The sequence below is a fragment of the Taudactylus pleione genome, unplaced genomic scaffold (assembly GCF_031769625.1).
Source record: "Taudactylus pleione unplaced genomic scaffold, aTauple2 ptg000279l, whole genome shotgun sequence".
Lineage (NCBI taxonomy): Eukaryota > Metazoa > Chordata > Amphibia > Anura > Myobatrachidae > Taudactylus > Taudactylus pleione.
In genome coordinates, this window is record NW_028284681.1 from 563104 (window position 1) to 635192 (window position 72089).

General features: G+C 42.9%; 1 protein-coding gene across 1 annotated transcript; it reads left to right on the top strand.

Moving 5' to 3' along the window:
* Window positions 1-9966: 9966 nt before the first annotated feature.
* On the top strand, window positions 9967-41168 carry LOC148512610 (protein-glutamine gamma-glutamyltransferase E-like). The gene is made up of 14 exons (XM_088481887.1): window positions 9967-10030; window positions 12784-12836; window positions 13371-13544; window positions 15375-15614; window positions 17883-18001; window positions 19893-20021; window positions 22113-22284; window positions 23967-24102; window positions 28057-28160; window positions 29798-30040; window positions 32761-33096; window positions 34095-34252; window positions 40335-40468; window positions 40957-41168. Exons 2-14 carry the CDS (start codon window positions 12830-12832, stop codon window positions 41105-41107), a joined length of 2103 nt encoding a protein of 700 aa, XP_088338013.1. The 5' UTR covers window positions 9967-10030; window positions 12784-12829; the 3' UTR covers window positions 41108-41168.
* Window positions 41169-72089: the final 30921 nt, after the last annotated feature.

Below are 72089 nucleotides of genomic sequence, written 5' to 3' on the forward strand. Positions count from 1 at the left end.
ACCACCCTTTAACAGACAGACGCACGCTTGTCGCTGCTGCTTTAAGGATGCAGGTGCGGCTACAGCCCACACATTTCACAAAGACCGAAAAAAAAAGAACAATATTTTAATTGTTTGTGTAGAACACTTTGAGGTGTCACCACCCTTTAACAGACAGACGCACGCTTGTCGCTGCTGCTTTAAGGATGCAGGTGCGGCTACAGCCCACACATTTCACAAAGACCGAAAAAAAAAGAACAATATTTTAATTGTTTGTGTAGAACACTTTGAGGTGTCACCACCCTTTAACAGATAGACGCACGCTTGTCGCTGCTGCTTTAAGGATGCAGGTGCGGCTACAGCCCACACAATTCACATAGACAGAAAAAAAAAGAACAATATTTTAATTGTTTGTGTAGCACACTTTGAGGGTGTCACCACCCTTTAACAGACAGACGCACGCTTGTCGCTGCTGCTTTGAGGATGCAAGTGTGGCTACATCGCACACAAGTCACAAACACATTAAAAAAATAGTTTTTTATTTTTTGGAACACTTTGAGAGTTACACCACACTTTAACAGACAGACGCACGCTTTTCGCTGCTGCTTTAAGGATGCAGGTGCGGCTACAGCCCACACATTTCACAAAGACCAAAAAAAAAAGAACAATATTTTAATTGTTTGTGTAGCACACTTTGAGGGTGTCACCACCCTTTAACAGACAGACGCACGCTTGTCGCTGCTGCTTTAAGGATGCAGGTGCGGCTACAGCCCACACATTTCACAAAGACCAAAAAAAAAAGAACAATATTTTAATTGTTTGTGTAGCACACTTTGAGGGTGTCACCACCCTTTAACAGACAGACGCACGCTTGTCGCTGCTGCTTTAAGGATGCAGGTGCGGCTACAGCCCACACAATTCACAAAGACAGAAAAAAGAACAATATTTTAATTGTTTGTGTAGCACACTTTGAGGGTGTCACCACCCTTTAACAGACAGACGCACGCTTGTCGCTGCTGCTTTAAGGATGCAGGTGCGGCTACAGCCCACACAATTCACAAAGACAGAAAAAAAAGAACAATATTTTAATTGTTTGTGTAGCACACTTTGAGGGTGTCACCACCCTTTAACAGACAGACGCACGCTTGTCGCTGCTGCTTTGAGGATGCAGGTGGAATCTAGACGGGATTTGGAACCGAGGACACACTACCTCCATCAATTGTCTAAATCCCACTGCACTAATGTCGGATACCGGACGCACGTCTAACACCAACATAGCAGTCAAGGCCTCAGTTATACGTTTTGCTTCAGGATGACTGCTGTCGTACTTCATCCTCATCGCTAGGGACTGTTGGAGGGTCAATTGTTTAGTAAAAGTAGTGATGTTCCTACTTCCTCTCTGGGATGATGAACAACTCCCAGCAGCAGCAACAGCACTAGGAGGAAGAGGTTCTTGATCTTTCCCTATTTTATTTTTATCGGAGAAAGTTTGGTCCTCCATTTATGTTATATTGATATATATACGTGCGGCTAAAGCGCACACAAACACAGAAAATATTATTTTATTTTTGCTGGAGAGTAGTGCACTTTGTGGGTTACACCACCCTTTAAGAAATGAGCCAGCCGGCTCTTTACTTATGGGACACAGGCGCACGCTTGGCGCTGCTCCTTTGTTGATGCACGTGCAGCCACAGTGCACACAATTCACAAACACAGAAAATAATTTTTTTTTTGGTTTGGACTGGAGTGTACTTTCGGGGGTTACAGCACCCTTAACGGTCAAGCCAGCCGGCCCTTTACTTATGACACAGGCGCACGCTTGGCACTACTTTGTTGATGCACGTGCGGCTACTGCGCACACAATTCACAAACACAGAAAATAATTTTTTTTTAGGTTTGGACTGGAGTGTACTTTCGGGGGTTACAGCACCCTTAACGGTCAAGCCAGCCGGCCCTTTACTTATGACACAGGCGCACGCTTGGCACTACTTTGTTGATGCACGTGCGGCTACTGCGCACACAATTCACAAACACAGAAAATAATTTTTTTTTGGTTTGGACTGGAGTGTACTTTCGGGGGTTACAGCACCCTTTAACGGTCAAGCCAGCCGGCCCTTTACTTATGACACAGGCGCACGCTTGGCACTACTTTGTTGATGCACGTGCGGCTACTGCGCACACAATTCACAAACACAGAAAATAATTTTTTTTTGGTTTGGACTGGAGTGTACTTTCGGGGGTTACAGCACCCTTTAACGGTCAAGCCAGCCGGCCCTTTACTTATGACACAGGCGCACGCTTGGCACTACTTTGTTGATGCACGTGCGGCTACTGCGCACACAATTCACAAACACAGAAAATAATTTTTTTTTAGGTTTGGACTGGAGTGTACTTTCGGGGGTTACAGCACCCTTAACGGTCAAGCCAGCCGGCCCTTTACTTATGACACAGGCGCACGCTTGGCACTACTTTGTTGATGCACGTGCGGCTACTGCGCACACAATTCACAAACACAGAAAATAATTTTTTTTTAGGTTTGGACTGGAGTGTACTTTCGGGGGTTACAGCACCCTTAACGGTCAAGCCAGCCGGCCCTTTACTTATGACACAGGCGCACGCTTGGCACTACTTTGTTGATGCACGTGCGGCTACTGCGCACACAATTCACAAACACAGAAAATAATTTTTTTTTTGGTTTGGACTGGAGTGTACTTTGGGGGTTACAGCACCCTTTAACGGTCAAGCCAGCCGGCCCTTTACTTATGACACAGGCGCACGCTTGGCACTACTTTGTTGATGCACGTGCGGCTACTGCGCACACAATTCACAAACACAGAAAATAATTTTTCTTTTGGTTTGGACTGGAGTGTACTTTCGGGGGTTACAGCACCCTTAACGGTCAAGCCAGCCGGCCCTTTACTTATGACACAGGCGCACGCTTGGCACTACTTTGTTGATGCACGTGCGGCTACTGCGCACACAATTCACAAACACAGAAAATAATTTTTTTTTTGGTTTGGACTGGAGTGTACTTTCGGGGGTTACAGCACCCTTTAACGGTCAAGCCAGCCGGCCCTTTACTTATGACACAGGCGCACGCTTGGCACTACTTTGTTGATGCACGTGCGGCTACTGCGCACACAATTCACAAACACAGAAAATAATTTTTTTTTAGGTTTGGACTGGAGTGTACTTTCGGGGGTTACAGCACCCTTAACGGTCAAGCCAGCCGGCCCTTTACTTATGACACAGGCGCACGCTTGGCACTACTTTGTTGATGCACGTGCGGCTACTGCGCACACAATTCACAAACACAGAAAATATATTATTTTTTTAGCACTTGGGGGGAGCACCCCTGATGGACAGAGCACCCCCTGGACAACACTACAGCACTCCTTTAGGACTGGGACACTGCACAGGACTTTGGAGTGGACACAGCCCCTATGGAGAACTGACTGCACAACACAGCCCAGCCAGCCCCTATGGACTTTGAAGTAGTGGACACAGCCCCTATTAACAACAGCAGCACAGCACAACACAGCCAGCCTGTATGGACTTTGAAGTAGTGGACAACAGCAGCACTACACTACACTACACTACACAGCCCTAACTCCCACCCTCCCTCTTCACTGTCCACAGCCGAGTGAGAAAATGGCGCCGACGCGGGTACCTTATATAGGATCCAAAACCCGCGAGACTCGGAAGGCGGGATGATGACGTTTTGCCTCGATTTCAGATCCGAGTCAGGCGGGAAAAGTCGAGCCTGACTCGGATCGGACTCGGATCGGGGGGGCTCGGGGGGGTTCGGATTTCAGAAATCCGAACCCGCTCACCCCTAATAAAAACATATGTAAAAATACTTGTGTCTATCTAAAAAAATAATAATAAAAGCGCTTGGAATGTAGCACCAAAAAATCGTTATCCTCAGATGCCAAAACCAGTATAAATATCATACATCGCTGTCATGGCTATAACTAAATATATAGTCCTAAAAAGTATACAAACTACCTATACAGACAGTGAACCGTATATACTGTATATTAAATGTTAAAGATAAGATATTTAGACCCCAATAATAATAGCTGTATCATCATCTAGAAGAAGAAAATACTGTAATCCCCTGCTAGATAAAATTGATCAAACCGAGAGATTCGTTAAGGCCTCTAGGGCGTAAAGTATCTAAACAAAAATCCAACGGTATTCAAGTTGGAGCAATTTTTTAGATCTATTGCCTCCCCTCTGGGATTCCGGGACGTGGTCCACTATTTTGTACCTCAATGTGGCCATGCTATGTTTGTATTCCGCAAAATGACGGGTCACCGGCTGGTCCACTGTGCCAGATTGTAGAGCTGAGCGAATGGTCAATCTATGTTGGGCAATTCTGATCTTAAACTGGCAATCAGTTTTGCCCACGTAGTATAGCCCACAGGGACACATGATGACATACACTACAAATTTCGAGCTACATGTTAAAGGCCAAATCATTTTAAATTTGCGACCTGCAAAAAGGATGAGTAATATCCTCATCTATAGACAAATAGTTACATGTAGTGCAGCCCAAACATCTGTAACACCCGTTCCTGCAGCTTAGAAAATGAGTGCAAACCTTTTTGAACCTGCCCACATCCGTCTTTACAATAGCGGTCGACAGTTGATGGGTTACGATATTCTCCGTGTTTGAGGTTTTGTAGGGTATCCAACACAGAAGTAGAAACAGATAAACAACTTAACCAAATGGTGGAAAAATTCCGGTCACGGGGAAATCCCTTGAAAGGTTTATTAAAAGCAAAAAATAAAGCTTGGTTTTTAAGTAGAACGGAGCTGTTGAAACCTGTGGTAAAAAAGGAAATTTAAAATGTAATTCCCTGGGTTAATGCTAATATCAGCTGTGATATTTTAATGTTTGCATTCACATTGCATTCACAGCCTGATATAAGGACGTCCACTTCCGCTTACTCACATACGTATACTTGACCAACATAGTGAAACAATCTCTAACATTGAGTACCATCGGAAAGTTAGAGAAGCCCAGACCTTCCTCAGGAATTGCTTAATTATGCGCACGCTATGACGCCCCAGGCAGCATCTGGAATCGCAGTGGATATTTTATGCATGCCCCTGCAATGGCGTTGAAACGCACTGGCACGCCTGCGTACGCCCAACCCCCCCTCCCCACACCCCCCCCACCCCACCCCCCGTCCCCACTCACAAACGGCACTTCCTGTCAATTACCCTGAAATGGGTCTGCGTAGTCACTGGGTTCTCAGGGGTCTATTTATCAAGCAGTGAAAAGTGTGGAGAAGTGAACCAGTGGAGAAGTTGCCTATTGCAACCAATCAGCTCCTACCTAGTATTTTATAGACTGTACTTGATAAATGCTGCTTCAACGCTGATTGGTTGCTAACTTGCTATGGGTAACTTCTTCACTAGTTCACTTCTCCACACTTTTCACTGCTTGATAAATAGACCCCTCAATTCCTAACGCAGCGCCTAGCTCCCGCATGCACATTGCGATGCATATGCATGCGCAGTGCAAATTAATCGACCGATTGCGTGCGTATAAGCAACCGCATTCCTTGCTGAATCAGGCCATGTGTGAGTAGCACAGGGTGCTTTGTACCCAGCATTAACCCTTGAGGTTTTGGCATAAAACACTGTTATTATTATTGTATTTTCATGATGGCAAAAGAAGATTACAATTTAAATATGCTTTAGTCTATAGCTGGGCATCCACTATACAATTTTCTGTCAGATATCTGTCCAATCTGGCTGGTTGGAATGAAAACCTGGTAATGTATGGGAGCAAATGACAATCATTTAGCTCACAAACACTGGAAAATACTGTAGGGGTGTGCACCGGCCACTTTTCGTGTTTTGTGTTTTGGTTTTGGATCTGGTTCTTTCTTCGTGTTTTGGATCTGGATTGGTTTTGCCAAAACCACCCTTCCGTGTTTTGGGTTCTGGGTTTTGTGTTTTGGATCTGTATTTTTTTTTTTTAAAAGCATAAAAACAGCTAAAATCACAGAAATTGTGGGTTTTTCTGCTCCTATGCTATTATTAACCTCAATAACCTTAATTTCCACTCATTTCCAGTCTATGCTGAACACCTCACACCTCACAATAGTGTTTTTATGTCCAAAAGGTTGCACCGAGGTAGCTGGATGACTATGCTAAGTGACACGAGTGGGCAGCACAAACCACGTGGCCCATCTAGGAGTGACACTGCAGTGGCAGACAGGATGGCAGTTTGAAAAACTAGGCCCCATACAGTACATAATGCAAAGAAAAAAAAGAGGTGCGAGATGGAATTGTCCTTGGGCCCTCCCACCCACCCTTATGTTGTATAAACAGGACATGCACACTTTAACAAACCAATCATTTCAGCGCCAGGGTCTGCCACACAACTGTGGCTGAAATTATTGGTTCGTTTGGGCCCCCACAAAAATAGCTGGCAATTAATCTGTCCCTGCACAAACTGGCTCTACGGAGGCAAGATGTCGTCCTCATCCTCCTCATCCACCGATTCCTCACCTTCTTCAGTGTTGTGTACATCCTCATCCTCACAGAGTATTAATTCGTCCCCGCTGGAATCCACCACCACAGGTCCCTCTACTTTCTGGAGGCTGGTCTCCCTGGAAGAGTTGGTAATTCATTTTTATGAACATCATCTTCTCCACATTATGTGGAAGCAACCTCCTACGCCTTTCGCTGACAAGGTTCCCGGCTGCACTAAACACTCTTTCGGAGTACACACTGGAGGGGGGGCAACTCAGGTAAAATAGAGCCAGTCTGTACAGGGGCCTCCAAATTGCCACTTTTTCCTGCCAGTACAGGTACGGACTGTCTGACATGCCTACTTGGATGCTGTCACCGATGTAATCCTCCACCATTCTGTCAATGGTGACAGTATCATATGCAGTGACAGTAGACATGTCAGAAATTGTTGCCAGGTCCTTCAGTCCGGACCAGATGTCCAAACTTGGTCCTGCCTGCCCTGCATCACCGCCAGCGGGTTACTTAGGATACCTAAGTTTTTTCCTGGCAGCCCCAGTTGCGGGAGAAAATTAAGAAGGAGCTGTTGACGTGTCACGTTCCGCCTCAGCTGACAGTGTTTTCACCAGCAGGTCTTTGCACCTCTGCAGGCTTGTGTCGGCCGGAAAGAGAGACACAACATAGGCTTTAAACCTAGGATTGAGCACGGTGGCCAAAATGTAGTGGTCTGATTTCAACAGATTGACCACCCTGGAATCCTGGCAAAGCGAATGAAGGGCTTCATCCACAAGTCCCACATGCTGAGTGGAATCGCTCCATCTTAGCTCCTCCTTCACTTTCTCCAGCTGCTTCTGCAAAAGCCTGATGAGGGGAATGACCTGACTCAAGCTGGCAGTGTCTGAACTGACTTCATGTGTGGCAAGTTCGAAGGGCTGGAGAACCTTGCACAACACGGAAATCATTCTCCACTGCGCTTGAGTCAGGTGCATACCCCTCCTTTGCCTATGTCATAGGTGGATGCATAGGCTTGAATGGCCTTTTGCTGCTCCTCCATCCTCTGAAGCATATAGAGGGTTGAGTTCCACCGCGTCACAACCTCTTGCTTCAGGTGATGGCGGGGCAGGTTCAAGAGTGTTTGCTGGCGCTCCAGTCTTCGGCACGCAGTCGCTGAATGGCAAAAGTGGGCAGAAATTTTTTGGGCCACCCAAAGCGTCTCCTGCACGCCCCTGTCACTTTTCAGAAAATTCTGCACCACCAAGTTTATTGTGTGAGCAAAACATGGGACGTGCTGGAATTTGCCCAGATGTAATGCCCGCACAATATTGGTGGCGTTGTCAGATATCACAAATCCCCAGGAGAGTCTAAGTGGAGTAAGCCACTGAGGAATGATTTCCCTCAGTTTCTCTAAGAGGTTGTCGGCGGTGTGCCTCTTACTGAAACCAGTGATACACAGCGTAGCCTGCCTTGGAACGAGCTGGCGTTTCTGAGATGCTGCTACTGGTGATGCTGCTGTTGTTGCTGCATAAGGTGATACATCTACCCAGTGGGCTGTCACAGTCATATAGTCCTTAGTCTGCCCTGTTCCACTTGTCCACATGTCCGTGGTTAAGTGGACATTGGGTACAACGGCATTTTTCAGGACACTGAGGACACTTTTTCTGACGTTTCTGTACAGTCTCGGTATCGCCTGCCTAGTGAAGTAGGCGGGATGATGCCGTTTTGCCTTGATTTCAGATCCGAGTCAGGCGGGAAAAGTCGAGCCTGACTCGGATCTGCCTCGGATCGGGGGGGCTCGGGGGGGTTCGGATTTCAGAAATCCGAACCCGCTCACCCCTAGAAAATAGGCAAAAATGGTCATTCAGACAAATTGTTTAAACTTAAAACACACAAATGTAACCAATTTGAATATTTTTTTTTGTCCTTTTTTCGGTGTTTAAAACCATATGATTGACTGTCATTTGCTCCCATACATTACCAGGTTTTCATTCCAACCAGCCAGATTGGACAGATATCTGACACAAAACTGCATAGTGTATGCCCAGCTTTAGTATAATGTTTACCAACATTTTTTTATATTTTAAAAATGTTTTTATTTTATCTATATTTTAAACTATTGGTTTTTTTCCATGAGTGGAACTGAAACCACAAATCTGTGAAACTTCTGCATACAGAGACTGTACCAGAGAAGCATTAACCCTTAAACCTTTGGTCCAGTATAATCGGGGCAGCTATGTTTTGCCAGCTGCCCTGGCACTGTGTTTGGTAATGCTGGGCATACACTATTCAATTATCTGAAAGATATCTGTCCAATCTGGCTGGTTGGAATAAAAATCTGGTAATGTATGGGAGCAAATTACATACATCATTTGCTCACAAACACTGGAAAACAGACAAAACTTGTCGTTCAGACAAATTGGTTAAAACACACAAATTTAACCAATTTGAACAATTTTTTATGTCCTTTTTTCAGTGGTTAAAACCATATGATCGACTGTCATTTGCTCCCATACATTTCCAGGTTTTCATTCCAACCAGCCAGATTGGACAGATATCTGACACAAAACTGCATAGTGTATGCCCAGCATTAGTGATTTTTTAATGACAGAATTGGGGTTCTATTGATAAGCACTTTTATCAAAGTACTCACTTGAATGAGCCTTGAAGTTCATTAGGAATATTACTTTTATTAGTATTACTATACTTTTTATTTATTACATATGGCTTAGCAAAACTGCACTATGGTTTGTGTTTGTGTTTCGTAACTTTTTCCAACAGTTTGTGTTAGAAGTGTCAAATACATTGTCCATTACTAATTAAAATTAGACAGCATAGTCAGTTATCTGTGGGGCTGATATTCCTAGCAAGTGAATGAATCAGTTTGCTTGGTTCATAATTAATCCATCTGTTCCCTCACAGGGATAATCTCAAAACACGGCCTACTGGGGAACTTGAAAATCAAAGCATTAGTATGAGTCCTTCATTTAGGGCAGTGGTCCTCAGGACCCCACACAGTTCACGTTTTACAGGTCACCCAGCAGGTGCACAGGTGTATTCATTACTCGCTGACACATTTTAAAATGTTCACAGATGGAGCTAATTATTTCACCTGTGATTCTGTGAGGAGACCTGGAAAACATGCACTGTTTGGGGTCCTGAGGACAGAGTTTGAGAACCTGTGATTTAGGGGCCTATGTATCAAAGCTTGATGTGAGATAAAATTGTTAAATATATATCACCAACCAATCAGCTCCAAACTATCATTTCTTAAACACAGCCTGCAAAATGTAAGTTATATACTGATTGGTTGGTGATCTATATCTCACAAGTTAATCTCACATCATGCTTTGATACAAGTGATCATGAATCCTGTGGTATTGTTATATCTATTTATCATTCTTACTTGGTGGGGATTCATTCTAAATCCAGATCTTAGAATCCACTTCCAGGTTACAGTGACAGTCATTTTCCATCAACTTATAAAAGGTCCATGTGGTTTGTTGGATCACTATTCTGTGGTGCACAGAGTGGCTGTGTTGTGATTGGGAGAGAACGGTGTCTGGTAATTTGTATATTGTGATCGGGCATAAATATTCCAATTAATGCTTTATTATATTATTAAGTGGTTAATGCAATGCTCAGCAACATACAGTATATTGCCTTCCAGTGTATTTTCTTGTTTGGTTTAAATGTGTTCATCTGCATTGTTATAGCATGCTTCTATTTATTTGGACTGAGTGGCTTATATAGTTCTTCACTGTTCCTAATATTCAATGACCACATAAGGTTCTAAGATTTGTTCCACACAGGGATAATCTCAAAACATTGTCTCAAGTTTAATGTTCAGATCTTTTAAAACTGGGCAACTCTAAAATATGCAATTTTTTAAAAATCGGATTAAATATAAATTCTGATCCTGGGTGTTGTAGGTTGTTTTAAATTGGCAACTTTGCCACATTTTAAAATGTATGCCTGAAAATTGTCTAAGGGCTTTAATTTATTAACTTTATTTTTACTAAAATAAAGTGGAAAAAGGGTGTTTTCACACCCTATTCTCATTATTTTAGTTTCACCTACAGTTACTATAGGGCAATTGGAGTAGAATTCGTAAAATTCTACTCCAACCCAAAGTATCTCTACTTTTTAGTAAGCAGATTGCATTTCCCATAATTGTAATGGGAAATGTGATCTGACCAGAATTACTAAAAATAAACTGTAAAAAAAATATCGGGGAAAGCCCTGTGATAATGCCACCTGGAGGTGGCATTATCCAGGTTCTCCCACCCCCCAGTTACCGGACTCCTGCCTTGCTCTAACGGGGAGAGTAGAGCCGGGAGTCGGAGTTAGCAGCAAGGGTTGGTCAACGCATGCGCGGGGCACTGGTCACGGTATTTTTTTGCAAAAATACCATGACGAGTGTGTGGAGGAGATTTGCAGGGACAGAGCTTTCTCGCAAGCTCTGTCACTGCAAGGGATTTGTAGTAAATCCCTGTGATATTGCCTGAATTCGCAATGCGAATTCAGTCGGTAATATCACACTACAATCTGCACTACCAATGCGGATTGTAGTAAATAGAGCCCTAAATGTTAAGGCCCCCTCCATACACAGTGCGATATGTGACTTATGATCCGACATATCGGGCACTCTCCACACATGGAGCGATCGGGTGGCCAACTGCCTGATATCTTAGCTCCCCCACCTGCATAGCGCTGCATGGGATTGTACATCATATCCCCAGATCAAGTGAACATCCAGTAAAATCTGGAGGAGCGATTTATGATCCCACGGGAGCGGCACTGGCTGCTATCATAATCACACACAGTATGATACAGCAGCGATATCGATCCAAGCCATCGGATCGGCTGCTATATTTCACTGTGTATGGGGGCCTTTAGTGGTGATAGATTTGTTCCAAACTTGTTACATACAGTGCCCGGGGCATTTTTAAGAGGAGGGGACCCGTGTGCACTACTCGAGCATGAAAGGCATACACCTGTCTATATAAGGTCCCACAGTTGACAGTGCATGTCAGATCACAAACCAAGCATGAAGTCCAAGGAATTGTCTGTAGACCGACGAGACAGGATTGTCTCGAGGCACAAATCTGGGGATGGGTACAGAAAAATATCTGCTGCTTTGAAGGTCCCAATGAGCACAGTGGCCTCCATCATCTGTAAATGGAAGAAGTTCGGAACCACCAGGACTCTTCCTAGAGTTGGCCGGCCATCTAAACTGAGCGATCGTGGGAGAAGGGCCCTAGTCAGGGAGGTGACAAAGAACTCAATGGTCACTCTGTCAGAGCTATAGCATTCCTCTGTGGAGCGAGGATAACTTTCCAGAAGGACAGCCATCTCTGCAGCAATCCACCAATCAGGCCTGTATGGTAGAGTGGCCAGACGGAAGTCACTTCTTAGTAAAAAGCACATGGGAGCCCGCCTGGAGTTTGCCAAAATGCACCTGAAGGACACTCAGGCCATGAGAAACAAAATTCTCTGGTCTGATGAGACAAAGATTGAACTATTTGGCATCAGTGCCACGTGTTATGTTTGGAGGAAACCAGGCACCGCTCATCACAGGCCAATACCATCCCTACAGTGAAGCATGGTAGTGGCAGCATCATGCTGTGGTGATGTTTTTCAGAGGCGGGAACTGGGAGACTAGTCAGGATAGAAGGAAAGATGAATGCAGCAATGTACAGAGACATCCTGGATGAAAATCTGCTCCAGAGCACTCTTGACCTCAGACTGGGGTGACTGGTCATCTTTCAGCAGGACAACGACCCTAAGCACACAGCGAAGATATCAAAGGAGTGGCTCCAGGACAACTCTGACTGTCCTTGAGTGGCCCAGACTTGAATCCGATTGAACATCTCTGGAGAGATCTGAAAATGGCTGTGCACCAACGCTTCCCATCCTACCTGATGGAGCTTGTGAGGTGCTGCAAAAAGGAATGGGCAAAACTGCCCAAAGATAGGTGTGGCATCATATTCAAAAAGACTTGAGGCTATAATTGCTGCCAAAGGTGCATCAACAAAGTATTGAGCAAAGGCTGTGAATACTTATGTACATGTGATTTCTTAGGGTTTTTTTTTATTTAATTAAATTTGCAAAAATCTCACTTTTTACACATTGTCATTATGGGGTATTGTGTGTAGAATTTTGAGGACAGAAATGAATGTATTCAATTTTGGAATAAGGCTGTAACAAAATGTGGAAAGTGAAGCGCTGTGAATACTTTCTGGATGCACTGTAGATACGCCACTGTACAGTGCTAGCAATGATCACAGCTCCTGAAAACCAGTCTTTGTGTTTTAGAGCATTGAACTAAAGAAAAGCTGCTTTTCTACCAAACCGAGACACCATGACAAGTAAGTGCATTAATTGGTGCTATGTCTCTACTGTGGTGCTGAATGGTATGTAGAAATGCCGTGTCTACACTATACTGTACTCAGGTTTTTGCACATTATGCCACTTGTGCTTGGAGGCACACTAGTAATCCTAATATATGTAGTTATCTTATGGAAGGCTATCCCACTATTCATGTATCTATTGAAAAGTGGCTTCCTCCATATGTTGCATGAATATTGCAGTGAACGTATTACAGTAGATACTTTGCAGGAGAAAGAGGGCTCTCACCATTTGAATTGGCTTAAAGTCCAGTACTTTCAATTGCATACCACCATGTGTATTACAGGTTAATGTAAGTCAGTCTGTTGTAGTCTCATATTGCAGGACCTTTGACAAGACTCACCGTAAAAACATCTGTCCATGAATCTTTATCTATGGTAAAATGTGTAGCCTATGTTCTAGGTGTGTGGTGGTGGTTTTGTTTTTTGTTTTCTTGAACACCCGGCAAGAAGTCTCTTTAGTTACCAGTAACAGCATCTGATCTTGTATTACAGGCCTGCGGCTCCTAAATTCACGCTTTGAGCACAGCGCAAATTCTTTGGCACACAGAACTAACCATTTCTCCACCAAAGCTCATGTTGTTAGAAGAGGACAGCCCTTCAATGTATTGCTCACATTCAACAGTGCCTTTCAGCCTACAGACTCGCTCTCTCTAACTGCTGAAACGGGTAATGTAATCCAGAACCTTTTCTCTGCTTCCTGAATGCTACTTTTACTGTATGGTAAACTGTCTAAGGCCTTTTTACATGACACGGGTCTATTTACTAAGCTGTGCTAGGAGAAAGTGAACGGGAATAAGGTACCAGCCAATCAGCTCCTAACTGCCATTTTTCAAACACTGCCTGTGACATGGCAGTTAGGTGCTGGTTGGCTGGTACCTTATCACTGGTCACTTTACCTCCTAACAGCTTAGTAAATGGAGACCCCACAATATTTAACTGATGCATGTACCAGTACTTGGAAAACCACATATTAAGCTGCATGTCCATGGAATATTAAAGTAGATTTTATGCTAAATAGTGAATTGTTCCATATTCAATAAAGATGCTTCACACAAGGATGCTCCAAAAAGTGTTTTCTTGGAATGCAGCCTTTTTGGGCTTCCTACATGTACATGCATCCACTGTGATGTAATAAGTCAGTCCACTGGAGCTGATGTTCCTCTTACATTCATCATGGTTACTAACTGCTCAACCTTGGCATTACATCTGACATAGTTTGGCTGCCTTATGCCGGCCATACACTGATACTGAAACGTCACGATGTGTTGTACGATTTTCCTTTGAGATTCTTCCCTTGAAATTCTCCATAAGATGTGTTCAAATGGTTTATGATTGATTGTTATGATCATACGATATGGATGCTAATGTGGATCACATTGTACACAATAGATCACAATCTTACGGTTTTCCCATAAGATCTACAGTACAATCCAGCTATACGACTGGGGATGCACATCATAAACATACAGAATCAACACACTGTTGTATGGGCTGCTTTAGAAGCATTCGGGCATATTGATGTTTGGGCCATTTTCTTTAAAAAAAACCAAAAAAACTACTAGTTCTTAAATTCACATCCTTTTAGTGAGCAGATCACATTCCCATATTTTTAATGTGAAATCTGATCTGTTTCAGATTTACTAAAAAAAAAATTGTGGGAAAATACCAAGAGGGAGCCCTGCAATAACTCTGGAGATGGCATTATGCAGGGTTCCTCCCTTGTTGAACCTACTGTAGCTTAGCCTTCCATCTCTGCTAATAGGGAAAGCGGAGCCCAGAGCATTCTTATTTGGATTTATAAATGTCTGTACAATGTTTTAGAATTCCTTAATTTCGGTTCATGATTGGTGTTGTGGTTTAACAAATGAGGTAGATGTATTGTCATGGATGAGGCATTATGTAAGTCATTTGGTGCTTTCAGGGAGTGGCAAATCTTCCATGCATTACACAATCATCTTGGAATCTTTTTGGTACGGAGTGGGCATAATTTTCTAAAGAGTATTGTATTAGCCTGTTAGGACAGTGGGACCATCAGGCTTGAGGGCAATGGAGTCTTGATATTCTTTAAAAGAGCATCATAAGATTGGTGCTCAAATTAACAAAATGTAATGTATGTTAACTCCAAACTAAGTCTCTAATGACCAACCTAGATGGTCTAAAATGTGCTTTGACAACTTGGTAAGAATCTAACTTGATAAAACTTGTATGTGTGGAAACTGTAAAATGTTTGCTATGGCTACTCAAAATCTTGCAAGGGGCTTGGAGTGTTTGGTGGCACTCCAACTGAGTCTTTTCTGTTCTAACATATACCTCTATGATCAGGGCTATTCCTATTAACCTTTGGTACCAAACTGTGTTGCTCTGCTATTTCCATTGGATAAACTTGTATCCAGAAAGCAGCTCTGACAATGGATATTGGAAATTAAATTCTGCATGACAAACACAAGAGAACTGGAAACATGCCAATTGTCTGACTTTTTGTTTTTCTTGTTCCAGGCCCTTTTCCATCAGTAGCTACAAATACAAAGGCAGTGATGGCAATCACCACCTCTAGCAGTGGAACATCTTGGAGTGCAGTCTCTAAATCAATGAATAACCCCCTCATGGTTATCCTAAGCTCTCCTGTCAATGCTGTCATTGGGCGTTATCGTCTGAGTCTGTATGTTACTAGTGGAGGGAAGACCACTTATAACAGACTTGATGACTTCATTATGTTGTTTAATCCCTGGGTCTCAGGTAATATACCCTCAATAAATGGACAAATGATCAAATTATATTGAGGTCTATATTGATCATAGAAAGAACCCTAGGAGCTCCAGAAACTGTAGCTAATGAATAATTTCTAGAAGCGGCTCACCACTGAGGGGTTGGCTTGTCTCCAATTTTAGGATCCTATATCTAAGAAGCAGATGTGTGGGAGCGCTAACTAGAAATGGGTAAAAGGTGCACAAATAAGATGTGCAAATAACAATTGGTAGATTAAAATAGGGAATCCATTTAATGGTGGTATGAATTGATCATAATCATCCCATAATCTATGTAAGATATACATAGAAATAAAATGACAGAATGAACATGAGTGGTTGTACAAAAACAATAGGCATATAATAGGAATGTGTTCCTTGATAGAAAATAGTTATTTTCTGTATAGCAATGTCCACAGATGGCATTAGGAAGTTCTGTAAATAGGGCAAGTTCAAATCTCTTAAGGTTAGAGATGGTCTTATCACAGTTGAATTGGAATTTTGAATGTGACAAATATTTGTGCAGGATCAGTATGTGTCCACCCCCCTCTGTGGGGTACTTGTAGTAGTCCCGCTTGCTTACCTACTTGATGTAGATGTCTCTAAGTGGTGTAACGGACAACACTGTAGCCCCGCTTGCTTACCTGCTCGATGTGAATATCTTATGAGCAGTGAAGCTGAGGTCACGAGAGTCTGTCCTGTCTTTGAAGGATTTGTCCCGGCTGGGAAAGAGCTCTGACTCAGACTTATATTCTGCTCAAGTGAGCTCCGGGCGGCAATGCGCCTGTGAAGAGAGCCGTCGGAGCCGTTCGTGCAGTCTGCCTCCATATATTACTTCAAAATTTGTAAATCCAAGTGAGTGGTGTGGGGCTGATTGCCAGTAATTATTTGGTGCTAAGGCAATGGTGGGTGAGAGAACCTAATGAGTTTCTCGGCCTCACATATACTGGCTGTTTCCTCAGAGGTAGTGGATCTCACTCCTATGTGCCTTCTTTTTATGCTCCTGTAATGATAGTAAGCACTTACAGATGTGGATCTTGGAACATCATTTTGTTGCCAGTTTATTAGATGCAAATAACTTTGTATCCACTGTGTAATGTTTTATCTCAGTTTTGTTTCAATTGTAAATTTCTTTACAAAGAATATATATCATCTTGGATATAATTATAATAGATTATAATATTTGTTAGTCCAGAAGACTTCTAAAATTATGTATAAATAAAGCATACAAATAGATATATAACAAATTAACTAGATCTTAATTAAAACAATAAAATCTTTATTAAATATAACAAAATATATAGTGTTAGATAAAATTTGTGAAATGCAATAAAATAAACTTAATATAGTGAAGTAGATGTTTATAGATATTCAATAAACGATACCTTTTCCTTATTTATATATAATAAAATAATTTTATGTATTGTATTCATAGTTACAGAACAGATCATTGGTCAGTGTAGATAGTTTTAGTTATAGGTTTTGTTCTAATTTAGATTGAAAAATGTCATACAAATTTGATGGAACCACTTAAAAAGAAGAGACAAAAAACTCTTCTGCATCACTTGTTCTAATGTCGGGGGGGGGGAGGAAACCACCTGCCGTGGCTATTTAAAAATGCAGAACATTCTGCAGGGCTAATCGGGGGTACCCAGAGTGAACCCTTATGTCTGGACATCTTTAGGGGGCCCTAGGAGCAAAACCGCCAAATTCACTAACTTTAAGCAATTCTTACCTTTTCTGCAGGCTCCCGTTTTCACTGCTTCCTAATTGAATACGGGGATAAAGTGGGCACGCCCCCGATACTTTATCCCAGGAAAGGCTGCGATGTGGAGAGAAAAGTCCAGCACTGACTTTTTGCTCCCCCAATTGAATAACCCCCTAAGACTTGGATGGAGATAGTAGCAGCCATCAGCTCCTGACTGCCATGTCACAGGCTGTGTTTGAAAAATTAGTTAGGATCTGATTGGTAATGTGAATGGAGAAAGTACAAACCAACCAGCTCCTGTCACTTTTTCAAACTGCCTGTGACATGGCAGTTGGGAGCTGGTACTTTATCTCTGTTCACTTTTTTTTTACTTTCTATTTTTTTTTTCTCCATCTGAGGCTTGTTAAATGGACCCCACAGCCTGTAAACTGACATTTAGGAGCTGATTGTTTGGTACTTTATCTCTCTCTCTCCAAGGCTTAATGAATAGACCCATATGTGTATCTGTTATGTTGTTGAAGCCTACATCTAATGTGCATATTTCTGATCCAGGTGATGAGGTCTACATGAGCAATGAGGATGAGAAGAGAGAGTATGTTCTTAATGAGACTGGGCTAATTTTCATTGGGAATGCACAGTATCGGCAATCTCGTTACTGGGATTATGGCCAGGTAACTTTGGCTGCTTAATATTAAAGCTCTACACTTCTTTGCCGTTTTTGTTTGTTTTTTATGGTGTCCACATATTACATGGAACTTGCTGTCAAATTTCTCAATCAATTGTACAGACCTGTGTAAAGTGCGCTAACTTGGTAAGATTAACCTACAGTGTTTTTGGACTATAAGAGGAAACTAGGGTAATGTAGGAAGATGGTTAGTTATGGCAACAAATCCTAGTTGGTGGTGCATCCTGCACTCCCTTCTATGGTTTGGAGTATATGACTTAGGGGATATCATCCCTGTATGCTGCCCTGGTTACTAGTGACTTTTTCCAAGCTGTCAGGAGTTTAATAATCAAATAGTGTAAAAGAAAAGATCCCTTGATGTGTAAGATGGGTAGATGGTTTTAAACATGAATATTCACATATTTAATGTCTTTAAAGTTAGGTCTTAAATGGTCTCCTATAACATGTAGTAGTTATATAATTATGGTAACTTCTGACAAAACACAATATTTAAAACTGCACAGTTTGGATGGAAACAGTAAAGTGATAGAATGCTATGTTTTCTATTCAATAATTCTCTACTGGTACAAAGAACATATAAGGCAGAATTATATTAAGAGTCCTTTGGTGCACTAGTGAGTGAATTCAAGTCCAAAGGTTGTAGGGAAGCTGATGTCCATTTTACTCTTCAGTCATTAGGAAGGGAGATGGTGTGACCACCCATAAATTTTAAAAAGTTGGTTCCTTCTTATAGCCATAGGGGTTTATTTACAAAGCATAAAGTTGTAAACCCTGGTGCTTCTGATTACATTTGATATTTAAAAGGGCAATGCTTTTACTAGCCATGTCTTGATAGTAAAAGAATTACCCTTTTAAATATCTGGCATAAACATGGTCAGTAGCGCTGCTCTTCACCAATAAACCCCATAGTCATGGGTCTTAAAGTTGTGCTGTAACTGGAACCAAAAAGGAAACTGGTAGGGTTTATGGGATCAAGAAAGTTGATAAGATGTAGTTTCTGGTGTGCTGTTTCTAATTTATGGGGGATCTAGAAAAACTAGGTCAAAGGATTTGATGATTTATGCCAGGAAAACTTGTGGGTTGAGGTTGAGAACTCCAAACTACAGTAGCCATGTCTTGAGGATTTCTGTCTGTGGAAACAGGTGGGATAATCACTGTTTTATTGCAAAATAAACTAGCTCACCTGTGCATGATTACAGAAATTCACAAAATGACATGTTGGTGGTACTTGAAGACTGAGACACCTTGGTTTAGACGTGCAGAGTAAAAATGTACCTTGTGGCTTAGGTGTTTCAATGTTTGAGATAATTTGAACACAAACTTCCATGAGCATGGATTTGTATTTTGAGCAACTGTTTTGACTGGGGCAAATGGTGAATTCAGTACTAACACATCAGTGTAGTTTGATCATACAAATTGTGACTCATCTGATCCAGCTGGAGTGCCAAACCTGAAACCAGATCTGGTTTTACACTGTGTACACTGGCTGATCTAGAGCAATCTAAAAAGAGGGTCAAAATGGTGGTTCATGGTGCTGATGTTTCATTAATATTTGAGCACTTTCTATGTCAACAATGGTTATTTGCATGAAACATGCTGTTCCACTTTATAGTTGGTAGAAAAACATTAGGCTGCCTTCAAAAATAAGCGGTGAAGTGTCTGTACAGACATGTACTGTTCTAGAACTTGGATATCAGACTAGTCCATTCCAGATATCTAATAGACTAGGTAGACTTACCTGGCCACTTTTTCTAGAAAAAAAAAAAAGGATGGTGCCTCCCAGTTTACCATTACCCTAACACTAGGAACCAATGTTTAATTATAGGTTGAGTGGTCATTCTCGCTTTTATAGTAATGATTTCTATTTCTGTTTTCAGTTTGAAGATGATGTATTGGACATAACCCTCTCATTGCTGGATAAAAATTCAAACTACAAGAAAAATTCTGCTAAAGATGTTTCACTCAGACATGATCCAGTTTATGTGGGAAGAGTGCTTAGTGCCATGGTAACATGTGACTCATCTAGCTTAAGTTCTGTGTAATCATAAAAGTACAAGCAAATATGCCTTGAATATTTGCTGTCCACCTAGGAGATGCCCCTTATCAGTAGTAGTATCGGAACACTAGGGCCATCAAATGCTCACATCTACTGATGATGGTCAGTCATGCCTTCTTGGGTTATGGCTCAGACTCCCAATCAGCCCCTTAATATTTGGTTGCTGGAAAGAATGAACTGAAAGTGGATTGGGGAGTGTAGGACAAGAAGTAAGATTTCGCATGATGCAACATCTTGAGACAATGACTGTCTTTAGTAGGTACCAAACTCTTGTCTGAGGGAAGAAGTCCAGGCGTGCAGAGTAGCTAGCTGAAGTTTGCAAAGACACTGGGGGTTAGACATGGTGGATTTTGGAGGAGGGAAGAATGTGTGCTTTTCAAATGAGTGATGTTTATTGGCAGTTCCCAACTTTAATACCGTGGAGAGGCTGCAGCATCTCATTGGCTGTGGTCCAGTCCCTATAAATTGAGCATGTACACAAAAGCAGCACTGGTGCTAGAGGCTGCTGTAATAAAATGCTTCAAATTGAAGTGCCTCATCTGCTAATGTTAGACCAGACTGGCAGTTCCAGGGCCAGAATAATCCTACCCCCCCCCCCCCCACTCAAGCTGCAGAAAGCCCTTCCAATGGGAAGCCCCTTCTGCTTTCATTATAGCAGCCAAAGGACTGCTGGAACACAGTGGTAGCCTAGGAGCTCACAGGAAAGTGATTATTTTATAGTGGGGGTGCAGCCCCTAGCTAAAATCAATCACTGGCAGTATTGTAAGATTAGTATGAATTCATTGTGGAGCAAGTTGGCATTGGAGTAAGATTGCCTCCAGTGGTGCTCAACAGTGTGTGTATTTTTGCAGGTAGTGGGTCTATTTAGTGTGCCATGGTTGAGGTTTAGATTGTTGGAAACTGTTGGCTGGATCTGCATTGTCTAGGACTGAAGTGTCTTGTAAATGAGAACTGCTTGGGCAGAACAGGTTGGTCACTGAGTAATTGTATTCATGAAAATGGCCTATTGATTTGGTCAAGAGTATTGAGGTTACCTCATGCCCAAATACAGTAAAGTGTGGATGGAAGGAGGTTGTGGTTGGACAGTAGGAAACGAGAGAATAGAAGTGAGGGAGGACCAGGTCAAGGGTGTTGATCAGTTTTTCGGAGATAAATTTCACTGGGTAAGACTAAAGAAGTAAGTGAGGTTTTGTGGCAATAGGTATTGGATTTTACTATGGAATTCTCCAATTTCCTTTGAACCACCACTAAGTGTTATTGTTAATGAGTAAACCAATTGTAGTTCACAAAACATAGCATGAAATAGAAGTGTAGTTGGCTGTTAGACTTTAAGGAGGTGATTCAGTTTTGTGTGCCCATCAGCAATTAAATTGTTCCCCCTCCCCATAGGGCAAAAGTGCTGCATTAGTGTCTAAAGTACACATTTCTGCTCACCACCTCAGAGGCTGCAAGCAGATGTATCTCCCGCAGTGATTTGCAGCTGAATAGAGCAACAATTTAATTACACCGTCAAGCACCCACAAGAAAGTCATGGGGAAAACCTTTGAATCTCCCCCTTTGCTTGATTAATTTAACTCTTTGCTTATGTCTGTAATCGCTCTCAAATTGAGTTTGGCAAGGCTACAGATATTTCTACATAAGCTTCCATCCTAGCATAGGTCTAACTATTGGTCAAATGTTGCTTGTGTCCTTAACATATGCACTGCTACTTGAGGTTTAGCAACTATCTGCTTTAGGGGACCCTTTTTACAGACAAAAAAAATTATTAGTTTCCAATAGAACTTGTTATAGTTTACAACTAAAATCGCTAAATTAGTTCATTAAATGGGACTTGCATATGGCAATTTCTATGTTGCACTGTCACTCAAACCTTCATGATTGCAAAATTCTAGATATATCTAATTCTGAATCGATAGTTTTGGTTGATCTTAAGGGGGGAGGGGGATGTAATTTCCTTCCCCCTTCTCTTCCTACTGCAGATACAGATCCAACTTTATTCCCAGATTTGAAAAGATCTTTGTTTTATTTCCTCACTTTTTAGGTTAACAGCAATGATGACCATGGGGTGGTTTTTGGAAACTGGAGTGCAGACTACTCTGGGGGCACAGAACCCACACAATGGAATGGAAGTGTTCCCATCCTACGCCAATGGAGTAAGGCTGGACCAGTAAAATATGGGCAGTGCTGGGTTTATGCAGGAGTACTTTGTACAGGTTTGTGCAGATCTAATTACACTCCATAGTGTTCAAGGCAGAAATTAAAGTGAGAGAGGGGGTAAAGTCTGCATAACTTGGGTGGCAGACATCAGGCAGCACTACCTGCTGAACTCCAGAGAAAAGGGATACACCAAAAGGCTTTCTAATTCACAATCTACAGTATATTTCCTACCACATATATGCACATACTAGGGTTCAGTTTTGTTGGGAGCCAATTATCTTACAGGCTTTGGAGTGTAGGAGGAGACCCTAGCAAGCACTAAGAATGTACAAACTCCGTAGTTTGGTTCGATTCACACCACGGCCTTAAGATCTCAGTGCTGTGAAGCAGTAATACTATCCATTACACCAACCATGCTTAAGATGAGAATTAAACTTTTATTATGGTAAAATATCAGGGTGGTCCATTTAATAGACTTCTACATTTTACAGCAATATGTAAAAATAAGTAAAAAAATCCAATTGTTGAAGAAAATGATTTCAAATGATGCTGTAACAGTACAATAGAATGTATTGTTTGCATGAAGGTGTCCAAATTGAAGTACTGAATTTGTAAAACATGAAGGGCCATATTCAATTACAGGCAAAAAGATGTCTTTGCCTGGCTTTTGGAGATTTTTTTTCGCCTGAAAACAGATCTCCAAATTCAATTCCAGGATTTCACCTATGTGGAAGCTCAATGCATTGAAATAAAAAAAGGTTCTCCTTTGAATAGCAGGAGATGAGGTAGATAATCTTTATTTTGTGGTGCTAACATGGGGAAACTACTCAGAACCCTTGGGACATATCTGTCAAATAAAAATGCCTCAACACCCCAAAACACATGTCCTTTTTTGGGGTGAAAATGTTAAAAGTATAAAGACTAGCAAAATGGGGTGCTGTAAGGAGGGGCCAAGTGTTTTTTGGATTGCAGGTGCATGTAGGAGGGTGTCTTTTTTCATGTTTTTAAAAGCTCACTATAGAGACCTGAAAATGGGTGCTAGCATATTGTCAGGTAGTCCATACGTGATTGGGCTACTTATTTTCACAAACACTGCTTTATGCCAGTCTTCACCACTTTTCCATAGACTTTAATAGCAAGCAATTAACACCACTTAAGTACCCTAAATAGTTCAGTTAGGGCTATTGGTACACATCCTTAATGACTTCCTGTGTCAGTCCATCTTTTCCTAGGGTACAGAGTGGTTCTCCCAATCCTCCTGCACTTTCCGCCAGTTCCCATTTTAGTCTATTTCAGGATTGAATTAGGCAGGAAGCGGGGACACGCACTGAGATTCCTCCTCTGAAGGAGGCGGAAAGTCTGACAGGCAAAACCTTTCCACGACAATTGAGTACAGGCCTAAGTTACAAAAGTATGTAGTAGCTTCTCATAATAAACACCGCTCCACCCTCTTGATTTAACAGGTGCAGTGTTGCTACACAATTTCAGTCAGGGTAAACTCTTCACGTGAACTGTAGGTAAAAAGTGTTAGCATGTATATACTTACAGAATGTAAATAACCATTACACTTAATGTACAGTAAATATTCAAAGTATGCTGCCCCAATATGAATGGGCATTAAGTAGGTGAGCATTGTGAATGCAATGATGTAAGCTGTGCAGAAGTATCTCTTGGATTGCATGACTATTGCCCTTTGTTTAATGTATGGAATGCAAATGAGCTGTGTATCTGTATTCAGTGCTCCGCTGCCTGGGGATTCCTGCGCGTGCTGTCTCTAACTTTGAGTCTGCTCATGACACTGATGGGAACCTCACTGTAGATCGATATGTTGATAGTGATGGAAGAGAAACATCTGACACAGAAGACAGCGTGTGGTAAGATCTTTGTTGTGTAGTAGCATAGTCCATGCTTCATATTTCGTATGCTCCTCTGGATTTTGTGCCATTGGCTTGACAAGCCTCACTTATCAGCATCTGATTGTACCTATTAGAGATCACATAAATATCTTTATTTTTACTATACCAAGCAAAAGGTATAAGACCAAGAACCTATCCAGTGCTATGGCCAAATGTATTAGGTTCTTTCATAAAAGCTTGTGTACGTCTAAATCAAGATCAAAGTCTAACTCTTTATAGCTGTCATTCCCTGTCGTCATCCTTAAATATCATCGCATATTTTATAATAGACTGTTTAGAAATGCATACCACCTCTGTACTTTATAAGATGGCATGTCATTGACAGGTACTTCTTGCCTGTGTAAATCTGAGTCAGATGTCATGCAGATGGATTTTTTACCTGGTCTTGAACAATTTAATTTAGAACTTTAGTTGCTAGCTGTTGGCCTGTTGTAATACAGTGCTCCAACATTCTTATAGTAGGGGCAACACTTCTGAACAGATGGCTCTGGCTTATGACAAAGTTGTCTGCCAAATGCACTTTTTAGGGGCAATATATTTACTATTGAGTCTGTGCATTTCTCCAGCACCTCGCACCCAATGATGTCCTAGATGGTGTGAATTTATTTAGGTTTTTAACCAAAGATTCTTAGAAAAATGTAATGCAATAATATTTAGGAATGAGTGCAGCTGAACATCACTCATTGGTGTTTAGGCAATCTCCTTTTAAACTTTACAAGCATTTTAAAGCAAGCCATTCTCTCCAATAGGACTTGTATAAATTGACATATTTGCATAGGGTGCACTCAGTTGTAAATCCTTCAGATCTTTCCCTGCCACAGTAGAGCTTGGGTTAATTGGCTTCTGACAAAACCGACCCTACTGTGTTGTAGGTAACTATAGATTAGTGTGGGGTTTTTTTTTTTTCTTTTTTTTAATTGGGGGAACCACAGCACCTGTAATAAACAAACATGGTGGGAACATATATATTCCTCATACAAGGATTTGGGGGACAATCAAACCAGTACAATGTCTTTGGGGGTGATTCAGCAGAGGAAGCAGGATCTATTACAGCTGCTAACATGAAAGCAGCTGTAATATGGTAATGCAACAGGAGGAGTCACACCTTTTGAACGCAGCTTGAATAAATAATGCATGCAAGTACACAGCTGGCTGATGTGATTGCCGATTATCAGATCCTCAGTGATTGCAGATCACTCAGCTGGCTGGTTCGTATATGCAACAGAAGCCAGGAAATCTCAATCAGCCAATCCTGGTATCTGCGAGCACCCATGTAGGCCATGGCCTGGTTCCTCCAGGAAAACGGGGGTGACACGCGGTTGTGAGGCTGAGTACGCCTCCTGCGCATGCACAGTCCTCCCACCATAGGAGATGTGGGCTAACCATTGCATACATCTCTAAATCCGGCCCTCTGTGTGATCATGCAGGACCTATACTACGCATGCGCAGATTCCTGACAATCAGGAATCTGCATTCAGCAGTGCACTACTGAACTGGGGCCTCTATCCCTATGGGGATAGCTTATTATGGCATGATTTGGATTTTTTTTTTTTTTTTTTGCCTGTGAAAGGCCACAATTTTTCACACCCAATGCTCTGACTTGTGCCTGGCTACCAGTGGAATTGCTTGTGTACCAGTCGTCATGCAAAAAAAAGTTACTCTTTCCTACCAAAAACCTGGGTCTGACCTGTGTTTACAGACATGGTTCCAACCCAAGTCAGACAGTCTACACAGCACCATCAATCTGGGTTATCCTACGGTCAGCCCTGTTCACATTGAACCTGGGTCTGCCCTGCTAAACTTGTTAGGTCATAAAGTGGGAGATGATTGCTCCACAACCAACAGTCGGCTAATTTTAGGCATTACCAAGGTCAAATAACCCAGGTTGCGCAGTTTACACTGCATTACCCAGGTCTGTTTTGGGTCTGACCCTGGTAGCTACCTTGGTTGGATTGCCAGGTCACATTTACACTGAGTTGTGACCCAGGTAGACCCAGAAATAACCCGGGTTATCGCAGCAGTGTAAAAGGGCTATTGGTGAGGGCTTCATTGCCATGCATTACTGATTGGTGTCCTGTAAGTAGTCGGGATATGGTAAATACAATATATTTATTATTGACCCAGGAAGGATACTTGGTTGGGTCCCCTTCAATTAAGGATGGTTGCAGGATTTAAATTTGTTTCATTAGTAGTTGGCTACTGAAGTTATCCAACACCATTCTATTGCAATAATGTGGTAATACATACTTGCAACACTATCTCTCTATCATAAATAACACTCTACAAGACAACCTGTCATAACCAGCAGTGGCTCCTATCCTATTGGATGATGGGGCTGCCCAAGGAAAGGAGACTGTCCCTGCACCGGCATATCTGCAAGCAGCGATGGCGCCACACAACACTGGCTTCTAGGGACTGCATCAGCTGAAGCCCCTAGAAGCTGGATAGGGCTGCCTGAAAGGCAGGGGAGTGGCTTACCACTAGAAGTACACTTCTGCTTGTCATAGCCTGGATTGGTAGTCCCAGGGTAGAACACCTCCCCCTGTGACTGCCTGTACTGTGTATCTGGCAGGTAGCGCTTTCAATGGAAAGTGGTGGCATAATTAGGTTCTTTGGAGCCCAGGGCAAGATGAAAAAATGTCACACGCCACGCACTTTGCTTCAAGCAAAATTCCATTGCTACTTCGTACCGAACCACTAGAGGTCAAATGGCAATGTTTCAGGATGATATTCTTGCTGTCCACATAGTGACTATATCATCCTGACCCAGCTGGCTCCGAGATCCAACACTGGTGTATTGTGACTTAAAGCATTGTAACTGCATGAGTATTCTAAATGAAAAGATGCCAGTAAGCAGCATATTTAAAGTTGGAGCATTTTAACAATTTGTTGTAACTTTAAACATGCTGCTTACTGATGTCTTTAAATTTACAATACCCACCAATGTCAGGATCCTGTCATGGTCAGGTTGACATACTGTCGGGTTAACTCACACTCTGGCTGCATATTGAATTTAATTTCTAGGAAAGCTCCACTTGCTAAAGACCCTTGTATATGTTGATAGACTTATCCGAACACTCAGAGGACCTATGACCATGACAAAGCCCTGTGTTATGTAACTGGACACTGGAGTCAACCTACTTTAGCAAAACAGGGTGCTGTTCATGGAGTGGAAGACTTGTGTATAGTACACCTATTTATGACATTGGCTACACCAATTTGTCCCTAGATCTTTCCCATCTAGCTCTGGTAACCTGTGCTTTGGTGTCTTTACCAGGATTTTATTTCTATCATTTACTGTAAATTGAGGTGACATGGGAACATCTAGAGCCATTTTATTATCCAAAATGGCAAGGATAAAGTATGCTGCTTAATCCTGCCGCTGGTACACAGGCTTTATGGGACATCCTTATCGCTCAATTGATGCTGATGAGAACAGACGTCACTTTCTGTGGCACAATCTAATGAAATCAGGACTGTCCTATCTAAAGTTGACTTCAATTTTTATTTTTTTTTCCATACATGTGAGTTTTTGTTTTGGGATAAGCAAAGCAAGCACTCTGTAATAAAGGCAGACCAGTATTACTTCAATGTAAGCCATAAATGAGGCTATAGAGCAGGCATTTAGATGCATCCATTGGCATACTTGAAGGTTCTACTTTGAACACATTCCCTTTTTTACACCATTTTTGGGCATCTTCATACTCTTCCACCTAGCTATGCACAATTCTAATTAGTGAAAGTAGGCATGCACTGGGCAGTCAATCTGGGTGCATAAGTTTTGTAGGTTGTCTGTGTATTGACCACTGAGTTCACTTATAATTCAGCTAATATGTAAAACCTACTGTTGTCTGCCAATGTTTTATAGATTGTCCTCATCTAAAATTGAATTTTTCACTGTACACTATACAGGAATTTCCATGTGTGGAATGAAGGCTGGTTTGTTAGGAAGAGCATCGGTTCAAGCTATGATGGATGGCAGGTTTTGGATGCAACTCCACAGGAACAAAGTGAAGGTATAAACTGCATACAGAAGTTCTCGAATGGATGACTTTTAAATGATCAAAACCCTGCATTGTCATATTGTACTATGCACCACTTCAGTCCACATACTGGTGCTGAGGCACAAATGGCACCAATGTGGGTGTTTACTACTTAGAAGTTTGCAGAAAAATGGTGCATCTCTGCAAATACTGTATGAAGTGCTGCATGTCTCTGCATTGGTAACATGTGCCCGGTTTACAAACTTGCCTAGAAGGTGCAGAAATACTGTTCCTAATCTGTATATGCACTTACTTGCTGTGCTGCATTTGTGCATAGCTGGAGAGGGCACGGGCCACCAGGAATTGGAGCACTGCTCCTTAGGTGACTCTGCTGGATGCATGTCCAAGCACTCTGCAAGCCAAATGGGGCAGCTCTGCAGCAGCACTACTGGCTGTAGGAGTTGATATGGATTGGCCCCAATGCACTGTGCAATAACACAGCTCGAACACCCCTGGTTAGTCCTCTATCTGTGTAAATTACAATTACTGAACTTTGGAATGGAAATAGGGTGGTTTTTTCACATACACCTTTCTGTTTGGAGAGTTTGATGCTTCACTGTGGGGGGTGACACCAAAGTTCCGGCTCCTCCTCATTCATCTGGGTGCAGCTCCTGGTCGCTGAGGGGTCGGCAGTGCAGGCAATCTGAGGGCAGCATGGCACCTCTGGGAGTGCTGGGCATGCCCCCAGTGTGATGTAACCAGGGGTGTGCTGCAAGGTCACTCCCCCTTTCTGGTGGTGTATTGGGTGGACTGTGTCACTGGCCCAGTGATCCCATTGGATGAGAACAGGGCTGCATAGCTGTGAACGCATTTGCTTTCTTGGCATGTGCAATACAAACTTGCATACTACTCACTCTGCAGTCTTACATATAAACCTAGCGGGGCTGAAGCAATTTTCCAGCATTTATGCTTCTGATTTGGTTCCCAAACTGGCTCATTGTATTGAACTTTCAAAGCCTGGTTTTTCTCATTTGTGACTAGCCTATTTGAATTAAAGTCAAGCAAACAGATTGGAGCGGTTTAGAGCTGAAATGACTACTGACCACACCTATTTGTATGGTATTTATAATGTCTATATTCCTTATGTGAACACCATAATGTCAACATTCAGGATGACAATGTTCAAAATGTTGACATTCACAATGACTACTAAAGTAATGTCATCCCTCTTAATGTCCGCATTGTGAATGTCAAACATCAGAATGTCGACAATGTTTTAGCCTAACCCTAATTTCAGGTGTCTGCGTTCTGACTACATCCCTGCAGTGTTCCTTGCAGACTCCAGTAACTGATTGTTAGAAGCACAAACCTACAGCATTGTATGTGATCACTGGACATGGGGCTTACCAGAGTGGGAGGTTTGGATGCAAGGAGCTGATGAATGGAGTTCCTGGGAGAAGTGGGCAATGTATCTTGGCCTTGCATGTTGAAACCTAAATTCCCAGGAAATGATAGGTGAGCCCGCCAGAAGTATGTGTGTACAGAGTGCAGGCTGCTGTAGTTGTCACCACAAGTGTTAAGGTCACCTTCTTATTACAAATGGAGATTGCAATATAATTCTTATAAATATAATATTTAATTTTTATTTATTTTTTCCTTCTCTACATCAGGCTTGTACTGTCTTGGACCATGTTCGCTGAATGCAGTTAAAGAGGGAGATGTGGATTTGCAGTTTGATACAGCATTTGTATTTGCAGAAGTGAATGCTGATATTGTAAACTGGATGGTATATCCTGATGGGTCAGCCAGAAAAGTTTACTCCAACACCCGATCAATTGGGCAATTCACCAGCACCAAGGCAGTTGGCTCTAACAAACGTGTAGATGTGACTAATAATTATAAATATCCTGAAGGTATATAATGCACATCTAGTAACTTTGTTTATTGTATTATACTCACCACCCACTTAGTTGGAACTTAATGCTGGATGTTGTCAGTTTTTGTTTTACAACTTTCTTATTTTCAGTTTCTTTGGCTCATCTACTACAGCAGAGATACAGGCCAGGGCTGGATTAACCTTCAAGCAAAATAAGCACATGCCTAGGAAATCATAGGAAGGGGGGAGTAGCACAGAAATTTTCCATTGCTGGATTTACAGTGGACCATATGGTGCAGCAGTACCAGGTTCCACAAAAGGGGCTATATACAATAATAAACATAAAATAGTAGTACTAGTAATGGAGGTTAATGACATGCATTACTATTGGGAATACAACAAAAATAGACTCTGGTAAACTGCAGCATGGTCCACCAAGGTTCTTTATCGTTCTTGTCTTGGTCATGTCGCTGTCTGTCCTTCAGAGTACAGCAGAGCTCAGTACAGTGTCCCAGATGGGGGGGGGGGTGGGGGGGTGTCCTACAAACTGAGGTTTTTAAAGGTATTGGTGAGAATGTTTTATCTTTTTTGGGGGGGGAATATATAATATACTTGCATTACTGTGCAAAAGTTTTAGGCGGGTATGGGAAAAAATGCTTCAAAGCAAGAATGATTTAAAAAAATAAGTGTTACTTGATAGTTTATAGCTGTACAGAAGGGGGATCAAAATGAAATCCATATTTGATGTGACCACCCTTTCCTTCAAAATTGTATCAATTCTTCTAGGTACACTTGCACAAAGTCAGGGATTTTGTAGGATTCTTATAATCGGGTGTATTATTAACCAATCATACCAAACAGGTGATGATGATGACTTTAAACCTACATCTGAAAATGATGAACTGAAACAGCTGTGTAGGAGGCTCGAAACTGGGTGAGGAACAGCCACTCTGCTACAAAGGTGGGGTTGTGGAAGAGTTTCAAGACACAAGGTAGTTGTACTACATCAGCAAGGTCTCTCCCAGGCAAAGATTTCAAAGCAGACTGGGGATTCAAGATGTGCTGTTCAAGCTCTTTTGAAGAAGCACAAAGAAACTGCAAATGTTGAGGATCGTAGACTCGGTGGTCGGCCTTGAATCAGATGAAACGCATCATGCATGATTCCCTTCAAATTGGGAAGATGTGCCATCAGCTCAGAACTGGCAGAAAGCAGTGGGACCCAGGTACACCCATCTACTGTTTGAAGAATACACAAAAAAGAAGAAAATTCCCCTTGCGCTCCACACTCTATATTGCTGCTTACAAGACAAAAAATGGAGGCTTCACACTCAACAAACAGTATTATATCACATAAGATAATGTCCCGTAATAGCTCTAATATAGTTTTCCACAGTACTTTCATTTTAGAGTTTGTTCCCAAATTTTAGATACAAGAATTCCAATGGTCGCTGTATCTCCTCTTTGGTAAAATTACTCCAACTCCTGATATTGGTATACTCAAAGAGGAGATACAGCGACCATTGGAATTCTTGTATGTAAAATTTGGGAACAAACTCTAAAGGAAAGTACTGTGGAAAACTATATTAGAGCTAGTACGGGACATTATCTTATGTAATATAATACAGTTTGAAGAAGTCTGTCCAGAAGTGGCCTTCATGGAATAACTTTTGCCAAAAAGCCATACCTCCAATGTGGAAACAAGGCAAACTAGACTATGCATGAAAAACCTATCAACTGGGGTGCAGAAAAATGGCAGCAGGTGCTCTGGCCTGATGAGTCAAAACTTTAAACATTTAGCTGTAACAGAAGGTAGTTTGTTTGCCGAAGGACTGGAGAGCAGTACAATAAGTGACTGCAGGCAACTGTGAAGCATGGTTGAGGTTCCTTACAAATTTGGGGCTGCATTTCAGCCAATGGAGTTGGGGATTTGGTCAGGATTAATGGTGTCCTCAATGCTGAGAAATAGACAGGTACTTGTCCATCATGCAATACTATCAAGGAGGCATCTGGCTCCAAATTTAGTCTGCAGTAGGGCAACTACCCCCAAACATACAGCTAATGTCATTAGGAACGGTCTTCAGCATAAAGCAGTACAAGATGTTCTGTAATTGATATGGAGCCCTGATCTGAACAATGTGTCTTTGATTACATGAAGTGACAGAAGCATTTGAGCAAGTCTATATCCAAAGAAGGTCTGTGGTTAGTTCTCCAAGATGTTTGGACAACCTTCCTGCTGAGCTCCTTCAACTGCAAGTGTACATTGAATGAACAGAAGAAGAGAAATCTAGCATCAATTCTCTTTGTTTTTATCAATTAACAAAAAGCAAACTCCTATTTTTGAAAACATTCTTACTGTGCAGCATTTGTTCCATACTTTCCTAAAACATATTTGCACAGTACACTGTCTAATATATATTTTAAATATGGGCACAGATCTCTAATGCTTTAGGTCCTCTAAAGGTCTTGAGATAGCCCCCCCCCAAATTGCCATTAAAATATTACCAAAAAGTTGAGGGATCCTTGTTTCCATGGTAAAATTGTCTGTTGGCGGAAAGAGGACTTGTGCAAGTTTGCCTGCCAGTCCTGATGCTATCTGTCTTTCTCTAGCCTTCAACTCCAGATCATGCATGCAAATTATTTTAGATGTGACCTTCTAATGGAGACTTCAAATTAGCAGCACCCTAAACATCTGATTAACACAACACATTTTTGAACTTGTCCTAATTATTCTGATTAACCCATATCTTCCATTATCAGGCTCTGGTAAAGAGAGAGACATCTTTGAGAAGGCTCAGGAAAAACTAAAGGATTCAAGTGTCAGCACAAGGCCACATGGCCCAACATCTGGACCTGGAGAAGACCTTGTACGTCATACAGGCTCTGCCCCAATACCTGACTTCTCTGCTACTTTTAACCAGGGCCCTGAGACGCAGGTTGGTCAGGATGTCCTACTTTCCCTGAACTTGAAAAATAAATACGCAAGTAGCAAAAATATAAGTATCAAAATGACTGCAACCGGCATTGTGTACACTAGAGCCGCAGTGAAGGAAATCTTAACTGACGCACAGTCTGCTACACTGGAGCCACATGAAGGTATGTATAAATGAGGTGTACTACCTTTCCACTACCACCCATGGTTTTTATACGTTAACACTTAAAATTTCAGGAGCACTTTAACACTTCTAAAGTGGGTGTAGTCTGGAAGTCGACTATCTAAATGCCGACCACCAGCTTCCAGACTCTCTACTCCCGACATGGGACTAATGACAGGCGTCAAAATCGGGGAGTTAGGGTTAGGCCTCCCTAAGGGAGGGTTAGGGGGTAGAATTAGGTTAGCGATACTTACCTTAGGGACGATTGGGATCTTCACCCTTGCCGGGCTGCGGCTGGCGGTAATTCCTACTACACCCTTCTAAAGAAGCCTGAGACTTCTTGAAAATGTTCAAGAATTCAATTAAGTTCAGAATAATAGGTAGTAAACATTAGATTTGTTTCACCCATAATTTATTACTAACTTAAACTAGTTTATTAGCTGTACTACAAAAATGTTGTAATTTTAGATCTTTTCAAATATAAATGACAAACTCAAGAAGTGTAACTTTGCTGCTGTCTTTTAGTATGCTGATGTTAAAGTCCATGTTTGCAGACCCCCGTGTTGGTAAAAATACCCTCAATTTTTTTTCTTCTATAGTTACTGATTTCATTCAAATTGATAAAACCGGTAAAATCATGTATTTTGGACCAGTTTACATGCTATCCAAAACCAGACATTCTGTTTTTAAATCCCGAACTTGCAGGAAACCCCAGCCGGGACTCTGTTCTTCTTGGAACCTTAAAAGTGATCAGAGACCGGACTCTTTGACCCCAAATATCAGGGGGTGTTTGGTTTTCAGTTAAACAAAACCACACCTAATTTTAAAGAGGCAGCCATTTTCTGGTCTGAACCATGTTTTGACCAGTTTATCCAATCAATACAAACCAATGACATTAACTCTTGTCTTGGGACTCCATTATGTTTCTGAACTTTTTTGTAGTAAACTTATTACAAAATTGCCATTATGTTGTTGACTTATTAATTTTTTGTTTTCCAGAGAAAAACATACAGCTTTCTATATCTTACTCCCAGTATAAAGACACCCTGACAACAGACAATATGATTAAAGTTGTTGCTGTATGTGTAGATGATGCTGGATTGATTTTTGTGACCAGAACAGTGATCACTTTAAAGAGCCCACCAATTCATATAGAGGTATGAAGTCATGCACCGTACAGGGTGTATATAAAACATGACAATGGTACAGTAAATGTTAAGTTGACATATCTTTGGAACAATAGAGCAATAACCCAACAAACTAGGAAGGATGTGGCCTAGAGGTGACTGTTAGGGAAACTCACTATTTTTATTGGCTGGTGGAGGTGAATCGCTTGGAGAAGACAGTTAAGTACTCAATGAGCATGTGTCCTATCAAGGGTGAGCATAGTTGCTGAAATGAGCTAGGATGCAAGGAGCATTGGAGGCAATGCTAGAGGTGAACATGAGGAAGGGGGCCCTTGCATAAGAGGAGGGTTGAACTGTAGAGGAGCAAATTATAGGAGAGGAGTGGAAATTCAGGAGTAGGGATGGTAGGCTTTGAAATGGTGAGTTCAAAGTGAATGTTTGAAGCTGGCGAAAGGCATCATTCCAAATTTCAAGACTACCAAATGTGGGAGCTGAAGCTTGTCGTCTACTGCACATTTCACAGTAGAAATTATCTCTTGCTACCTCAGTCTCTCCTCTCATACAGGTTACAGAATTTATTTAGAATAATGCTCCAAAAGCCCAAACCCCAATAGTGACTGACACCATAAGACTGGTATTTAATGGGGGTTTTTTAGGTTTAACCCGGTATATTTAGCACAATCAAGCAGTCTGCAGTAGTGTACATGTGACTGTATAACAGCAGTCTCAGTTAGACATTGGGTTTTCATGTCAAGGAAACTTGTACTAAATATAAATTGTGCTAAATAAAATACGTAAACTAAAAAATAAAATTAATCAAAATTCGCAACATTCAAGCTATTCATTTCCCTTTTGTGTGTGGTCCCCTGGGGCTTGATGATGGGTCAAACTTCACCATCTGAGAGTATATACAATGTTTGGATTTTCTGATAATTGGAAATTGACTGCAATCTGCCATTGATGCCTAAAACAGTGTTTCTTCTTCGGGGTCCACAGGATACACCTTGGGGTATTTAGTTGGAGCAATCCAATGCACCAAACAGCTGCAGCTTTGGAACTTCCAGCATGCACTGGTTCTCTCTAAACCCCGCCTTCAGCCACAGGCATTCAGTTTTTTTGTTTAGTGTGCGACCAGTTATACAGCGGGACTGCCTAGGCAGTCCCAGGCTTTATTTTATGATTTTAACTTTTTTTTATTTTTTGAAAGCTCAGAGTTTAGCGGTACCAGCACCGATAATGACACAGTACCACTATATGCCCTGAGGTTCTCGGCAGGCCTCAGCATGACTTGGCTAGAGACTTTCGCTGAGGTCCGGACTGCAGTCGAGTCATAGAGATGTTGGGTAAGCTATTCTTCACTGGGAATAGTGTGCGGCAATCCGGGCCTCCGGTGTAGACTCATCAGAGGCAGCTGCGGGTGAAGGCCTCGTGTGATGTGTCCTCAATGAGGCGGCCAGGGCCATATTGCCTGTAGCCAGGGACAGGTGGTAAGATGCACTAGAGGCGGACTAGTCAACGTCTTACTACTGTGAGGTCAGTGTACCTGACCCTCAAAATCGCAGCCTAGGGGAGATGGGCGCTCCTCCCCGTCAGACACTATCTTCTGGGAATGGATTCCTGTGTCTGGTTCACTATATCGAACACCTCATGTAAACAGACTCTGGCAGTTAGTGTTTGTTTGTACTGCTGTAGCTGTTGGTCTGTCTCTGTATACCTCTCCCCTGGGCCTGGTATATAGCACTCTATCAACTAAACAGCCCTGAGGGGGTTGTGGTAGAATATAGTAAATTTGCAATAGCAATTGTGCATATTTATGCATTGTATGCTAGCTGCTGTGTGTACTGCATGTGATGGTTTTTTTTTTTTTTTTCAAACTGTCAGTTATATCACTGTTTCCCCACATACCTCTTCAGGAGGGATGAGGAGAGTTTAAATGATACACACTGCATTGTATACCTTATACCATTTACTAATTTGTCAAATCTAAAGTTAAAGGTGAGATGGTTGAACCACCAGTGCTGAAGACATGTAAGTCCTGTGTGGCAGGCCTGTTGGAGCAGGATGTTATACAGGATGTATTGTGTAGTAACTTGTAAACAGATACCTGGGCCATCCAGTACACCTGCACCAAAGCCACCCTGGGTGGCCATGTTGCCTCAGGTTTTGTCATACTAGGTAGTCAAGGCTGCAGAAGCACAGGCTCCTGCTGCAGTGGTATTACCTCATGCTATGGGGTGTTCACAGCATGTGTATCCTTCTATGTGTATGCCCCCCATGAATTCCTGTTGGGTTAATTCTACTGCTCACTCTAGTCAGCAGCATCCTCTGTCTATAGCCTCTCAGCAGGTATAGACCTGTTAGGTAAAGCAGGGGCATAAGGGGTTCTTGTCAGTCATTGCCTGAAGAGTGAGTATCAGTCTGCTGAGGAGGCAGGGCCAGAGTTCTGGGTCTTACTCAGTGGAAGACAATCAGTCCTTTGTGGATGTCCCCTTTCTGGTAAGGGCTGTCCTCTGTATAGAGGAAGAGATGTCAGCCACTTTGAAACCTAAGACTCTGGTCTAGATGTCACTAAGAATTATTTCCCTCAGTCTGAGCATGGGGCACTCCTGGTAAGCATTTTCATGCTGCAAGGTATATAACCTCTCCATACCCACTTGCACTTTGAGTGCAAAATGGGAAGGCCCCGCCCCAACTGTAGATGATCATTCACAAGATTGATTAGGCAGCGTCCTCTTTGAAAAAGGTTACAGAAAGAAAACTTGCCAATTTCAAAACCATGTTTTAATTATCTGGTGCTATTACCAGACCAGCTATGGCTGTAGTCTGGGTAGACAAAGCTATGGAAGAATGGACAACTCTGTTGTTCTGTTTGCATCTGGCATAGTATCTTCCAATCTCTACTCCAAATGTGAGAAGCGGCTGTGTATATGGGGCAAGCTGTTATTGACTCATGTATTTTGCCTTCTAGGGTCTCTGCAAACTCAGTTGAAGCCCAAAGATCCAAGAAGGATCTTGAATCCTTGCCTTTTGAAGGGAGGGTATTGTTTGGTGTTGCCAAGGAAGTAATTATGTGATTCGGCTCTAGTCCAAAGTCTGCTGCATTGCCATCCACGGCTGCCTCTAAATTTAGGGAGTAGTCTGTCCTTTTGCCCACAGGGTGTCTCGAGAGACTGTGTTTATTTGCTCCTGTCATTCCTAGAGGAAACTACAGGCAAAAATCTTGGTCAACCAAGGGGCGATGCTGGACTCTCTGACAATTCTTCTACCAGAAGACAAGATTGTGGCACTACAGAATCGTGTGCACAGTCTCTGCATGCAAATGGTGTTGGTACACTTGGCAATGCAGGTGCTGGGCTCCATGACTTCCACACTCGAAATGGTGGCGTATGCCCAGTTCCACTCCAGGTCCCTGCAACAATGAATCCTGGCTCAATGGGATGGTCAGTATCATCGGATAAAGTCTTGGATGATTTGCATCTCGCCAGGGGTTCGGCTCTCCCTTGCCTGGTGGCAGGAGACTAATTTAAACAAGGGGCGACCATTATGGGTACTTCTCACCACAGATGCAAGTCTGCGAGGATGGGGAGTGGTGACAGGTCACCACACCTTCCAGGGAAGGTGGATCATGCAGGAAAGTCACCTACCAATAAATATATTGGAGCTTCGTGCAGTGCTCATTCTAGCGCAGGACCTCCTACAGGGAAGGCCTGCCCAGGTTCAGTCCAACAATGCAACAGCAGTGGTCTACATCAATCATCAAGGAGGCACACCAAGTCTGGCCTCCAAGGATGTGGCATTCTGCTCACAGCAGAATTTCTGCCATCTTCCAGCAATCTCTGCAATATTCATCCCAGGTGTTCTCAACTGGGAAGTGGGACATACGCACCGGAGAATAGGCTCTTCATGCGGATGTCTTTCAAACCCTGGTGGACAAGTGGGGATTACCAGATGCAGACCTCGTGGCGTCATGTCACTGCCACAAGTTCCCAGGTATGGGTCCAGAACAAGGGACCCATCAGCCACCTTTGTGGACACTCTGGAGAAAACATGCATGCTAACCTGAAATCCCCTCACTGCCAATCTCCCTCCTCACAAAAGTTGTCAAAGTTCAAGCAGGAAGGTGGCAGGATAATACTATTAGCCCCTGCCTGGCCCAGGAGGCATTTGTTCTCTGATCTGACATTTCTATCCATGGATAGTCCACTTCCACTGCCTCTACGACTGGTTCTGCTAAGGCAGGGTCCCTGCCTATACCAGGATTTACCTCTGCTGGCTTTGATGGCATGGCTCTTGAGTCTTCAGTCTTAAAGGCCAAGGGTTTTCCAGACTGAGGGCAAGGAAGCCTGCTTCCAGCTGCATCTGTCACAGAATTTGGCATTCATGGTTTTTTTTTTTTCTTTTTCCTTTGGTGTTCTCACAGAAATTATGACCATAAGATGCTTAAAGTATTGAGAGTACTTGCTTTTCATCAGGCTGGATTAGACTTAGGTCTGCGCCTGGCTACCTTGAGAGTTCTGGTTTCTGCTTTGACAGTTTGGCCCCAGCACAATATTGCCCTTTTGTCGGATGTTAGAACATTCTTACAGGGGGTTCTTTGGCTGCAAACCTCCATTTCTCTCACCGGTGGCACTGGATTTATCCTTGGTTCTCAGGGCACTGCAATCTCCTCCCTTAGATACAGTGGACTTGTGATGGCTGACAACGAAGACCCTTTCTCCTCGCTATTTCTTCAGCTCAGAGTTTGACTTTGCAGCATTGTCATGCCATTCTCCATACTTGAATTTTCATTAAAATGGAGCAGTCCGCCGTACTAAGGTGGGTTACCTTCCAAAGGTGGTTTCCATATGAATGAGGAAATTTGTAGTCCCAGACTTTCAGCCTTCAGACCTGTCCTACAGGTGAAGCTGCCCTGGATGTGGTTCGAACCCTTTGTATTTACGTGGATCGTACCAACTCCATCAGGAAATCAGATTTGCTCTTTGTGTTATATGGATTTCACAAGCAAGGCTGGTCAGCGAACAAACTTTGGCTCGCTGGCTACGTATGACTATTTTTCAAATCTATACACAAGCTGGTCTCCCTGTCCCTAGGAAGGTAACAGCACATTTCACTGTCTGTGGGACCATCATGGACGGTTTGACATGGCACCTCGGCTGAACAGCTGTGCAAGGCAGCCATTTGGTCTTCCGTCCAGACCTTTATCCAATTCTATGCATTTGATACTTTTGCCTCCCAGGATGCTTCCTTTAGGCGGCTGATTCTCCTCTCTGCGCGGGAGCGTCCCCACCCTTAAGGGAACTGCTTTAGAACATCCCCCAAGGTAGATCCTAAAGAAGAAAACTGGTTATGATGCAGCAACTTTTTTCTGTTAACTTTCTTTGAGGTCCACAGGGCACCCACGCTGATTCACCTGGCCGCACTAGGGATCTGTTCTTTAAACATACGAAGAGGGAATCAGTGATACAAAGAGGATAGTGTTTCTTGTGTACATTGTACTTCTCCATGCTCCATCTCTTGCCATTAGGCTTGCTTACAAACTATGCCTGTGGCTGAGGGTGGGGAATTTAGGGAGGAGGACCAGTTCATGATGGAGCAATCCAATGAACCAAATAGCTTTGGAGCTTGTAACTACATACCCCAAGGTAGACTCTATGGACCTCGAACAAAGTTAACAAAGGTATGTTATACCATAACTCTTATTTACAGTACTATGCATAGTGTATAGATGGGGAGGGGGGGGAGGAGTTAAATGTGTGGTTTTTTTTTTTTTTTTGTTTGTTTGTTTTTTATTTGGTTTTTTCTTCGTTTTATCTGCCATTGATACCACTGACCAATTTGTCAGATTTTTGGCAGAATATTGGTTTCAAATCAATCACCCCATGCCATCTGAGCCTAGACTGCCATTTTCATCACCTAATTTTCAATACCAGCTGACACTAGGAGGAGGGCAGAGCATGGGGTTCCCCTGCCATAGTGCTAGAAGAACTCAAGCACCAAAAAAAAAAAAAAATTAAATACAAATGGCTGTCTTTAAACAAACTTTCTGTTGCAAACCTTCTTGCTTATTTCTACACCTTGCATGGAGATTAACTTTACAGTTTTTGTGTTTTAGGTGATTGATGAAGCCTATGTTAATAAACCTCTTCATGTAGAGATCACATTCTTCAATCCATTATCTGAGAGTGTTGATGATGTTGTTCTGACAATAGATGGCAGTGGACTGATAAAGCAACAGATTAAGATAGAGTAAGTACATTAGTACTGTTAGAAGTCGTCCTAAACAAAGTATGCATACACACACTGGTAAAATAAATTTATTTTTGTCCTCTTTGGTAAAAGACCAAAAGATACTGGTGGCTATTGGGATGTCTTCATCCAGGTCTCCTATGCTCAAATGTTACAAGTTAGGTGGTGTGATGTAACACAACCATGTTGAGAGAAAAGATATTGTCCTTTGAAGTGAGAGTTAATAGGCCTCAGGGTAACTGAGTTATTACTGATGAAATTGGGCCTCTGGCAGAGCCTAGCAGTGGGCTCCCAACCTGTCATTTTTAACTGTTCCTTAAAGCTGCATTCCCATTATGTTTTTATAGAGGTTGTAGAATGGAAAACCCCCCCACAAAGTAAACCTTCCAAAAACTATTTTTGGAAAAGTGTTTTGTTTTTTGGCTTACTGAAGCTACAACTGTATCTTTACTAACTATTTTATTTTTTTATATTTTTTTTTTTTTTAGTGTGCTGCCTGTGCAGAGCAATGAAAAATCCATTACAAAACTGGACATCAAGCCATATAAATCTGGCCAGAGGAACCTCCTGGTGGATTTATCATGCAATAAGTTTTTTGACATTAAGGGTTTTGTGTTGGTCAATGTTTCTTCAGATTAGCAGACTGTACTGATGCTGTTTACAGATGAATCATTGAAGCATTAAATATCATAAACTCTTAGTCTGCAGTCTGTCATTGGTTCCATGCGTTCAGATAGCATTAATTCACAAGTGTGCATGCAATTTTTAGTGGTTCCATTCTATATTCTCAACATGTGTGGCAATCCCAGGTATTGTCCTGGAGTAGGAAACTGTCCAGAGATGGTTTCACTGTGATGTCTACACTGTAGTACTACATTATCATAGAACACTTACACAAATTTTATATTTTTTTGACACTTCAGACCATGGGATATCACCACTGTTGGCAAAAAAGGAATTCAGGGGTATGATTTGCATAAGTTACCAATCGGACTCCCATATTACATAAGTAGCGCAACTTGTCTTTTTTTTATATGTGTATCATAAGAATAGCATGTAAACCAGCTTTATCTAGTTTGGAAGCTAACAGTCCGTGGGACACTTGGGCAAATTCAGACTCTTCTATCATAGAGAAGGATTGCACATGGAAATTCCAGCTGTTTGAGAGCTAGCCAACCTGCTAAATTTTAGAATCTGCCAGACCACCCATGCTTAAGGTTAGTCATAAGTAAGAGCTACTGTATATACAGTATAATTAACTAACTTCTAGTTCTCCATTCCATATTACCACCTCTTTCCACACAAGAAAAAAACACAATCAGGGAGGTTACATCTAGCTCACATGATTTTTTATAAAAGTGTTAAATATACTTCCGGATATTCTAATTTCTCCTATTTGAAGATCTGTTTTTGCTCCCAAAGGGAGAGGTGAAAGTGCAACCTGGTATCTGTGTTTATGGCGATCACTTGTTAAAATAATGGATTACTCTAGTTTTCAACAAGCCTTGGACCTTTGTTATATTTGTAATAACGCTGTCTGTTTGCTGGAATACTTTATTACCAATTATGATTAATGTGAATGGACACATTGACTGAGGCAAAGTTCCTTGTACTATAGCTGCTTATGGCAGTCAAAATGAGCAGCTGTAGTAAATTAATGGATTTTTCACTAATGGGTGAGTGTAAAATGAAGAAGACTATTAGAAATGGTGAACATACTATAAAATGCAGGTATACAAAAGGATAAATTGTAATACATTATTTCATGCTGCATGGCTTTTTAGGCTGCTTCCTCAGGTTACCTTTGAACACCCTGCTTTATTCTAGCCTTGATTCTGCTCTTACCATGTATCAAGCTTATACTGCCCTCTATCATTTCTTCATAGATTCTTTTATTTTTTATTTTCTCCACCTGATTAGCATGTTTTTCTTCTATACTGGAATCTAGCAAAGCCTTTGCATTAACCCTTAGAGCTTCAACAAAAGTAGCTGTTGCTGATGGTACCTTGTTCTTGGCTGTAATGCTGGCCATACACTAGAATATCATTCAAGCCAGCCAACTAATTGGCTGGTTGGAATGAGAATCTCCCCAGTGTGGGAGAACAAATGATAATCAGCTGACTTATTTATTTTTTCACTATCTAATTCTAGTGTACGGGGAAAGTTTCCAACTGACAGTCCCAGAGGTCGGAGACTCCTTGTGGGAACCAATTATGTCTACATTTTTGCACTTTGTTCTCAAACACTGAATGAAGGTGTTTTCTGGGGACATCGTATCACTCTATTCTAATCGCTCATGATGTCTGTCTGTGTACACACATTGAACAAAACAGGCTTTGTGGGAACATCTCACACAAGTGGTTAGTTCCTTGTGGGGACCAATATGGTCTACAGTTTCACACACAATTTGTTCTCAAACACTGACTGAAGGTATTTTTGTGGGGATGTTGTGTGTCCAGAATAGACTGATATGTCCTCACAAAACACCTTCAGTTGGTGTTTGAGAACAAATTGTGTGAGAATGTCAAAAAAAATGGTCCCTACAAGAAACTTTAAGCACTGAATAAACAGGCTTTGTGGGGACATTTTACAGAGTCTGTGAATACAGACAGAACATGGCTGGGTAGGAAGAACTATTTTACTATAATATGAGTATTTATTTTCTCTAAAATTAGCTTAATTAGAGGTCAGTCTAATTGCATGTTATGCAGTATTTGAAAACAAAATACAAATGGTAATTGATGCATATTCTAAACTGCTTTTTAAAATGTTTACAGACAACCAGTATTATAGATTATACCATGGTGGGGGAGGACCCCCACCATTCTTCACTCCTGTCAAAAACCCGATGGATGATGCTACTGGTCCAAACAGTCTTCAACCAGAACATCTATGTTCATCATTCCACTTTTTTACTTTTAACCACTTGCCTGGCACAGTCGTATCAGATACGACCATACCAGACTGGGTTTTCCCTGACATGGTCGTATCTGATACGACCAGTCAAACACACAGTGGGTGGCTTGCTGGAAGTTAACTTCCAGCAGCCGCCCATCTCAGGGGGACCTGCTGGTCCCTCTACACCTGCGCCTCCTACTCCTTTGTGTCCCGATCCCTGCTGGCCACAGTGATCGGGCCCCGGCGGCACCCCCATAGAAGCAGCAGCTACGGCTCATGTAGCCGCTGCTGTTGTGACCCGATCACTGTGGCCAGCAGTGATTAGGCAGCCATTTCAGTAATGGGCAGTAGCGGTGGCTCTGGTAGCCGGGCCGCTAGCAGGACACCCTCCTGCGGCAGCTCCGGATGGCAGCGATCAGTGGGATGTACCCCGGCAGCCCCTCCCACTCCTTTCCGGCCTCAGCTCCACCTCCCCAAGTCTCAATGTGTCCCGATCACTGCTGGCCACAGTGATCGGGCAAAACATAAAAATAGTGTCTGCATGTCCATCAATGGTACAGCTGTCAATGGCCATCATTACAGTATAACATAAAAATTGCTATTTTTATGGTATACTGGGTTTTTTTTTAAAAAAATTCAAATAAAATAGTTGAGTTTAAAATTATGTTCTTGACCTAATTCAATCATAAAAGAAACCGACAATTTTGGAGTGGTTTTTGGGAAAAAGAATGTCAGTTAAAGTGGTTAATGTGTTTGTATTTTAGGATGTTTTTAAGCAGCTAAAAAGGAGTAGATTAGTAATTGCACTGAGAGCTTGTTACCCACTCTCTGCCAATCTGAGACAGAATAGACAAACACTAATGTCTACACTTTCTTTTGAATAGAGACCTGTTACAGAAGCAGAGAATGTATCACAACATAATTACACTGGTATGATACTGGGAAGGAACTTTTGGGTTTAATTTTGGTAGTAATACAGCATAAAGATGGTGCAAGTCTGAAATTTTAATTTCTCTTCCAAAACTAAAACAAGTTGGTAATCTGGGTCGGAAATGCAGCTATATATGTGGCCAATGGGTGTGTTCAAGGAATGTGACTGCTGATGTTCACGATGTGGACATTATGTCAGAATATTCACGGACATTCTGAATGCCGACATAATGACCACATACCGTGGCCAATATACCCAGCGCCAACTCTTTGTAGAAGATATAAAGGATTTTCTTGCACTTTGCTTAGTGTTTGAGTTATTGCTGTTAGGCTGGTTATTGGTTACAGCTGCTCCAATATGCTACCAAGTCTTTGGGATCAATTCAATTAGGAACGAGTTTGGTTCGGCGAGGCATTTTCATTGTCAAAATGCAATGCAAAAGCTGTGTGAATTAAGTTCAAATTAAAAATTAAACTATTGGGTGCAGGATGCACCAGTGGTAGCACCCAGAGGTCTAGTGATGACAGATGCAATTTCAAGAAGGGGCAAGGTCTAGTGCAGTGGTTCTCAGACTCTGTCCTCAGGACCCCACACAGTGCATGTTTTGCAGGTCTCCTCATAGAACCACAAGTGAAATAATTAGCTCCATGTGTGGATCTTTTAAAACATGTCAGTGAGTAATGAATACACCTGTGCACCTGCTAGGTGAACTGCAAAATATGACCTGTGTGGGGCCTGAGGACTGAGTTTGAGAACCTGTGGTCTAGTGCAATGGTTGATACATACCTCTGTATATAAGGCTGTGCTCTGCGCACACAGGAACACTGACAGGTGTAATGTAAATACATCAATGCCTATACCTGTAGTCAGTTTCTGCTGCATAGAATGTCAGTTAGCGAGTCCCAGTGTTACCAGCTTATCAGGACATGTCTGTGTGTGGTTCTGTGGCCCTCCAGCTTTTCTGAGTTTCTTAGGTGACTCCACCATGATCACTGGCCACATTCCAAAGATGTACTGTCCGGCCAAGCACCCAATAACTGGATTACTCAGAGAATGACCTGACATGTTTACTGGGGTCGGGGTGATGTCTGTCCCCCCCCCCCCCCCCGTCCCCCCCCCTTTGTGGCTACTGGCTGGCTGTATGCTGCATCATATGCCCGGTGTGAGAAGATGCTCCCTGACCGCTTCATTTATCTTATTTATTTATGCATTCATTCATTCAGTCAGTGACTGAGGAGTTTCTATCTCTCTCCCGGCCATTGTGGCAGGGCGGATTGGGACATCGGGAAGGTTCGGCCCGGGCAATTCCGTGATTGCCTTCCATTGTGGAACACAAGCCGGAAGTTGTTACCTGCTCAAGCTAGCTGGCACATCCGGGTGCCGTTAGCCAGTACAACCTCATTGGAGCAGAGGGCAGGGCCGAAACTAGGGTTTTTGTCACCTGGGCCAAGACAGTCATTACGTCCCCTCCCCCCCCGGTAACACCCCCATAGTAATGCCCCCTTCAGCAGTGCACCTAAAGTAATGCCCCTGTACTAGTGGCCATATAGTAATGTCCCCATAGCAATGCCCCTGTAGTGCCACACACAAAAAATACCTTAAACCCCGTTCCTGTGACTGCCGCTGTCGGGTCTGCCCGGCTGCTCCTTGGAACTATGGGAGAGACGTCATTACGTCTCTCCCATAGTGCCTGTGGGGAGAGTCAGAAGCTGGAGTTCAGGAGAGAACTCTGGCTAGCACGGCGTTGCAGAGAAGGAGCCGGGCAGCCGCTGGTAATAACATCTCAGTGGGCGTCCGGCTTGGAGTCTCCCTGCGGCACCGGGCTGGAGGACACTGGCGCTGGGTGCAGCGGCACACGTGCACCTCCAGCCCCCCCAATTTGCGGCCCTGCAGAGGGCCATGGCCGCCATCACTTGCAGGGGAGCGAGAGCCAGCAGCTGTGCACAACCCGGCAGACAGGGTCACATGGGCACAGTAATGTAGGAGGGAAGGAGCCACATATACGAGCAGCCTCAACCGTGAGATGGATCCCAGCAGCTGGAAAAAGTGCTCTAGCAGTAGGAGGGGAGCTGAAGGTTGGCGACACCTGGAGCAACCCAGGAGTAGTGTGACCTGGAAGTTGGAGAGGTGAGAGGGCGATCAGCTTCACACAGGCGCTGGAAGGGCAGAACATTTGGAGGTTTGGGTCGGTGAAATCTGGAGTTGAATTTAAAAAGGGGGTGGCAGATTTTTAATGAGCAAGGAGAGACGGCCAGATTGTGGGTCTGGTTTTATGTGTAATTATTCTATAGAGGTTACTGTTATGGTCTCTGTATTGAAGAGAGGACACTAGTATAGTTTCTGTTTTGTCACATGGGGCTTGTAGGTTATGTATTTGTTAATAGCTCTTTGACATAACAAGTAACTTCTATGGCTATTTAAACCACACCCACATTAGATACACCATGCCTCTGACCACACCCACATTAGATACACAATGCCTCTGACCACACCCACATTAGATACACCATGCTTCTGAGAAATGTATTATGCTATTTTTTTTTCCCATAGTTTATTTGGTAGAGAATCGAGGGCCACATGCTTGTTTGCCCCTCAGGCTTAACATTGCCAGCCAGCCCCTGTCCATACTCGCATGCCAGACAGTGTACCTCTAATCACAAACCTAATTTCCTGATTCAGTACTGTGCACATATTCTGTGTGTGTAAATATATTTATATATATTGATATCACAGTGGGGTGCTTTCCAACCCCAAAGTGTTTACAGCTGAGCCCCTGGATAAGAAGACATCATGGCACATAGATGTATAATTACAGCTGTGCCCCCAGATGAGAAGACATCATGGCATGTACAGTAGATGTATAATTACAGCTGTGTGAAAACAGATGCTGCTGAAGAGTGATCTTGCTGCCCAACTATGGTGACAAAGCCACGCCGTGTTCTGGGTGAAGATGCAGTTTTACCCAACGAGCAGAGCTATGCAACTTTCACCTTTGGCTGATATCTTGGGTAAAGGGTCCAGGTGTATAAGGTAAATCAGACACAGAAAACAGTCAGGATAAATCTCTGTTGAAATAGATTTTCTATATGTCATTGAAATGTAAATTCATTCCCCTTTCTCGGTCCTTGGTTTAATACCGGTTTATTAAAAAGGGTTTCAGTTTATTAGGATTAAATAAAATTCTCACACAGAACCTCAGATATAATAAGTTAGTTTTTGAAATTCATTATAGCAATTACCTAATTCATGTTTTACTCAGATGGATTTTGCTATCTGGGTGCCACAGACTTACGTATTCAGACAATGATTTTACACTTTTTATTTACACACTGGACATAGATAATCAGTGCTAGATTGATCTACTATAGTTTTCTGCTGCTGCCTGACCAGGACATTAAGTGTACTCACACAAGACATGTTTTGAAATTACCTAGATGTTATCAGTAGCTCATTAGCATAAATAATGCATCACAATCATCATTCCATGTCACAATGCCCATTGTAAGCAGAGCACCTCTGACAACAACTTCCTGGACTCAGTTGCTGCCTAGTCTACAAACGGGCAGCTTCTTTTACAAAGTGCTGGAAACTGATTGCGCCTATCTGATTGTCTCCTGCAGTCAAAGCCACCACAGATCACATCCCACATCTGTATTTGATTCCTGCAGACATTTCTGCTTGCAGGTACCATGGAAAAAGAATAGGACCTTGAATAGGAATGTGGAATTGTTCCTACTCCCATGCTGCTGCAAGGTGAGTCACCATGAGGAAGATTCATCAAATGGCACCCATCACGCTGCTGTCGAGAAGAGAGAGTCAGGAAGATCTGTTGAAAGACATTAGCTCATGCGGCGCTTTAGGTGATTTATGGCTAAGAGGAGATGAGGTGAAAACAGTGAAACCAATGTTACCCACCTCATTAGAGAGAGCATGAAGAATTCTGTATCCTGTGTTGATTTACCAACCTTCACACAGGTCTCACACAACATCCTTGCTAAGAAGCCTGTGCCTAATGTCTTTGAGTCAGTTGAAGACCAAGTGTGCTTGAGTCCAAAATGCACAATGATGCAGGCATCCGCCAGCAAGCTCCTGAGATGTTTTGCCAAGTTCATTTGTCGGAGGTGTAGCCAGTTCAACAATCTGTCACCTACAGATATTATTTTATGGATGACAAGTATAGATATGACTCTCACTGGATACTGGCAGGAAGAAGGCTTCATCAACCCGGCCAATGTTGTATTCCTCTACATGCTCTGCCAAGAGGTCATTCCATTAAAGCTGAACAGTGAGCAGGAACTACTGGCATTTCTGTCAACATGTCTGTACATATCCTAAACATACGTGGTTAGTATGACCTCCTATCCGATGAAGCCATTCCTAGGTGAAAGCTCAAAGGAAGCCTTTTTGAGCCGTTGAGGATGACAGCCTAGAATAGTACTTGTACACGGCAAGCTCCACCATCATCTCCATCATCAGCTCCAGGCAGTGCACGACACAGCAAGCTCCCCCCATCAACTCCAGACTGTGCTCTGAAATAACAAGCTTAAACATCAGCTCCAGTACTGCTCCCAGCATAACCAATGCCATACAGTTCGCTATCCTGCTAACTCTTTCAACACTCAGTCAGATCCCATCATCTATCTCTGGCTATACACAAGATCCTATTAACAAGTCTCAGCAGCATACTATACTTGCTAAGACTCTTCTACACGCACCCTATGGCTCTGGTGTCTTCTGCACTCACTGGTCCGATCCAGCCTGTGCTATCTGCTACATGTACCAATTTATTCTACTTGAGTTAGAGACTCCGTTCCAGAGACTGAGCCATTGTCTCAGTTACCCAAAGCCACAAGGTGGCTCTCCAGCCTACTCCACATTCTTTTTACCAAACTGCATGAGGAGGAGTTTCATCAAGACCTCTAGCTTCATCCACTCTCCTAATACAGAAGCCGGCCTTAAGGTTCCTGAACCCAGAGAATTGACAATAAAATGTTTTGTTTGTTTTTTACTATAAAATTGGTTGGTGTATTATTTTTGCTTGACAGGTCTCATATATGGATTGGGTTAAACTGTGCTATGTTTTACTTTTGTCACTGTAACAATGCTCTGTAGAGGGTCCAGAGATTGCCTTATTGGCGACCAATATCTGCTTGCAAAACAGGAAGCGGCACTTGCAAATATTTATCTAAAACCGGGGGTGTCAGGTTTTCTCAATATATCCTACATGGTGGTGATACAAGTTTTCCAGGCTTATGCCACTGCCAGCAATGGAGATCACCTCCTACGGGCTATGCATACATACATACATTCATTGATATTTTTTTTTTTGTAGGTTTAGTGTCTACTTAAAGTAAATGTAGTAGATTTTATGGAACTTCGTAATCAGTGATAATTGGATAGAAACATTCGTCTACTTTTATGGTTTATTTCAAAACTTGAAGCTGGTAGAAAGCTGATCAGCTGCAGAAATTAAGCTCCAGCACCCATTTGTTTTTCATCTCCCTTCCAGCTCCAGGTTTTGAAGTTGGCTCTTAGCTCCAGGGCCGAATCAACCGTTAGATATCATACAGTAGGCCCTCTGGGGCATGCCTGGCACTGGGCAGTGGCAGGTTGCCCGGTTCACCCAATCGGTGATGCGCGTCTCCAGCCTGTGAACAAGCCTAACCCTCCCCCTAGTACCTAAATTTCTCTCCACTAGCCCAACCCTAACCAGATTTAGACCCCATGGGTCACCAGACAAAATACCATTGTGGGCCTCCCGTCCTCTATTGCATCTAGATTACAATTTACTTACCCTATACATCCCCCATAAGTATCAGTAAGCCATGCATGTGCAGTACTCCCAATAGATGAGCAAAGAGCGCTGATACGGTCACATCACTCCGAACACATCACAGGGACGGACTACTTTCAGAGTCCCTTCGGGTGGTATTTTACACATTCAGGCAGTGTATAATTTCTTATTGCTGCAAATAGCTGCGATAAAAAATTACAATCATTGGTTTTAAAACCCAATAATTGATAAATATGCCTCATTTATCTGTCTGTCTCTCTCCAGGTATGTGAATGGATATGTCACAGTGCAGCTTCTGTCGTGACTGGGGCTGGAGGGTAAAATACAGTAGTTAAATATTTGACTCTTGGGGTATATTTACTAAGGTGAGAGTTTTAGAAGTGAAAATGTTGCACATAGCAGCCAATCAGATTCTAGCTATTATCTTCTAGAAGGTGCTAGATAAATGTTAAGTAGAATCTGAGGGGTAAGGCAGAAATATGTGGAAAGATGGTTGCCCAAGGAAATGCACCCTGTTGGTAATGCTCTTACTAAATGGCATGTAAACGACCTCCTCATTGGTTTCTTTGATGTAGATTCCTCCTGTAAAGCCTTCGATAAACCACTTTCTTACTTATTGGTCCGATATATCTTTATATAGATGTGACCTTTATTGCCTCTGAATTTCCTTATGCAGTCACCTTGTCCGATGACTGGCGGGTGTCTGGATGTCAGATATCATGTGGTATGGTAGCATACAGATGTATAGGACAGGTGCAATGTGGGTTTTGTGCTGAGGTTTTTACAAGCTCTAGTTTTTATAGTGATCATATAGATTGTAACCTTGTATGAGCAGGACCCATTTGTCTTCTTTACATAATTATGCTAACTTTACACTGTATTTATGTATCTTTGTAAATTTATATACTCCATGTACTTATGTATTCTGATGTTAATGTGCTGTATGATGTCAACTTGGTCATAATGTTGACGTTGACCATGGCAACATTAATCATATAGACATTAATGAAATGTTGACCTGTTGGAATGTCGACAATCGTCCCTGGTGGCCCAGCAGTGACTTACCTGCTCTTGCAGTAGCTTCAGGGTCCTGGGTCATGCAGGGCCATATTACAGGCGGGGCAGCAGCACTACAGTTGTTTTCCGTGGTCTTCCGGTGCTTTTGGTGTTGCTGAGCTCTCCGGTGCGTTCTTTCTTTTTAAGAATGTTCCAAACAGTTGATTTGGCCACACCTAATGTTTTTGCTATCTCTCTGATGGGTTTGTTTTGATTTTTCAGCCTAATGATGGCTTGCTTCACTGATAGTGACAGCTCTTTGGATCTCATATTGAGAGTCGACAGCAACTGATTCCAAATGCAAATGTCACACCTAGAATCAACTCCAGACCTTTTACCTGCTTAATTGATAATGAAATAATGAGGGAATAGCCCACACCTGTCCATGAAATAGCTTTTGAGTTGATAGTCCCATTACTTTTGGCCCCTTAAAAAGTGGGAGGCACATATAGAAACCGTTGTAATTCCTACACCATTCACCTGATTTGGATGTAATTACCCTCAAATTAAATCTGAAAGTCTGCAGTTAAAGCACATCTTGTTTGTTTCATTTCAAAGCCATTGTGGTGGTGAATAGAGGCCAAAATCTGAAAATTCTGTCAATGTCCCAATATTTATGCACCTAACTGTATGTATATATTTTGAGCTTGAAATCCCAGTTTATTACAAAATGCAATAAACTGGAATGTCAAATTAACAAAAATATAGCTACACATTATATACATATATACTGTATGTGTGTGTAATAAATATATATATTCTCTATATCAAAAAAAATATTTGAACAACCAAATAAACAGTGGCACTCGGAGACTTGTGCAAAAAGTTAAAAATATGTATTCACATGGAACCCATATGACTAGGGGCAGAACTATGGGAGACAATGGAGGCGCCAGCTCTTAAGGGGCACCTCCTCCATCACCCACAATATATTCACCCCACTTAGGGCTGTAACTATGTACCCTGAGTGTACCATCACGGCCGCCCAATACATGGCAGCTCTTCCCGGCACCTGAGAAGCCACCATACACTAGTGGAGAGCTCCATGTCAGACCATCAGCTGCTGTCTATCTATAGTCTGTCTGCATGAGAAATTGCTACAATACAGTATCAGCGGCTCTGGTTGGGGGGGGCACCAAATTATAACTTGTCTCCGGGCATCTGGGATGAACTTACGCCACTGCATATGACACCGACATTTCGGGACCAATGTGTTCCTTTGTCAAGGCATGTAACAAGTGTGATAAATGAACTAACCTTAAATATCTTGGAGAAGCCCGCCATGCGTGGATCACTGCCGAAACCCCGGAAGTCCCGTCTCCCAGAATGCGCACCAAGAGTGACGTCAAGGCGTCATCTGTGTACCGTTGCCCTGGCAACGCGAACTCAGTATGGTGGCCCTGAGCAGGAAAAAAGGTGTAGAAAGCAGAATGTGTAACCCCAATAGATAGATATGAAAAAGAACCAGCGTTCAACCACTGTGTTTTATAAAGAGCCGCAATGGCTGTAAGAAATGCTGGAGCAGAAAACCAGAACATGCATTATTAGAGAAACATGTATCTATAGGAAATAAGCACCTTTAGAAAAAGCCCCAAGGGGAGCCGCACATCACATATGGCAAGGCAACTGATGTACATGACAACTATAAATAACAGTTATTATAAAACACTGTATCCAAATAAAAAAATATATGTTGTGAAAGCGCATGATCAGAATGTGGCATATGAAAATAAAAATGAAAAAACTGTGATGTAAATGTGAAATGTGCTGTGTATCAGAAAAAATGAAACGTGATGTAAGTGAAAAATGCAGTATGTGCCTAAATATGTGCAGAAGCATTGGCAAGTAAAACAAAAAAACTAAAACAGTGAAAAACGTGTAAAACTAAATCACATGAGCAATGTAAAAGATGAGACACACATCTGTTGTGTGTCCATCATGTGTTAGTGCAAATATATGTGTATATATACAGTGGGGTGAGTGGGTTGATGTGAAGTGTCCAAATAAATATGAGTGTTCCATAATAATAAAAAATGAGAAATATTAAGAGTGTAATGATGCACAAAAAGTGTAAAAAATGTCAAGCAAAAAATGTACATGCAAAAAAATGGTAGCATAATTACGAATAAATCCCTAAAAAAAGGGACATAATTTACTGTAAGACGCCGTTTAAAGTAAGAACATCACTTAAAAACACTCCATTGGATCTTCTCATTGAGACCCTTTGGGCTCATGGAGTTGAGATTAAAAATCAACCGTGCCTCCATATACAGTATACAGTATATATCAAACGAATTGATCCGGCACTCCGGTCCCCACCAGGGGTAGATTGCTCCGGTGCTCGCCTCTGGGGTCAGCACCCCAAACATAAACAGCAAAACCAAGCAGCACTCCAGAGACTCAAAGATCCGTGAAAAGATTGAAAACTTTACTGTGGTCAATGTTTCGGGGATGTGCTCCCCTTCTTCAGGACAGTAACAAACAAATTTAAAATACAAAAACATATTTGTACAATCACCCCTGAAAACTTCCCAATCAGCGTGTATCCTCGCTCCGTAGTCTGTGGTATCCGTCTAGGCACTTCCAGGAACGTTGACATACACTACAAATTTCGAGCTACATGTTAAAGGCCACCTAATTTTTGAATTTGAAACCTGAAAAAGGATGGGTAAATTCCTCACCTATAGACAAATAGTTACATGTGTGCAGCCCAAACATCTGCAACACCCGTTCCTGCAGCTTAAAAAATGAATGGGAACCTTTTTGAACCTGCCCACATCCGTCTTTACAACAGAGGTCGACAGTTGATGAGTTACCATATTCTCAGTTTTTGAGGGTTTATAGGGTATCCAATACAGAAGTAGAAACCGATAAACAACTTAACCAAATGGTGGAGAATTTCCGGTCACTGGGTTAACCTTTGAAAGGTTTATTAAAAGCAAAAAACAAAGTTTGGTCTATAAATAGAATGGAGCTGTTGAAACCTGTGGTAAAAAAGGATATTAAAATGTAATTTCCTGGGTTTATGAATACAAGTCTTCTGGTTCTTACACAAGCAAAGAGATTATGGCCTATTGTTTCTTCTGTACCAGAATTAGGGTCGTTACGCAATTCTAGAATTATGCCAAGTTACAAACGAGGCAATAACATTAGAGACATAGTTGTAAAGACGGATGTGGGCAGGTTTAAAAAGGTTCCCACTAATTTTTAAAAGTAATGTGACAAAGGGCCTGATCCAGAAATGTCCACATACACAATGGTGGGTTGACACGGCATGCACTTTAGCTACACTACGCATGTGCTGTGGTGCAATTGCAGGGACGGAGAAGCCGCTGGTTGATTGACAGACCGTGGCTGTTTGAGGGCAAGCATGGTACATAGACGGCCTGCGTCCAACAAAGCAGTCATGTTGAGGCCAGGGTCTGTCTTCTGATGCAGATTTTCTAGTTCCAGCAGCCATTCTGAGTAAGCTTACTCTGGTGGCCAATGGTAATCCCATGATGTGTCCTAGGATGCAGCAGAGGATCACAGAAGCCAGCAGGAGGTGTCTGTTTACACAAGACTCCTCCTGCAACATTAGCCTATGTTAGTGTCGTCACAAGATGCAGCAGTGATGCTAACAGAATACAACTTTGAATGCCCAAAATTAGTACACTCCGTATGAGGTAAAATGGTATCCATGTATAGTACTTAATAGTGATGAAACTGCACAATGGTCACTTATTCCACTGTCAGTGTGATGTTAAACTGATAAGGAAGTGGTGCAATCTTCCATCATATAATACATTACTGTGTAAAGAAAAAGTATGTTTAAGTAAACCAATATAACTACTCACCCTTGCAGATCCACACCACAACCCTGGCATTCCAAATGCACCAGATACCTGCAGAAGTGTTCAAGAATTGCAGAGTGCCAGAGGAGGAAATGGCGCTCTATGGCAGACTTTCTCCATTTCAAATTTATTCTCTCATCCTACAGTGCTGCCATGTCCCTCTCCAAACAATCATATTTCAAGAACCTCATCTCCTCCCAGTCTCTTTGCCACTTTCAACTCCCTCCTCTGCCCTTGTCCTCCTCGCCTCCCCTCCTCGCTCTCTGCCTTTGACTTTGCCACCTACTTTACATCTAAAATTGACTCCATACGTGAGGACATCTTATCCCATCAGACCCTCAGCACTCCTGCCCCTCCCTTCCCTGACCACCCCTCCCCTTCTGTCTCACCAACTCTGACATCCTTCTCCCCTTTTTCTGGAGAGGAAGTCATGGCCCTCATCCGGTCCTCCCCTCCTTCCACCTCCCCCCTTGATCCTATCCCTTCCCGTCTCCTCTGTTACCTGTCTCCCTCTGCCTGTTTCCATCTTGCCCACCTCCTCAATCTCTCCCTATCATCTGGCACTGTCCCTTCTGCATTCAAACATGTCTCCCCCATTCTTAAAAAACCTACCCTGGATCCTAACATACTCTCCAACTACCGACCCATCTCTCTCCTCCCTTTTGCTTCCAAACTCCTTGAGCATATTGTTTACACCCGCCTTACCACCTTTCTTTCTTTCCACTCCCTCCTTGACTCATTTCAATCTGGCTTCCATTCTCTCCACTCCACTGAAACTGCCCTCACGAAAGTCAGCAATGACCTCCTTGGTGCCAAATCCAAGGGCCACTTCTCTCTGCTCATTCTCCTTGACCTCTCTGCTGCATTTGACACTGTAGATTACCCTATCCTCCTGCAAACCCTTCACTCTCTTGGTTTCCGTGGCATTGCCCTCTCCTGGCTGTCCTCCTACCTCTCTGATCATTCCTTCTGTCTCCTCTCAGGACTCCTCTTCGCCCCCACTTCCACTAACAGTAGGAGTTCTCCAAGGTTCTGTTCTTGGACCTCTCCTTTCTCCCTATATATGTCCTCTCTAGGTGAACTCATTAACTCTTTTGACCTCCAATATCATCTCTATGCTGATGATACTCAAATTTACCTTTCCACCCCTGACCTCTCCCCCTTGCTTCTTACCCGTATCTCCAACTGTCTCTCTGCTATCTCTTCATGGATGTCCCAGCACTTTCTTAAACTTAACATGTCTAAGACTGAGCTGATCATCTTCCCAACCTCTTCCATTACCTCACTTCCCACAATTTCTTTATCTATTGATGGCACAACTATCTCCTCTATCCCCAAAGTGCGCTGTCTTGGAGTTATTCTAGACTCCTCCCTCTCCTTTGAACCACACATTCAGCACCTGTCGCAGTCCTGCCACTTCCACCTAAAAAATATTTCCAGGATTAGACCCTTCCTCACCCAGGATGCCACTAAAACCCTAATCCACTCACTGGTCATCTCCAGATTGGACTACTGTAACCTTCTCCTAGCTGGCCTCCCAGTCTCCCACCTCTCTCCACTACAATCGGTCCTTAATGCTGCTGCTTGGCTCATCTTCCTTTCCAGACATTCTACATCTGCTTCCCCTCTCCTTCAAGCCCTACACTGGCTCCCCTTCCCCTTCAGATGGCAATTCAAGGTTCTTACACTTGCCTACAAAGCCCTCACTAAATCCTCCCCCACATACATTTCTGATCTTCTCTCCCTTCACACTCCCACCCATCCACTTCACTCAACTAATGCATGCTGCCTCTCTTGCCAACTGATTACTTCCTCCCACTTCCGCATCCAAGATTTTGCCCGTGCTGCTCCCTACCTTTGGAACTCTCTCCCTCTCCCTGTCAGGCTCTCCATCTCACTGCATATCTTCAAACGAGCTCTCAAGACCCACTACTTCATCAAGGCCTTCCAGCTCTCATCCTAACCCACATAATACTCCTCCCTATCTTCCCCTTCTGTGTCACACCTGTCTATCTGCTCCTCCCCTTTAGAATGTAAGCTCTCATGACTTCTACTCCTTACTACTCCTCATAAGGGCACCTAACACGTCTTTGAGAACTCCCGGCTGCTTATTGTGAGTGCTTTAATCGCTATTGCAGCAATATACATAATGTCCTTCACTGTACTGTAAGTTACTTGTTTGTTTTTTTGTTTTTATTGTTCACTTATTAGTTTTATGTACTATGTAAGGCGCTGTGGAACACTTGTGGCGTCATATAAATAAAAGATAATAATAATAATAATAATAATAATAATAATAATAAATATAACTTTGACATAAACTCAACTAAATGCTTTCCCAGACCTCTGCTTCATCAGATAAATGGAGAGAGAGACAGTATTATATACCCAGAAGTGAATATGTTCCATAATTTGCCGACATTCCTGTGTGACTGGGTCATGCAGCCCACCAAGAAACTCTGCATTCTGGCTTGACCAAAATGCAATATATAGCACCTATCCTTGTGTATCAATGCCTTTTTCCCTATAGACTGTAAGCTTGCGAGCACGGTCCTCCTACCTATATATCTGTCTGTTATTACCCAGTTATGTTCTATTTATGTTTCCATTTGTAAAGCGCAATGGAATATGCTGTGCTATATAAGAAACTATTAATAAATAAATAATTGTACAGACCTATAGAGTAATAAAAGAAAGTATACATTTTGGTTCTTTGATCTCCGATCAGTGTAATAATAGACTGATTGATAAAAATAAGTCTTATACACAGACGGTGGTCATGGGTTCGATTCCCACCACAGCCCTAACTGTGCGGAGTTTGTATACTCTCCCTGTGCTTGCGTGGGTTTCCTCCGGGTACTCTGGTTTCCTCCCACACTCCAAAAATATACTGGTAGGTTAATTGGCTCCCAAGACAAAATTTGGATCAAACATTTAACAAACTTGTCTGATGACCATTTTCATCTGTTTTCTGGCATTTTTGATCATCATTTACTCCCATACGTTACCAATCAACTAGTTGGCTGGTTGGCTAGATAATCTTTAGATGTGTGGCCAGCTTTAGATGATTAACGGACTACAAGGATCCAGTGGATAACAGTAGGACTGGACGTTATAAGTCTGCAACATGAGAGGGACAATGCAGATCTCCTAATGAGCGAACGCTCTAAGCCAGTGGTTCTCAAACTCTGTCCTCAGGACCCCACACAGGTCACGTTTTCTAGGTCACCCAGCAAGTGTACAGGTGTAGTCATTAATTACTGACACATTTTAAAAATATCCACAGGTGGATCTAATTATTTCACTTGTGATTCTGTAAGGCAGGGGTGGGTAACCTTTTTTCTGCAGAGGGTAATTTTGATATATATAACATTTGCAGGCCCAGTGTAGGCCACGCCCCTTCCGTGTAAGGTCACACGGGGACGGTGCCGCAATCGCCAGTGAGTACAGCAATGCCTGGAGCATCCTGAGCATGCTCCAGGGAGCTGTAAGGGTAGTGGTGTGACCGTCTGAAGCGTCCTAAGGACGCTCCAGGTGGCACTGCTGCATAGATTCTGGCCACAGGGTGCCATTATATGCACCCAGCTGTCCAGATGAGACTAGCAGAAAAATGCTTTAGAGGGCCACGACCCTTCCGTGTGAGGTCACACTAGGACAGGGCCACAATCACCAGTGATTACAGCAATGCCTGGAGCATCCTGTGGATGCTCCAGGGAGCTGTAAGGGTAGCTGTGTGACCGTCTGAAGCATCTAAGGATGCTCCAGGTGGCACTGCTGCATAGATTCTGGCCGCAGGGTGCCATTATATGCACCCAGCTGTCCAGATGAGACTAGCAGAAAAATGCTTTAGAGGGCCAGACCAAATGATTCCGGGAACCTTATATGGCCCCTGTGCCTGAGGTTCCCCATCCTTGCTGTAAGGAGACCTGGAAAACATGCACTGTTTGGGGTCCTTAGGACCGAGTTTGAGAACCTGTGCTCTAAGCACAGACTGTGTGTAGATATTTACCTTGTTACCATAGAGACCAAGTAAATGGTTCATGGATAACAACATTCTATCTTGTGGTGCAATTTGATACTATGCATAACTAAACCAAGTACAGTACTCATAGGATGACCTCACCCAGGGTTTGGTTTATTTATACATTTCTCTAAATAAGTATTAGGTGGTACTTGAGGTGCACCTCTCCAGGCAGCATATTTGTGCACGTTTTTTTTTTTGTCTATTATTGTACTGATACTATGTATGCTAACTGTGAGAAAACAGAGCATATGCCAGGGGAACTTTAAAGGGGAAGCAGTCGGCTTCCCGACTGCTTAACCCCGGCAAGGCACTAATGACAAGGGCCAAATTCCCGACGCCTGTCATTAGACCTATGCCGGGAGCCCGACACCCGGCTTACCGATCAAAGGTAAGCCGGGCGCGGTCAGCTACGCGGGGGGGAGGGTTAGGTTTAGGGCTCCCGGGGGGACTTAGGGTTAGGCTCCCCCTCGGGAGGTTAAGGTTAGGCTAGGGGAAGGGGGGGTTAGGGTTAAGCACCCCCGGGGGAGGTTAGGGTTAGGCACCCCTCCGGGGGACTTAGGTTTAGGCTGCGGGGAAGGGAGGGTTAGGTTTAGGCACTTAGAGAGGGGTTAGGATTAGGCACTTGGGGGGGTAGGTTAGGGTTAGGCACCCCTAAGGGAGGGTTAGGGTAAGGGGGGGGAATTAGGTTAGTTAGTACTTACCTTAGGACGATCTGGATTTCCTCCTGTGTCGGCCTGCCGCTGTCGGGATTTGAACAGTAAATCATACTGATTCCCTTTAAAGTATGGTGGCTACCATATAACTAGATGAATGTAAATGGGTTGGGATCTGCTCGGGATCTCGGCAGTCAAAATCCCGACGCCGGCGACTCGACATGGTTAGGATACCGACACTTGTTGGTTGGTATCCTAACCCTCCCCCTCTCCCTACCCTAACCCTCCCTCCCCAGTGCCTAAATATAACCTCCTCCCCTAGTGCCTAAACTTAACCTTCCCCTCCCCGCACCCTAAACATAACCCTTCCCCTAACCCTGGTACTTACCATCGGGATGCCAGCAGTCGGGGTGCTGGTGCCAGGATTCTGGCAGGTGTCGGGATTCCAATGCTAGTATTCCGATTGTTGGGATATTGACCAGATCCCCCCATGTTAACATGTGATTCCTTCATTCAGGTCAGAGTCCAGTGATGGCAATGTGTGGATAATTATATATTAAAAAAAGAATAGGCGGCAGATCTATTAAACAATATTTGCGGAATATCCCAAAAAAAACTAGTTTTCATGGGGGTACTTGCAAATATTAAGGATGACCTGAATGTACCATGGAGGAACCACAGCAGATATCTCTGATATCTACCATGGTTCCTCCAATTCCAACAGCAGAAGCAGCCCCCATGGGAGTTTTTACAACACATTCCGTAGTTTGGCCCCAGCAGCTAACTTCAGATGGCGTTAGGCACTCTAGCCTATGGGTTATTACCAGGAGAGGAAGCCTCCCTGGCAATGGGCACTGCACATTCCTAGTCAGCAGCCTGTGCATGTTCAGTGGTGCTGCAGGGTCCTGAAAGAGGAGTGAAATATACACATTAGCTTTCGGAGCCCCTGTCCCTGCATCTGTATATTAGTACATTTGGGCAAAATTTACTGTCTTACTGCAATGAAGAACGGCAATAAGAAATAATTATCTGTTCTTAAACCCAATAATTGATGTATATGCCCCTATAGCCCTTCTTTAATTTGGTTCAGAGTCTGTTAATGGAAGTGTATGGATAATACCTGTGGATGAAAAGATAAAAAGTTCAGTCACTTAACAATACACCTTTGTCTGGTTTAGAGAGAGCTAATATGAACTCCAGTATAAGTCCCAATTATTCTATATTTATCTTACTACCAGCAGCAGCTCCTGCCCTCTTACCTGAGGGGGGCTGCTGCTGGCAGACGGTGGCACCGTGCTCTCACTAGTTTCTCAGGGCTGCATTGGTTACAGCCCTGAAGAGCCCATTAGGGCTTCCACTGGAAGCCGCTCACTGCTAATTGCAGACCAGACAGGCAGTCCCAGGGGGAGGATACACCTACCCCTGGGGCTGCCTGTCTTCAGCGTGACTGGCAGGTGGCGCTTCCAATGGGAAGCCACCTCCAGTCACAGTGTAGCCAGTGCAGTCACGGACTGCACTGGCTCACTGATTTTACTGGGGGGGCTGCAGCCTTGCAGCGCCTAGGTAAGATCCGCCACTGCTTACTACGCTTGTAACAAAACAATCTAACTATGAAGCCACTTTGGCTTACAGCCACTGATTCACAGTAAACTGATGCAGAAAATTCTTTTTTGGTTACAGATTAACATGCAGGTAATATTGTGGGATTAACTTTAATGTGACTGTAACCCTGTTTTCACTCATAATTTCAATGCCTCCACCCAAGCTTAGCGTAATAGTAAAATTGTGGTATAGGCCTGCTTGGTGCTTGGGTATATTCTTAATATTATTTTATTATAATGTTATATTGACATCAGTTAGTTAATATATATATATAATAAAATAACTATCACAGAAAGCGGCACTCAGGCTTATAAGGCAAAAACTGTACAGTGCAAAGAAATCAACTTAAATAACTCACCCCCGGGAGACTGTGTCTGCGCCTCCCCCCTGCGCGTCGCCTCGGGCTTCAGTCAGTGTACTCTGGTCATGGACAAATTCACATTCCCAGAGGCCACATCTTCCCACGGGTCCCAGTTCGGCGCACGGTGCATGACGCTGCAAACACACACACACACACTACAGTTACTATGGATACTGCAATAACATACTGCCTGTGCTGACAGTATAATACAAATGTGAATAAACAATATATGGTTCTACATGAAAATACATGGAAGTAACACCATTTCAATAATACACAAATAAACCCATTATATATCAAATAAATGGATAAAAAGATGCTACTAAAAACAGCATCAAATTACTCATGTGAAACAATACATGATATTAGTTGCAAAAATACACAAATAAGAGACATCTCAAGTTAATAAATCCTAATAATAAGTGAAAAATCCCTGATGTTCAAATACTGTGACTTTGATCATAAAAATAATAACAAGTGACCATAGTATTACCCTGTTATGTCTCCAACATTGTTGGGATCACCACAAAGTTGTATTTAAAAACTACTTAAATATACCACAGTACAGGATGCTTCAAACCATTCATAAGAAAAATAATACCCTTGTAACACAATAATCATACAGTGTAAAAATATATAAAGAAAGCTACTATAATGCTATCATAAAAAGCAATTGAGACCTAGTGATTTGTTGAGACCTCTCGGATACATAGGGCCAAATGTAATAGGTGATAATAGAAAATGTGAGAGAACTGTCACATTTTTAAACTGAGCCAATGTAATAAAGTCACAGAACATGCCAACTTGTATGTTTATCAGACTCAAAAAACTCTCAAGATTTAAACTCTCATCCAGGTGTTTCCTGTTTTGAAAATGCAACTTAATCAATGTAGTAGTGTGAGAGTTTTACTGCTAAACTCTCACATTTTCTAAACTCTCACCCTATTACATTTGGCCCATAGTGTCCAAGAAAAATATCCATGAGGCTTCAAGTTGTAACAATGGTGCCAATATATCTAAACAATTGTTACAACTTGAAGCCTCATGGATATTTATCCGAGAGGTCTCAATGAATCACTAGGTCTTAATTGCTTTTTATGATAGCACTATAGTAGCTTTCTTTATATATTTTATACATTTTCAAACTGTATTCATGATTCTTTGGTTACAAGGGTATTATTTTCCTTATGAATCGTTTGAAGCATCTTGTACTGTGGTATGTTTAGGTAGTTTTTGTGGTATGTAGTCAACATCCTGGCTGATGCCGATGATCTAAATACCGGCGCCGGAATCCCAACAGCAGTCGGGATCCCGGCTCCAGAATGCCGACCGTCTGCGTCCATAAGGTAAGTATCGGGTGTTAGGGGGAGGGATAGGGTTAGGCACTGAATTGAGCAATGAGCTGTGAAAAGAATACTATCAGCAACTACATATTAAATTCTCCTTTCACTCATTTCTTCATGAAAATGCTGCCCCACACACTCCACTATTGAAGTGACAGCTAATTCAATGTTGAAGCAGTGCTGGTAATAACTATATTCCCCTTCCATTGTTAGCCATTTATATCTCTCCCAGCTGGCCGGCAATAGGTGGTTCTTATATGGTTCTGCCATATAATATGTGTAAGGGCTTCAATTAAACCTTACTTATGCCCACCACCTCTGTACATCAATAATGTGGCTGTACGCTGCTGATCTCTTGCTACTGGGCAGACCAGCCCCTAACAGCTGTATCTGCCTCTTGTCAGTCTAGTGAATAAGGATGGCCCCCACGTAGGAATGGCTCTGACTCTGCTGCCACCTCCTTTTCTCTAAATAGCAGCTTCAACGTCAGTCTCTGCTGCGTGACTAACCTCCAGCTGATCAGCTCCATGGTAAGCAGCCACCACTGCCGCTGTCAACCCCTGTACCACTGGACTTAGTACCAGTCACTCATAGCCATAGCCCAAACCTGGTTTGAGCATTGCGTGTAACTGCATAGATCGTCATGACCATTGGAGGATAACAACAATCGATGATGTGCCACGGATTGTTTGCCTCTGATGATTGATGGTTTTGCCATCAGTGTCAGAGATCTGATGGTTCTTCACCATTAGCAGTCATCAATGCCATCATACTCCCCAGCAGGGATAGCCAGTGATGGGTGCAAAACATTGATGGTTCACTGCCGATGATTTTATGCCTTCAATGTCACTCACTGATGGCACTACATCAATGGTGAACCAACCGATGGCCATTCCTACTATCGGGACTGGGAGTGGGTAGCAGAGCAGGTAGGAGGAGCGGCCAGTATAGTGGATGGGAGGAGCCGCCACTGCATCTATATGATTGGTGACCGGCACAGCAGCTGGGCGCTATTCTTTGCCATAGCTTCCAGTCCTCACAGTTGCTGTTACCAGTGGCGTTCTCACAATGTACTAAGCCTTGGAGAGAGAGATAGTGGAGACAGATACCAACCAATCAGCTCCAGTCACTTTTCAAACACAGCCTGTAAAGTGACAGTTAGTAGCTGATTGGTTGGTACTTTCTCTCTCCACCTTATCTCTCTCCAAGGCTTAGTACATCTACCCCCAAGGTGTGACGGACACCTTTTCCACCTGCTGTGCCACCCACTGGGCATAAAAATAGTCATGCCAGCCATGAGGGTGGCTGTGGGGATATAGGCGAGAGCAGACATGGGAGCATGTGGAAATTAGGGAGTTTATCATTTGTATAAGATCAGGGTCGTTGTAGTCAGCTCCCTGTGACAGAGAGTCTGTGGCAGCTGTGTCGGCCAATCAGAGGACAGGTTTAATTTAAATGATACCTTCTCTCCCCCACCCATTTGCTGTTCTGCTGTGAGGGGAGGGAGGTGGAGGATTTGTAGACACAACACTTAGCAGCATTATTGTATAGAAAATGTGGACTTGATTTAAATTCTAACAATATTCTGTATTACAAAAAGAATAAGGTTCAAATCAGACAGATGATACTATGGACCTCATTCAGAGTAGGTCGAAGTGGCCACACGGTCGTACGGGAAAAGGGGCCGGATATGCAAATGATTCCCTCGCAAGTTGCGTCCCTAAGTTCGGATCGGTAGCTGGCCGACCAAGGGGAGGAAGCGGCCGGAAGACAAAAAAATATGCCCCCTTCTCGTACGCATTACACGTCATCTCCGGGCATATAAGGATTAATCGAGACCATCGAGAACCATCGGAACTGGTCGCAGAGCTTAAGGTTGACCATACCCTCTCTTAAGCTCTATGATCATGTCAGTGTAAAAACCTCCCATGTCACATGTGCCATGACGCTACTTTGTTAATTATGCACTCCCATAAACCATATGCACTCCCATAAAACGCCATTCGAATAATTAGGCACGCCTGCGTTCGGATCTCCACTCCCCCGTTTTCATGCACCTTCCCCTGTTACCACCCACAAACGCCTCAATCTGTCACTCAAACTACCGACCTGGCTATGTTCAAGGAGAGAGAAATTTCTGATCGTAGCGGCTAGTTTGCGCACGTGCATTGCGAACTTTACGCATGCGCAGTATAGCGAACATCGGTGGCGTACGACCGTGCGGCCGCTTCAACCGACTTTGAATGATGTCCTATATGCTATATATTGCCTATTACCACTCATGTTGCTATAGTTAATCTATCTCTTGATTATATATGTTGTGTTATCATTCTTGTCAAGAAATATACAAAATTGATAATCAGTTTCACAGATTACTCTCCTATTGATAAAAAAAATAGTTATTAATGGATTTATGGTTTAAGGTTTTACAGATAATTAAATCACTAAACGCTGCGTATTTTACATGGAGTTGATTTCATTCATTCTAGACATCCTTTTTGAGTCCTTAAGAATCAACCTCTCTAAAACCAGCAGGGGGCAGTGCAATCTGCAGACATGGTCACATTCTGTCAAAGATTAATAATGTATGTTAGATATTTAAGAAATGGAGACAATATAGTTTCATCAGTATCCAAAAGGAAATGTCTTTGTACGGTCCAGGCGGGAGATTATTATAGTTAGAATTAACCTCTCTCATACCAGTAGTGTGCAGAATTACGCAATATGCAGACATATGGTCATATTCTGTCAAAGGTTAATGCATTTTTAGAGATTATAAGAAATTAATACAATATAGCAGTATCCAACAGGAGACGTCTTTGTACAGTCCAGGTGGAGATTAATTTACAGTAATTTACGGTAGGCTGATTCTGCTTGCACCTTAATAGGCTCCACGGGCTTCAAGCAGAATAAGCCTTCTGTGGTGCAAGGTGCAAAGCCACTGGAACCTTTTTCTGGGCTTACTTACTTTGGGCCTAATTCAGACCCGATAGTTTGCATACAAGTCTGTTGGTGGGAGGACTGTGCATGACCAATTCTGCGCATGTTCAAAACAGGTCCTGCAAGATCACTCGCAGTGCCCTCTAACCTCAGCATGACTGACATGTAGTGGCCATTTGGGGGCGGGGTGACAACGCTGATCGTTTTACAAAACGACAGCGTGTCACCTCAGTTTTATAGGCGTCCCAATGCCCAGGTCTGCGTCTTTGACGCTGATTTCTTGGCCCCAGCTGAGCAGTTCTGGCAGTCATTCTGAGTAAGCTTAGGCTTACTCAGCTGGCCAATAACTGCGACCGATGCAGCACTCGGATCTGTGATGCAGTGATGCAGACAGGTGGCGTCTTTTGTCCTCACACTCCTCCTGCCACATTAGCATATTTGCACACAGCAGCTGCATCCAAAGACACAGCTGCTGTGTGCATAGTGTACAATTTGAATCAGACCATTAATGTAATCGGTCCCTAGAACTCAGTCAGACTCAGCAGAGTTAAGCTGGGTACACACTAGATGACCCGACAATCTTGGCTGATGGTCAGGGAGATTTACCTTTGCCCCGGGCCATGCAAGATTGGCGGTACACAGTAGAAGATTTACTGAACAACGGAACAATGTGTTGTTCCATCCTTCATTAATATGCACTGCATAGCATGCGATATCTTCAGATTGGCCAGCGCTGCAGGCAGATCTGAAGATGCAATGAATGACGCATGGGAACGTGCAATAATACAGTAAACAGCATAACTTCAATGCACAACGGTAAATCATAACAGGAGCAAAAAAGCATAAATACAAACATAACAATAAAACCACAGACAAGGAATGAGAAGTGTAGGGGAAAGGGTAGGGCAACTCACTGTAGCCAGAGCCAGGAGGCAGTGGTGAGTCATTGGGGGAGGCAGAACAACTCTCGATGATCTTGTACCCATCAGATGGGTGGGCAAACAGTGTCAGAGTTGCTGAAGGAGAGAAGAAAACAAATGGCAAGGAGCACTGGTGGTAAAGATACATTTTAAAGCTCTGTGGGGAGTGCTATAGGAAGGAGATTGAACCTGGAGGAGACCAGGCACAGTAACAGAGAAGATACTTTCCAGGAGGGATACTTCGCTGCTGGAAGCATCCTGGTAGAAGCCACCATGGTCATGGACCCATTGGGTAAGTTTACTTCATGTTCCCGCATTGAATAATTCAAATCTCAAAAATTCAAGTTCTGATAATTAGGGACCAGAGCGGTAAGCAAATCACTTCTAGTCTTTGAATTTTGATGCCGTGGCAAGCCAATCACGTCTTGATGTGTCACTATCTCTGCCACCTCCCTGCAGCTTATATTATCCCCAGGCTCTCATCTGTGCCCTCCAGTACCTCATTACCTGACATGCAAGTGTGAGTGGAGTAAGTCCAGCTTGATGGTGGAGAGGGAGCAGTGAAAAGTTCCTAAAGATTGCAGAGAGAAGACACCATGCCAAAAAGAAAAAAAGAGCTACTGCTGGTAGACAAAATATTATGTTCAAAGGAAAAAAAAGAGACCAAAGAGGATTCTTGCAAAGAAGCTGACATATGCCCCTCTGCTGTCCATGCAGAAACTAATGAGTGGTAAGATAAAGAAGCCTTGTGCTAGTGGACAGCTCTTTAGTAAAAGAGCTCACTGTGGCCTCTACTACCCGGATGAAAATGCAAGGACCATGAAGACCGAGTCTTGGGCAAGAAGGGAAGGCAGCCCCACATCAATGTGGAACATAACCACCAACCTTGGTCCATTAACCATCAAATCAATTGGTTCCATAATTGGCAATTAGGCCCAACTGCCTCTTTGTGGAGGTATGAGATAGGCCCACCTCCTCCCTATGCCAGAGCCAAAATAAGAGCACTGGACCAAGGGATCCATCTGTGCCCTCCACAACCTCATTACTCGGCTCATAGCCCATTCCCCATATTGATAAAAAGAAGACAGAGAAGTTGAGTTGGAAAATATTTTGTGATGTGTTTCGTGATGTATGTTGATGCAGCTTTGTTAATAGTCATGATTTTTTTGTATAAGTAATTTATATTGGATCTGGTAAAATACAGGCATCAATGTAGGTGACTGACAGAACAGAGCATAATTAGAAGACCTAGCTGCTACTGTACAATAAAATAGGTTACAAGGATGAATGTCTGGTTATGAGAAAACCAGTAAGAAGGAAATTGCAGTTGTGGATAACCTTCAGGTGGTACGTTTACTATGCAGATGGATTTCACAGTTTTCCCTACAGATTTGCAATGTTATGATTTACTAAGCTGAAAACCACTGCACAGTTTTGATTGCCATCCCAATTTGTATCAAGCATGCAAAAAGAGTGTGGGCTAACCCCCCTAACCTAGGGGAGACCAGCCCCATGCTGATAACAAAACATGTGGGCTGTAAGTGTTGGGGTGATAATCATTGTTTAATACATAGGTTCCCAAACATGGTCCTCGAGGCTCCCCAGCAGTTCAGGTTTTAGAGATATCCATGGGGGAGCACAGGTGGTTAAATCAAACTGACTGAGTTACTAATTAAGTTACCTGCAGTCAACCATGGATATCTCCAAAACCTGAACTGTTGGGGAGCCTTGAGGACAGCATTTGGGAATCTCTGGTTTAATGTAAGAAAATATATTTCTTTACTGGCGCACTAAAGGACCATGCATGCGTAATTTTAGTGACTATCGGAGCATGCTGGCACAAATGCCATCAAGGGACCACCAGCAGTCCACCTGTAAATAAAAATATTAAAATAAAGGTAGCACGTGGACTGAATGGAAAAGTATGTTAATGATTAGACTCCCCTTCATATTCCCTCTTTTACCCATTTATCACTTACATAAATCCATAAGCATGGTCCTTTTCAATCCAACGTATCCATGTTCTTCCTTGGAAAATAACACAATAGAGATGCACAACTTGTCCCTAAAGGATCCTACTGCGATTGTCAGGAATTCCTGGTTGTCAGTACTCTGCCTACTTAGAAATAAAATCAATTTTTCCCAGTACTTAGAAAATAAATAATAGTGCCCATGGGGAGTGGTATATTTTGTTGACAAGATTAGAATGTTGACAAAATGTCCCTGGTGGTCTAGTGGAGACTTACTTGGTATGACTGGTCCGGTGGCTCAAGCAATCAGCTGATGAGGACTTCCTGCAAATCCCAGTGGCAAGTATTACTACCCCTAACCTCTAACTCTAACCTTCCACCTAGTGCCTAACCCTAACCCTTCTCTCCTGTAGTATATCCTTATCCCTGCCCTAGTGCCTAACCCTAACCCTTCTCTCCTGTAGTATATCCTTATCCCTGTCATAGTGCCTAACCTTAACCCTCACCTCTCATAGCTTAATCCTATCCTTTTCCCTAGTGCCTAACCCTAACCCTTCTCTCCCTTAGCCTAACCCTAACTTTCCACCTAGTGCCTGATCTTAACTCTCCCCTCATATAGTTTAACCCTAACCCTCTCCCTAGTGTCTAACCCTAACCCTCCTCTCCCATAGCCTAACCAAAGCCTTCCTCTCCCATAGCCTAACCATAACCCTCCACTCCCATAGCCTAACCATAACCCTCCTATCCCGTAGCCTAACCCTAACCCTTCTCTCCCATAGCCTAACCCTAACCCTCTGTTTTGTGCCCAACCCGAAACTCTCTCCTCCCGTAGCCTAACCCTAACCCTCTACTGCCTGTCGGTGAAGAATGTCGACATTTCACATGTCAACATTGTGAACATGTTGACAATCTGCATTTTGTATTAATAAAATGTAGTGTCACACATGTGGCAGGTTTACATGACAATCAGTGGGTGTAGACACAATCTTCCTCTTCCTCAATCAGCTGCTCGTTGACTTCTTATTGCACTGGAGCAAAGCATCACAGAGGGTCCTGGCCTGCTTAGGAGCCTTCTGGTTTATTCCTTGTATCTTCTAGTGCAGGAAACTCCATGATCCTGTGCTGATCAATGTTCTTCAGTTAATAAAATCGGACGCGCTCCTGATATTCAAACCTTCTGCTTTGGCATCACCCTTGATTACACTCACAGCTTCCCCACCTTTTCTTTTGCAAGAACTCACAATCATCCCCCTCATCAGATCCTGCTACCTCCTGCTAGTGTGCCCTTACCACTACTGCCGCTATCCCCTTTAAATTAATTTTAAATGCTTGAGGCTATACCACTCAGTAAATCCCTCCAGCATCCAATTCAAGCTCCTTACCTTCAAAGCCATGCTTTATCTCATAACATATCTGACCTAGTCTCAAGATACATGCTTTCTCCATGCTAAGCCCATCCTCCCTCCAAGTAACCACTGCATACAAGAACTCTCCTGCGCTGTTCCCCACCTGGGCAACTCCCTATCTTGTCTGACCAGGCTCTCTCCTAACCTTCACTCCTTAAGCTGTAAACGGATAGCCCACTCTATCAGCCCAAGTGTGTGGGAGGATTGAGGCCGCAGGAGGGGGTGCAGATATGCCACCTCATTGTATACATTACTACGGATAGTGCGCAGGGGGTGCAGATATGCCACCTAGTGAGGCCGCAGGGGGTGCAGATATGCCACCTCATTGTATACATTACTACGGATAGTGCGCGCACCTGCACTCCTAGGTCTGGTTAATCTGTACTGCACACAGCTGGTAATGGTGTATGTGTGTCACCCCACCAAGACCCTGTGTGCCTACCCATGCTGAGGTGTTCCTACGAAAATGTAAAGTTATAATGTGCCTCCTGCCATTGTCTAATATAGGGCATGACTTAACTGTTTTTATTAGGGTTCAGGGATTTTTTGCACTGGCCCACTCAGCATTGGTGGACATTAAGGGACCAGTGAGTACTGAGGCAGGCTCAAGGATTTGAACTAGAGAAAACGGCAGTTGGTGGCTGCGCTGTGATGAGGTAATTGCTGGGGGGAGAAAATCTGGTGTGTGTGTGTGTGTGTGTGTGTGCTCTCTCGTATATCTATATTTCTGGGGACTCAGGCCCTCATTCAGAGCCGCTCGTAAGCGGCTGTACGCTCGTAGTCATCCGATGTTGTCAAACCACGCATGCGTCGGTGTAACAGTGCACATGTGCGTACGGCTGATTGCGATAATTTTTTCAGTCGTTCGTCGAATAGTGAACAGGAAGTGACATGTCAAATGTGATTGACAGAACTGTCCGTTTTGGGGCGGTGACGGGGTGGAGATGGGAAAACGCAGGCATGGCGAGGCGTTTTTTGGGCGTGCATAAATTATCTGATGCAAACGGCCAATGTGAACGGAAAAAGTGATACGTCACTGTCTGATCCACTTCCCATTCAAACTGCTCGCTCAGCTTGTTGTCTGGTATTCTCTACTGCAATGAAGATGGTCTCTTCGTCCTTCCCGTGGCTCATCGATAGTATTCCGATTTATCATTTGAGGAGACAAAAACAATCAGTTTTGAATTGCAAAAATGCTTGTAAGGTGTTTAGCAAATAGCCTTTTTTTATTAGCAAAAAACCGTACGCAGGTGAACTACTCAGCTGCTAATTTCTGGGTTATACAATCAATTAGCTTACAAATGTATTTTAAATTTGCGTGTTTTTCATAAATTAGTTTATTACTTTTTTTCGGCCAACAATATTGTAGGCATGTTTGTTTTTTTTCTTTTTTTTTAGGGGCCAACAAAACAATCGTCCTTTTGTTTTTTGATAAGTGTTAATTAAAACTCTTAAATGGTTTTTAACTAGGGGTGTGCACCGGCCACTTTTCGTGTTTTGTGTTTTGGTTTTGGATCTGGATCTTTCTTCGTGTTTTGGATCTGGATTGGTTTTGCCAAAACCACCCTTCCGTGTTTTGGGTTTTGGATCTGTATTTTTTTTTAAAAAAGCATAAAAACAGCTTAAATCACAGAATTTGTGGGTTTTTCTGCTCCTATGCAATTATTAACCTCAATAACCTTCATTTCCACTCATTTCCAGTCTATTCTGAACACCTCACACCTCACAATATTGTTTTTATGGCCAAAAGATTGCACCGAGGTAGCTGGATCACTATGCTAAGCGACACGAGTGGGCGGCACAAACACGTGGCCCATCTAGGAGTGACACTGCAGTGGTAGACAGGATGGCAGTTTGAAAAACTAGGCCCCAAACAGTACATACTGCAAA

Coding starts and splice junctions, on each gene's coding strand:
- LOC148512610 (XM_088481887.1), top strand. Junction 20,022..22,112: donor GAAGAGTGCTTAGTGCCATG/GTAACATGTGAC, acceptor CTCACTTTTTAG/GTTAACAGCAATGATGACCA. Junction 33,097..34,094: donor TACACTGGAGCCACATGAAG/GTATGTATAAAT, acceptor TTTGTTTTCCAG/AGAAAAACATACAGCTTTCT.